The following is a 72,089-nucleotide window of genomic DNA, read 5'->3' on the forward strand; positions in this document are numbered from 1 at the left end:
GGGTCGAGGCTGAAGCTTTAACAGCCACCACCACATGCAATATTACGCGATTCCTGTGGAGGTCTATAATTTGCAGGTTCGGCATCCCCCACACTATCATCTCAGATAATGGGAGGTAGTTCAACTCTGATCACTACCGAAATTGGTGTCGAGACTTGGGGATCGAGTTTCGATACTCGTCCCTAGGACACCCATAGTCAAATGGACAGGTCAAGGCAACTAACAAAACACTGATGAGAATACTAAAGAAACAACTCGATGACAGAAAAGGAAAATTTTTCCCTTAAGAAAGGCCCACTGAACCTCGGCCTAGAAGCCCAGGACAAATGAGGATCTTACTTAAGCACAAAGCTAGTTGTTAACCAAGGAGAGGCGCCATCTGGTCGATAAGATAGCCCAATCTGACACAACCGACGATTTCCCTCGAAAATAGAATATGCACATGATATATGGGAAAATCGAAGAATCCTCGATTTGCCAGCATCAGAGCATCAACAGCTCATATAAATCAGACTGAGACGCAGGGACCACCTCACATTAATGATGTCGTAAAGACAAGTTGCACTCCACCATCATGAAGCCGACATGGAGCCACGCCGCATTTAAAGGTTCTGACAAAATAAACAGTACGAAGACTCCGGATCTCATAGTGACATGCGTGAACTGCTCTCCAGACTGATAGTATAAATAGTTGATCCCAGTACGAGGAAACTCTCTCCGATCCCTAAACTTTCTTACTTGTTTATTACACTCCAAGAACACTTACTGACTTTGGTATCAGAGGTTGTCTGGCCCCAAGGCTGCCCTCTCAAAGCCGCATATGTTCTTCTTTTTGTAGGACCCGTTGTGAAGACCTGAGTTATTGGAGTTTAGCCTAAGGGTGTGCGAAACACAACATTAACATCGAGTTTACTTATTAGCTCTTGCAACGCTCTGATTTTTTGCGACTGTTCAAGGAGGGGGTGAGTGTGGAAATAGGAGGAAGTGATCATTGTTGCCAGAGAAAGAACTCGAGGCCAGCAACTTGGAATTTTTTATGCCAAAATCATATTTGGCAAGCAACTTGGGCTTATCAAATTTGACTAGTGAAAATGGTCAAATTTAAAAATATTATAGATTTATTGAGTTTATTATGATAATACAACCTAGTTAAACTCTGGCTAAAATAAAATTTTGTTAAGTCTCAATTTTTTACATCTAACGTAAATCCCCTTTTAAAAAAATATGAATAATAGAAGCTAAAACTAATGTTTTGAATACCGTACCGGATAGCGTACCGGTCAAGACACTGGAACGAAATATTTCGGTACCGGTACCATTTCGTGTGCCGTTTCGGGATAGTCGATATATGAATAAATTATATATATAAATATATATAACAATAATATTCTAAAATAATAGTTTATATATGAATAAATTATATATAAATACATACATACATATAAATTATAAATAGTCTAATCTAAATTGGGGGTAAAAAAATAAATTTGTAGTTTAAAAAAACGAAAAAAAAAAAAAAAAACACAGGCCGAAATATCGGCCGGTACCGGCCGAATTTTGTGGTGACTATTTGGTGGGCAAATTCTGTTTGGGTGCGGTTACTATGCTGCTCCATCTTGACTGTTTGGCGATATAAAAAGTTTTTTTTTAATATATTTAAAAAATAAAAAAATATTAATATATTTAAAATTACTTCTTTAATCATTAAATAAAAAAAAATTTTAACCAGCAGTCAGATGTTAAAGGGAGTGGAGCGTAAAGGTGATGCTACAGCCCCTGTAGTGTTATTTTATATTTATTTTGTTTAAATAATTTTTTATATAGATTTTTTAATATTTTAAAAAAATAAAATAAATTTAAAAAATTATTAAGAAAATACTTTCTTAATTAGAAAGTAAAAAAATATATATTAAAAAATACTTTCTTAATCACAAAGTAAAATAAAAAATTATAAAAAATATTTTTTTATAATTTTTTATTTTACTTCATGTTTAAGAAAGTATTTTTTAATAATATTATGATTTTTTTTAAATATTTAAAATAGACATGCTACAGCTTTCATTGGGGATTTCCGTTGGGCTTAACATGTATTTTTTTATATGTATTTTTTTAATTTATTTTTTATATAGATTTTTTTTATACTTTTAAATATTTTAAAAAATAAAATAAATTTAAAATATCATTAAAAAATACTTCTTTAATCAGAAAGTAAAAAAAAATCATTAAAAAATAATTTTTTAATTACGAAGTAGAATAAATATTATTTTTTATTTTATTTCGTGGTTAAAAAAATATTTTTAATAATATTATAATTTTTATTTTATTTTTTAAATATTAAAAATTATTAAAAATATTTATATAAAAAAAAGACTTAAAAAAATGTTACACAGTCCAGCGAGATCCAGCGGGACATGTAGTATTTTCCTTTTTCAAAATCAATCGGGAGGGAGTGGGACCAGGTGGTAGGACAGACGTTGCGTGCAGAATGATCAATGATGCTGACTGTTGCATTTAAAGACAGATCACGAACCCCATCGTTGGACCCACCCATCCTCCCTCCAAAACCGGTCATTTCGTTTCAAATTCAATCTTTGCTTTCCCATTTTTTTAAAATATTTTAGATTTGCGCGTATTTTTTTTAAAATATGTTCAGTTTGATTTCAAAAGCCGCAAATTCTACACGTCTTATTGGTCCCTTATGGCAGCATTATTTGGCTCTTTTTGCCTTAAAAGATGGGGACGAAAGCTCGTACGGAAAAGATTTATTTCCTTATTAAGACACACACACAAGCCACAACCTTCTCTTTCCCCAGATTTCACAATAAATAAATAGGGCACGGAGACCGATATTCGTTTTTCATTAAATTGTTTTTTCCCTTAATTATTAAGAAAAACATTTCTTAATGTTTAAGAAAAAAATAATTTAATGCATTTCTAGATTTTTAAGAAAATAAAAAACATAAAAAATAAAAATACTCCCATCGGTGCAAATATTTAAATTTGATTAATAATATTTAAATTTAAATATGTTATTTATACTGATTTATAAATAAATTTCTTATATTATAATAAGAATAATATTACATATACTTACATTTTTATTTATAATATTTATTTTTTTAAATTTTAAATTTTATGATTTTTAATATATCAATAATTGATATATAGAGAAATAAATTTTTTATAAATTTTTATTAAGTACATCTAACATTTTTCTTATAATAATTATATATAGTGCCACATTTTAAATGCTTATACAATAAGAAAGATTTAGAATCCATTTGGAAATTTCCATTATTATATATTATAATACCACTTTTTTTTGTGTGTTTTAAATAATTAGATTCTCTGCCTTTTACTGTGCTAATTTATTTTTCATTGTTGTTTTGCATAATTCTTTCTTGATTTAATATTGTAATATATTCAACTTTAATAAAGGAGAAAAGATTCTAAATAGACCTTTTAGATGAAAGTTGTTTTTTTTTTATAAGATTGGTATGAAATTAACATATATTCTTCGTACTCACTAACAAAACTGATTTATTATGATTTTATTTCTAAAATATAACAGAAATACAGAAACAAATATTAGAGCAAAAATTATTTAATTTTCTAATCAATTATAAAGCTAAGGAAAAAAAAAGAAAAAAAAAAGAAGCTGCAAACACGTCCATTGATCTTCACTTTCTGCCTGTCGTTCCGCTGTGCTCGTTCTCCGTACTCATCTCAAGAAACCTCCACATGCGATGAGTCTCCCGCAGCGGCCGTCTTCGGCCCAAAGCCGGCATACTCCACGACCACCCTCCGAATCTGAGATCTACAACATCATCCCCATCCACAACCTCCTCGCCGACCACCCTTCCCTCCGTTTCCCGGAGGTTCGTGCAGTCACCACCGCTCTCCGAGCCGTTGGAGATCTACGCAAGCCCCCCTACTCTCAATGGGCCCCGCACTTGGACCTCCTGGACTGGCTCGCCCTCTTCTTCGGTTTCCAGAGCGACAACGTCCGGAACCAGCGCGAGCATCTCGTCCTCCATCTCGCCAACGCCCAGATGCGCCTCTCCCCTCCCCCAGACAACATTGACGCCCTCGACGCGACCGTTTTGCGCCGGTTCCGCAAGAAGCTCCTACGTAACTACACCGCCTGGTGCTCCTACCTCGGTAAGAAATCCAATATCTGGATCTCTGATCGCGGCCAGGCCGACTCCGAACACCGCCGCGAGCTACTCTACGTCTCGCTTTACCTCCTCATCTGGGGTGAGTCCGCCAACGTCCGCTTCGTCCCCGAATGCATTTGCTTTATTTTCCATAACATGGCCATGGAATTGAACAAAATTGTAGAGGGTTACATAGACGAGAACACCGGCCAGCCATTTATGCCCTCGATTTCGGGCGAGAACGCGTTCTTGAACTGCGTTGTGAAACCGATTTACGAGACGATCAGCGCAGAAGTTGAAAGTAGTAAGAACGGGTCTGCGCCGCACAGCGTGTGGCGCAATTACGATGATATAAATGAGTATTTTTGGAGTAAACGGTGTTTTCTGAAACTCCGCTGGCCGATTAAGTTGGACAGTAATTTTTTCGTGACGACTGGTAGACGGGGAAAACATGTGGGGAAGACTGGCTTTGTGGAGCAGAGGTCGTTTTGGAACTTGTTTAGGAGTTTCGATAGGTTATGGGTGATGCTGGTGTTGTTTTTGCAGGCGGCCATTATTGTTGCATGGGAGGGGAGGGATTATCCGTGGCATGCATGGACGAGTAGGGAGGTGCAGGTGCGTCTTTTGACTGTGTTCTTCACGTGGAGTGGCTTGAGGTTCTTGAAGTCCTTGTTGGACGCCAGCATGCAGTATAGTTTGGTCTCCAGGGAGACAATGGGGCTTGGGGTGAGGATGGTGATGAAGAGCGTGGTTGCTGCCGCTTGGATTGTGGTGTTCGGGGTATTTTATGGGAGGATATGGTCGCAGAGGAGTGCTGATAGGAGGTGGTCTCCCGAGGCGAATAGAAGGGTGGTGACTTTTCTTGAGGTAGCGTTGGTTTTTGTGTTGCCGGAGCTTCTGGCAGTGGCACTGTTTATTCTTCCGTGGCTTAGGAATTTTCTTGAGGAGACGAATTGGAGGATCTTTTATATGTTGTCATGGTGGTTTCAGAGCAGGGCTTTTGTGGGACGTGGGTTGAGGGAGGGTCTCGTGGACAATATTAAGTACAGTTTGTTCTGGGTTCTGGTTCTTGCTACGAAATTTTGTTTCAGTTACTTTTTGCAGATCAAACCTATGATTGCTCCAACAAAAGAGATGTTGGATCTAAAAGTTGTGCATTATCAATGGTATCAGCTTTTCAAAAGGAGCGACAGATTAGCAGTTGGGCTATTGTGGCTTCCTGTTGTTTTGATTTACCTCATGGATATCCAGATTTGGTACTCCATCTACTCATCTTTTGTTGGGGCAGCGGTTGGGTTGTTTCAGCACTTGGGTGAGATTCGAAATATTGAACAATTGAGGCTGAGGTTCCAGTTCTTTGCGAGTGCCATTCAGTTCAATCTCATGCCAGAGGAGCAGCTGTTAAATGCAAGGGGGATGAGGAATAAGTTTAATGATGCCATCCACAGGTTGAAGCTGAGATATGGGCTTGGTCGACCATATAAGAAGCTTGAATCTAACCAAGTTGAGGCAAATAAGTTTGCTTTGATATGGAATGAAATTATTTCAATTTTCAGGGAAGAAGATATCATCTCTGACAATGAACACGAGCTGTTGGAGCTGCCCCAGAATTCTTGGAATGTCAGGGTCATCCGCTGGCCTTGTTTCCTTCTCTGTAATGAACTACTGCTTGCACTTGGTCAAGCGAAAGAGTTGGTAGATGCTCCAGACAAGTGGCTCTGGTACAAGATATGCAAGAATGAGTACAGGCGCTGTGCTGTAATTGAAGCTTACGACTGTATCAAGCACTTGTTGCTTGAGATTACCAACAGCAACACCGAAGAGCATTCCATCATGACCATCCTTTTTCAAGAGATCGATCACTCTATTGAGATTGAGAGATTTACTAAGACATTTAATATGAATGTACTGCCGCAGCTCCATACCCAGTTAATAAAACTTGTTCAGGTATTGAACAAGCCTGTCAAAGATCCTAGCCAGGTGGTGAATTCACTTCAGGCCCTTTATGAGATTGTTAAACGGGATCTTTTCAAGGAGAAGAGGAGCATGGAACAGCTGAGGGAGGATGGTTTGGCTTCTCGCAATCCAGCTTCTGCTCAGGGGCTGCTTTTTGAGAATGCTGTCAACTTGCCAGACCCCAGTAATGAGACCTTCTATCGGCAGGTCCGGCGGTTGCACACAATTCTTACCTCTCGGGACTCGATGCACAATATACCAGTAAATCTTGAGGCAAGACGCCGAATTGCTTTCTTCAGTAACTCCCTCTTCATGAACATGCCCCATGCCCCCCAAGTTGAGAAAATGATGGCCTTCAGTGTATTGACCCCTTACTACAGTGAAGAAGTACTCTATAGCAAAGAACAACTTAGAACGGAGAATGAAGATGGGATTTCTATCCTGTACTATTTACAGACAATTTATGCCGATGATTGGAAACATTTTATTGAGAGGATGCGCCGAGAAGGAATGGTGAAAAATGAAGAAATATGGACAACTAAGCTGAGAGATCTCAGGCTTTGGGCATCATACAGAGGCCAGACACTTGCCCGCACTGTAAGGGGAATGATGTATTACTATCGGGCTCTTAAGATGCTGGCATTTCTGGATTCTGCATCAGAGATGGACATCCGGGAAGGATCACGAGAACTTGGTTCAATGAGGCGAGACAACTTGGATGGTTACAATTCAGAAGGGTCGCTTTCTTCCAGGAGTTTGAGTAGGACGGGCAGTCCAGTGAATTTGTTGTTCAAAGGACACGAGGATGGGACTGCTTTGATGAAATTCACATACGTGATTGCCTGCCAGATATATGGGACTCAAAAGGCAAGAAAAGATCCCCATGCTGATGAAATATTGTATCTGATGAAAAACAATGAGGCCCTTCGAGTTGCCTATGTTGATGAGGTTTCCACAGGGAGGGATGGGAAAGAGTACTACTCTGTCCTTGTGAAGTACGACCACCAAAAGCAGGAGGAAGTGGAAATCTACCGGATAAAGCTGCCTGGTCCCTTAAAGCTTGGAGAGGGAAAACCGGAGAATCAAAATCATGCCATCATCTTCACCCGTGGTGATGCTGTTCAGACTATTGATATGAACCAAGACAACTATTTTGAAGAGGCACTCAAAATGCGTAATTTATTGGAAGAATTCAGGCGTTATTATGGCATCCGGAAGCCTACAATCTTGGGAGTTAGGGAGCACATCTTTACCGGATCCGTTTCATCACTTGCTTGGTTTATGTCTGCTCAGGAAACGAGTTTTGTCACCTTGGGACAGCGTGTTCTGGCAGACCCCTTGAAGATTAGAATGCATTATGGCCATCCTGATGTTTTTGACAGGTTTTGGTTCTTGACTCGTGGTGGCATCAGCAAAGCTTCCAGAGTGATTAACATCAGCGAGGACATTTTTGCTGGCTTTAATTGCACATTGCGTGGAGGCAATGTAACCCACCATGAATACATCCAAGTTGGCAAGGGAAGGGATGTTGGGTTGAATCAAGTATCCATGTTTGAGGCCAAGGTCGCAAGTGGAAATGGTGAGCAAGTTCTTAGCAGAGATGTCTACAGGCTGGGTCATAGGTTGGACTTCTTCAGGATGCTGTCATTCTTTTACACTACCGTGGGATTCTTTTTCAACACAATGATGGTGATTCTGACTGTATATGCATTTCTTTGGGGACGACTCTATCTGGCTCTCAGTGGTTTTGAGGATTCTGCTTTGGCAGATGACACAAATAGCAATGCAGCACTTGGTACAATCTTGAATCAGCAGTTCATCATCCAACTTGGTCTGTTCACTGCCCTTCCTATGATAGTGGAGAACTCTCTTGAGCTTGGGTTCTTGCAAGCTATTTGGGATTTCCTGACAATGCAGCTCCAGCTGTCATCTGTTTTCTACACATTCTCTATGGGAACCCGTGCCCACTACTTTGGCCGGACTATCCTTCATGGTGGTGCAAAATATCGGGCCACTGGACGTGGTTTTGTCGTGGAGCATAAGAATTTTGCGGAGAATTATAGACTCTTTGCTCGAAGCCATTTTGTGAAGGCCATTGAACTTGGACTGATACTGATAGTTTACGCCTCGCACAGTCCTATAGCTGGCAACACATTTGTTTACATAGCCATGACCATCACTAGTTGGTTCTTGGTTGTGTCGTGGATTATTACCCCCTTTGTGTTTAATCCTTCTGGATTTGATTGGTTGAAGACTGTTTACGATTTTGATGACTTTATGAACTGGATTTGGTACCGTGGCAGCGTGTTTGCAAAATCTGAACAGAGCTGGGAAAGATGGTGGTATGAGGAGCAGGATCACCTTAGGACGACCGGCTTGTGGGGAAAGATAATGGAAATTATCTTAGACCTCCGATTCTTCTTTTTCCAATATGGGATAGTGTACCAGCTAAATATCGCTGCAGGGAGTACCAGTATTGCTGTTTACTTGTTGTCTTGGATCTACGTGTTCGTGGCTTTTGGTATTTATGTGGTAATAGCATATGCTCAGGATAAATATGCGGCCAAAGAACACATCTACTATCGTCTTGTCCAGTTCCTCGTGATTATACTTGCTATACTTGTGGTGATTGCCCTGCTGCAATTCACGGATTTCACATTCATTGATATTTTCACTAGTTTGTTGGCATTTATACCAACTGGGTGGGGCATGATTTTGATTGCCCAAGTATTCCGGCCCCTTCTGCAGCACACTATACTTTGGGAGACAGTTGTTTCTTTGGCCCGACTTTATGATATAATGTTTGGAGTCATTGTCATGGCTCCTGTGGCTCTACTGTCATGGTTGCCTGGTTTTCAATCAATGCAGACGAGGATTCTTTTCAATGAAGCATTTAGTAGGGGTCTCCGCATTTTCCAGATTGTTACTGGGAAAAAATCTAAGGTTGACTTGTGATTGGAGGTAATTTCCATCGAAAACTTTTATAATTTCCCAATATTTTTTTCTTATTTTCTGCTTATCCGCAAGTCTTTAGCTAACAATGGAATTTCGGCCATACGGTGTCCATGTTAATTTCTTCATTTATTTTTTTGTATCTAAGCGGTATGAAGTATTAACCTGTTTCTGAGAAGCTTGCATCATGCTTTGCAGGTTTGATTTATGAGGTGTAGAAGAACAACAGAAGTTGAGAGAGGGTTGATTTTCTTTCTTTTATGCTTTGTGGAGGTTCTTTTGTGCATATGCCAGGTGTAGGCTCGTAGCTTAGCTTGCATTATCATATACCATTACACTTCAATTGACATCACAATTTCGGACAGATACTATTTGATTCTTCACGGTAAGGCTTCCTCTTTCCTTATACGATGTAATTAATAATTTTCTTTTTATCATCTTTGAACAAATATTTGATTGGAGAGCTCTTGGCATATATTTCAAAGAGCAATATTACATACTATTTCTATTTGGAGATTGTAATATAAATCTAGATAATTTTATCTTTAAAATTTTTTAAAATTATAAAAATATATCTATTAAAATAATATTTTTTTATTTAATAAATGACCTGTACATACAATCTCTAAATAGAAACTATAAATATAATTTCTCTATTTAAAAAGGAACAGGCTCTTGGCAAGTGTTTATACTTTATACCGAGTATGGAAGGAGCATATAATATTATTGTTATTTTTTAATTCAAATACACCACATTCAAAGCCATAGTCAACAGTTTTTTTTTTTAATAAAAAATAATGTTTCATTGTGTGGGTTGCACACCTGTCGTGTACTAACTGATTCCCTACCATTTTTGTTATTGGATTATTTGTTATTATTTTTGTCTGAAATTGAGCTACTATGCTTGTCGCCATTTAAATGATAAATGATGAGGAATTATTTAATATATTTTATTTATAAATTTTATTATTTAATATCATATTAATAGATGTTAAGAGGATGACGATTAAAATATTTTTTTTATTTGATTTATTATATTTTTAAGTTTGTGTATAAAATATATTATTTATATTATTTAAATAATAAAATTTAATTTATAAGAATTAAAATTTATATTTATATTTCAAATTAAATTATGACTAAGCATTTAAGTGGGAGAATATAATGTGCTCTTTGTTTTTATAATCGATTTTAATTTATTTTATCTTATTATTATAATTTTTTTAAATTTTTATATAAAATAAAATTAATAATTTAATTTTGTTAAATTTTAATATAAAAATAATATTAAAAAAATATAATATAATAATATTTTATTTAATTTCGATTTTTTTTTATCTGTAGTGCCATCTTTATTCATTTTTTAAAGCGTTTGGCAGATCTTTATAGCTCTTCGATGGCATAAGCTAAGATGATGTGTCATTAAAAAACAAAACAGCTGGGCCCATCTCGAATCTAACTTTTGTCTTTATCTATCTGTTTATTTGTTTCATCTTTATCCATTTCCAAATCAAATTTTTGGTGGCGAATTTTAATTGGTTCAATACTATTCAAAGCATTTCAGAGACTTTGTAATCGCTGGCTACTGCTATGATCTTTCTTGTATTTTACAGGGATTTCAAATATCAGGGTTTTAATCCTATCATCTCTGTATTAATTAAATGCCAACAATAAGAGTCAATGTGTTACCCCAAAAAAAAAAAAAATTGGCAGACAATGAAAATATTAAATTCTCTCTCCTCAATTTTAATCATTTCACTTGTGAACAATTAAAACATTTCAAATTTATTCATTTTTTTATCAGAAAAATTCAATGATATGAGATTTTTTTTTTTTTTTTAGCAACAAAACGTGTTAAAATGGTAAAAAAATGGTGATGCTGGTGGCTCATGTTAAGCAGGTGAGGCCGCTGAGACTGAAATCCCACCCCTCTGCCGACGCCTCTGCCGACTCCTAAACAACGAAGAGATCCATCCGAAATCTCACACGTCATTCCTTCATTTATTAGTACGAACGAACCACTCTCCAAATGGAATATTAGTAGGATCCGATCCAATCTGTTCAGAAAAATCAGAGCGTATATTCTCGTACTCAGCTTTCATGATTAATTCTTGTATATCAGTAGTAGTTTTTACTTGTGGGTTTAATGTCTACTTTGTATTTTTTTTTTCTGTTTTCTTAAGGTGAAATAGCATTAGAAATAAATGAATAGATGTAAAAGTTAAATAAAATATTATTAAAATATTATATTTTAATATTATTATTATTTTAAAATTTAAAAAAATTAAATTATTTATTATATTTTATATAAAAATTAAAAAAATTAAAAAAAATTATAATAATAAGATAAAATAAGATGAGATAAAATATTTCTTATATACAAACAAAGTCAAAATCGTATCGTTAAAGTTTCGTGGCTTGTGTTTTTTCTTTTACCTATGTGAGGTTGGGGTAATTATTTAGAAAAGTGATAAACATGCTTCATTTTTTTTATAATATATTATATAATTATATTTTAAAATGAAATTGATTTTTATAATATATTTTATAAAAATAATATCATTTTATAAAACTACCTAATATGTGTTGTGCATGTATTATTATTCAATTATTTGGGATGAGGTTAAGATAACCCATTTTTTGTAAAACTACATACACAACACATGATAAAACTATCTATTTTTGTAATATAAAAAATAATAGTAAATGAGTCTTGGTTTTGAAAGTTGAGTGAAAGTGCATGGGACTAGGCATGAGGGATAGCTCATGTTAGTTCAACTCGGAACACGTAACCGTCGACAAACAGCTTCCAAGTACACACACTACCTCAATATATAAGAGCGTTCATTCCGTAACAATTCGCTGTTTGCGGACCATCATCAGTGATCACCTTCTTCTCATACACAGTTACACACTCTCTCTCTCTCTCTCTCTCTCTCCCCGCGTGTGACACTTTTATTGGAAGAAACTGTGATTTGTTGTCAATTTATTTTCTCTCTGCAACTATCTTCCTCTCTCACCGATCATGGAGAGGCCTCTGCTCAGTAGAGAAAACAGTGGAGCTGTGAATCGCCGGAGAGAACGGTTTAATCGGTCTCAAGCTATTGCCTACGGCTCGCCTTATGAAAAGGCTGCCGCACTGGTTGATCTGGTTGGTTCCATTCCGTGTTTCATCTGCCATACTATCATATAACAAAATTCTTCTCAATGTTGTTCCCTTCAAATTTTATTTTTGCCCGAGTTATGGTCGATTTAGCTGTGACTTGGTATTTTTAGGTAATTCAATAGTGTGTTTGTGTTTGATATTACTTGAGAGCTAATGAGTGTTATTTGTTTGGACCTTTTTTTTTATTTTTTTGTTGCGAAATTATGGACAATTTGAATGCCACTTGATATTTCTATTCATGTTTTTATTTTTTTGTTCTTTTTAAAAAAATTAATATATTTTTTTAATTTTATAATTGCTTTAAGTTTGGTGATATATGCACTGCAATGAACGATCTTCGTTATGGTTGTTTAACTTTAGGGTGTGTTTAGATGTTGAGCTGAACTCAGTTGAATTGAGTTCTTTATGAATAGTAATGAGTTAAGTAGTGGAAGGAGTTATGTGGGGCCATCTAAACTGAGTTTAAAGTGTGTTTAGATATTAAGATGAGTTTAAGTCAGAAGTGCAAATTTGCAAAATTTTGTTTAAAGACTGCTTCAAAGTACACAAGGAAATCAATAATATATTTTTAAATATTTTTTAATAAGTTTGATGTGTAACTAACCCAAAAATGCTTCTCAATGCATATCTCAGTCTTTCTTTTATCCTCCTAATGTTTCCATTGTTTTAACCATGGGATAGAATCGATAGTCATGTCATGTCAGTCTCACTGAACTTCTATATAATATTGTCAGAGTCTGAAGCATTAGTTCCTTAAGAATTTTATTCTCAAATACTCTCTCTGAACTTCTACATATTATATTGTCTGAGAGTCTTATTCATTACTTCATTAGGAATTTTAATTCTCAATCTTTATTCATAATTCTCAATATTTATTCATACAAATAATTAGTTTTTATCTGTTGAAAATGCTTCAGGCTGAAGATGGAATTGGTTTACCTGAACAAATTCTTGAACAATCAAACTTCCAGAATGCTGCAAAATTCTACTTCATATTTACTCGGCTTGATTTCATTTGGTGCCTTAATTATTTTGCATTAATAATCCTAAATTTCTTAGAGGTTAGTACAATTTTCCCTTTAATTTTGGTTACAGTTTGCATTTCCGTTCAGTGCTTTTGTTTATAAGGCCTTTGGCCCTTTAGGCAAAAAGAAATAGATATTGTATTCACATTAAGTTGTTCATATATTCTTAACTAGCTAACTGTGTGCAGAAACCTTTGTGGTGTACCAACTATTTCACGTATTCTTGCAACAATAGGGAGTACTTTTATCTTGGGCAGTTGCCCTACTTAACTGGTGTGGTGTCTCTTATATATGAGGTAAGAGGGAGATATTCAGTGTTATTATATAGGACTTGTAAACTATTTATGATGTATGCTGTTATTTTATCAATTTTATTTCTCTGCATGTTATTGGATCTAGTTTCTACATGGATGGTGTAATATATGCATTCTTTCCTTGTGTCCAAAATGAACATAGCATTTATAGGCATTCTTTCCTCTTCTGCTCAGCACCTGTTCTTTCAATATGTTACCTTTATCTTATTTTATTTTATCATAACTGGCGATCTTTATGGTTGAATTATAATTTGACCTGATTGCAGTTTCTCGCCCTCCACAACGTGTGATTTAAACTTAAATTTATCATCATGGTTGAAATGTACTTATGCAGGCCATAACTCTCATCATACTTATGGTACATACTTTCTTTCCATTATCATTTGAAGGGTACCATCTCTATTGGAAAAGTCTCCTTAATCGAGTAAAGGTACTTCTCACCAGATTCTTTCTTTAGTAGTTATTCTTTTGTTTCATTTTTTAAATCTACATGATGCCTTGATTGACCATTTACACCTTAACGAATTGTTGTTGTAACTTTTTTGCATTTCTCTTATAGACTTCCCATATATCAAAATCATTACTTACAACAAAATCATTACTTATATATAAAAAAATTGTTTCTTATTTGATGGTGGTTTAATCAAGGTAAAAACATTGATTATGTAATACAGCCTTGATTTGCCTTTAATACTTAGAACTCCATATCGGTTGAATTTTCTATAACATAGAAGGTCTACAGGAATGGTCTAGGATTCTAAGCTGTGCAGAGATAGAAATGAATAATTGTAAAGGAAACAAAATGAGCAGCAGTGATGAAATATGCTTCATGAATTGAGATGGAACCTAATAAAGTGTGTTACCACTGATGTTTGGATTTGTTAAGAGCACCAGTAGCCACATCAACATGAAGAATGAAGTCCTAAAGTGTGTTACCACTGATGTTTGGATTTATTAAGAGAACCAGTAGCCGCATCAACATGAAGAATGAAAATATCAACAGTATACATAATGATGAGTAGCCAAAATGAGCAACGGTGTATCTTACAAATCATTTGATCTTTGAGTTTATAATCCAATTCATCAGTTCACCCTTTTCTGTGAAAGCCAGAGAAGAAAAAAATTGACTGGTACCCAAATGAGTGGAAAAACCAAGTTGACATATTTGATATATCATCGTACAAGTATAATCATGATGTTTTTGTTCCCTAAGTCTGATTTAACAGTTCCTTTTTTCATTTTACAGGTGGCTTGCTTGTTAATTTTGGTTGCTGATATATTGGTTTATGCCCTCTACTTGTCTCCCAAAGCCTATGATTTTCTTCCTTTTAGAATCGCACCATATATCAGAGTCGTGTTTTTCATGCTGAACTTTAGGTAATGAGTGATGAAAACCATATACATATATATATTTTATTTTTTTCATGAGAACTATCCATGCATGTTTCTAAATTGAGGAACCATAGCCATGCACACTGATTTGTAGATGATCTTATGAACTTATGTTTTGAGAGAAGTACATCATCATAGTGAGAAAAAATCTCTTTCCATAGGAAAAGTTGGATCTATACGCCGAAGATGTGTTATATAAAGTCCAACTTGGCTTAGGATAACTATAAATGTGAGGTGCTAGTAAGATTGACTGAAGTGATACCTGATGGCCAGCACAACCATCCAATTATTCGATTGAATGTGCACAAGAAATTATTGATAATATCTCTTAATCTGAGAGGTTGTCAACTTTGAAATTGTAATTCAAATAAAAGAAATGGCTCCATTGAACTGAAAAACCTTTGAGATGGAATTGGTTGATGCATATTAGTTCTGCATCTTCACTTCAATGCTGGTCACTCGGTACTCCTGGATTAAGGTTTCATTTATGGTCAATCCAGTTCTTTGACGTGTCTTTATGGGGTGAAATAAGTTTGAATTTTTCTTTTATCATTATCAGATCCCATACTTGACTATTCCTTGTTTTAAATTCTTTATAAAGTATAAGGCTGAATCAGTTGAGATATGCAGTGTTAACAGTGGGCTGAGGGCAGCCCACTGTTTGAGGAAAAAGTCTTTCCATTTCCTCCAGGACTGAATTAAAAGAAGTAGGACTCTAATGTTTTATTGGAGAAAATTAAGGCCTCGTTTGTTTTCAGAAAACATCTCATCTCATCATTACAACTTTCTCAACTGCCAATACAAAATAAAATAAATAATTAAATTTTTTCAAATTTCAAAATAAAAATAATATTAAAAAATATATTCTAACAATACTTTATTCAACTTTTTAACTTTAATCTCAACTCATCTCATCTGTGAAAACAAACGAGCCCTAAGTCTTGATGGGCTGAGGGCCCCCGACATTGATTAAATGTACCTGTAAACCACGGATCATGCTAAAGTTTTGGGATCAGAACTCTCATAATATGTTTAAATATCTATACACGATAGTATTAAACTATATGTTTCACTGTTAAAGCAATTTATGTTACATTCGTTTTCATGTTTTCATATTTTTGTCTTAGGGAATTACGAGCAACCATCATAATCCTGGCTGGAATGCTTGGCACGTACTTAAATGTCTTGGTAGGTTGGACATATTCTATTATTGTTATTTTGTCATTTTACTTATGTTTTCTTTATTTTAATGGATTTGAGCTTGGACTTAAGCCCATAAACTTTTAAGGTTTATTTAGGATTTTGTTATTTTTCCTATTTAAATGCTTGTAATGAAACACTGAAGATTAGTTTTAATCAATTGAGGCTGTTGCCGTCTTCCATCTTTTTCTCTGTCTTCTTCTTCTTCTATTAATTTTCTGGCTTCTTTCTTCTCTTCCGCTACTTGTTTCTCTTCTAGTGTTTTCTAAATTTCCATCCTACATCATATTTGGTATCAAGAGCCGGTTTTATTGTTTTCTCAAACAATAGATTAATTTCGGTCTCCATTTTGTTCATCTTTTCTGCAACCCATTTCCACTGAAGAGTTCCCTTCGATCCAAACCAAGAAAAACAAGCCGAGTGCCTTACCTCCAAGCCGTGCGTCCTCTGCCCTTGCTGCCGCCGCTCTAGTTCCATCACTGGTGCTGTGACACCTGTCAATCCCACACGGCAGCAAATCTCAAGTCCACGCCGATAAGCCTCTATGGCAAAAATAGACCTTGCCGAAATCACCAAACTTGAGACAAACGGTGCCGGAAACACGCTTGGTGCACCCGACGTTACAGTTCCTGTTCTCGACGTTTTTTTTTTTTTGCACCTTCTATTCTAGGTATTTCAGCATTGGGAGAAAAAGTCGAGCGAGAGGAGAGACCAAAAGAGGGAGAGACGTTTGCCAGAGGAAGAAGAATAGGAGCTTTTTTTTTTCCAGACCCACTTGATTGGATCCTTTGGTTGATTTAGTCTTCGTGGCTAATTTTACCCCACATTTGTTGTGGCCCAACTTATTCAATCCTTTAGATTTTGTATTCTCATTCTCTCATTTTCATAGTCTGTACCTTTGCTTTCCGTCTTTTTCATTAATTTTCCAAAAAAAAAAAAAAAATCAATCCTACTTGATTGGATTTTCTTGATTGGTATTTGGTCTTTGCTTTGTTGTTTTAAATATCAGCATTAGTTGTTTGCCGTATTTGGATTTACTTAATTCCCAAAAAAAAAAAAAAATTGTTCAGGTTGATATTTTCATTGCTTGCATTTGTTGTTCATTGATCTCTCCAATGCACTTCATTTAGTGGGTGTCGCATTGCATGCAGTTGCGTAGTGGTCGTCTTGTCACCCCTAGTTCCAGTACCTTTACCATGGATCCTTCCCAATAATTGATGCCCTCACCCGGCAATTAGCTCAACTAGCCACTAACCAGCAGTATTTATAGACTCAATTAGCGGCTGTCTAAACTGAGATGGCTGCTACTCGTGAGGAGAATAGGGACCTAGCTGCTAGGTTCAACAAGTTTGAGGAACCCCCTCATTCATCTAACGACTCTAAAGCGTCTCATAATAGAGACCATCGTCTTCGACGAGGTGGTCGACAACGCTTTCGATGTGATCGTGGGGAAAGGGATTATGATCATGAGCGCGGACGAGACTATTATCGTCAGGGTACTCAGTCTCCTACTTGTCATGAAGAGCGCTTATTTAGAAACATCAAGTTAGATGCCCCTACTTTTGATGGTTGTTTAGATTCTCGAGTTTTTACTCAATGGATTAAGGACATGAATCATTTCTTTACTTGGTATGGGGTCCCTGAGGATCGGAGAGTTCAATTCACCAGAATGAAATTAATTGGCACTGCCCAACTCTTTTGGGAAAGTGTAGAGGATCTTCTTGAGAGGCGTCATGCACTTCCTGTTGCGAGTTGGGAAGAAATGAAACGCCGCCTTCAAGAGAAGTACTTACCCCAATCTTACAGGGGTAATTTATTGGACAAATGGAATGCCCTTACACAGGGCAATCGGTCAGTGACTGAGTATGTCACTCAATTTGATGAATTCCGAATGAGATGTCATGTAGTTGAGGGTGAGACCATGACTTTTGACTAGGTTTAGACAAGGCCTAAAAGATGATCTTAGGCGTGAGCTTGTCCTTCAGGATGTCACTACTCTTGACCATGCTTATTCTTTAGTCCGAGACTATGAGTCAGTTACCAGGACTCCGTATGGAAAGCGTGGTGACAACCGCTCGTCCATCACCCCAGCATCCACTCTTTCCCCTAAGTCTATCTTAGGGCCTCCCCCATCTAATGTTCCTCGCGTAGGAAAAAATAAAGGTAAAGGTCTGGAAATTCCTAGGACTTCCTCTCACTTATAGTGCTTCAACTGTAAGGGTTTTGGCCACATTTCCTCCAATTGCCCTAGTCGAGCCTTGGTCATTGAGGAACATGAGGGTGTTGTTGATGAGCCATTAGAAGATCAAGTTTATGGATCTAAGCTTGAAGAGTTTGGTGATTTGGGTGACGATGAGGATACCTTCTTAGGTTGTATCTGGACCCTTCCTGTGGGCCTAGGTTCTATGCCCTTTGTTCCCGACACACCCCGGTTAAGTGTTGTTCGTTGTACCCTTACCCAGCCCAAAGATGCTGATGATTGACGTCGTCATGCTATTTTTCATACTTATATCAAAATCAATGATAAGGGTTGTAAAATATTGTGGATAGTGGGAGTTGCATTAACACGATTTTTGTGGCTACTGCGTCACGTCTTGGGTTGAAGTCAGTTCCTCACCCTCAGCCGTATAGTGTCTCTTGGGTTGATACTTCTTCCATAGCTGTAAAAGAGTGTTGTTTGGTGCCCATCAAGTTTTTAGAGTATAAGTATCGTATATGAGGTGACATCATTCCTATGGATGTCAGTCATGTCATTCTTGGTAGGTCTTGATTGTTCGATTTGGATGTGACCATCTGTGGTCGATCCAATTCATGTTCCTTTGTGTTTAATGGAAAGAAGATTTATCTTAATCCTTTACCTCCAAAACCTGTTGGTTCACAACAAGCAAAGAAAATTGTGGAACAGAAAGGGTTAAATATCATTAATCCTACAAAGTTTGAGCGTACACTCATGGGTGATTCGGTTGTGTTTGCTGTGTGGTTGTTATGGAGGTTTGGTCAGAATCTCCAATAGTGGCCCCTGCTGAGGCCCAATCATTTCTTCAGAAGTTTCGGGATGTCTTCCCTGAGGACCTCCCTGACCACTTACCACCTTTACGGGATATTCAACATGCCACAGATCTTGTTCATGGAGCGTCTCTTCCAAACTTGCCTCATTATAGGATGAATCCCATTGAACATGCTGAGCTCCAGAGGCAAGTGGATGAACTTCTTCACAAAGGATTTATCTGTGACAGTTTGAGTCCTTGTGTAGTTTCAGTCCTTTTGACTCCTAAGAAAGATGGCTGTTGGAGGATGTGCATTGATAGTCGTGCCATTAATAGAATCACAGTGAGGTATCGTTTTCCCATTCCTAGGCTTGATGATATGTTGGATATGATGGTTGGTGCTATAATGTTTTCTAAGATTGATTTAAAGAGTGAGTATCACCAAATTAGGATTCGCCCTGGTAATGAGGGGAAAACTGCCTTCAAGACGAAGGATGGTCTTTATGAGTAGTTGGTTATGCCTTCTGGACTAACCAATGCCCCGAGTACTTTTATGAGAGTGATGACACAAGCTCTTCAGCCTTTCATGGGTAAGTTTCTCGTCGTCTACTTTGATGATATTGTTGTTTACAGTAAGACTAGGGAGCAACATCTAGATCATCTCACATAGGTTTGTTCTACCCTTTGTGAAACAAGTCTGTATGCTAATGTGAAGAAATGTTCTTTCTTTACCGATGGAGTTGTCTTCCTAGGATTCATTGTATCCTCTACAGGAGTATCTGCTGACCCCACAAAGATTCAGACCATTGTTGGTTGGCCAGAGCCCAAGACTATACATGATGTTAGGAGTTTTCATGGCCTAGTTACCTTTTATTGTCGCTTCATTAAGGGGTTTAGCACAATTATGGCTCCTATCACAGAGTGCATGAAGAGAGGAGAGTTTCGTTGGACATTGGAAGCGGCTAAGGGTTTTAAGTTAGTCAAGAAGCGAATGACGAAAGCTCCTGTCATGCGACTTCACGACTTTTTCAAAGTTTTTGAGATCGAGTGTGATGCCTCAGGGGTAGGAATAGGTGGAGTGCTTAGCCAGGAACGTCACCCCGTTGCTTATTTCAGCGAGAAGTTAAATGATGCCAAACAACGGTACTCTACTTATGATAAGGAGTTGTATGCAGTTGTGTAGGCTTTGCTCTATTGGCGCCATTATTTGTTACCCCAGGAGTTTGTGCTTTATTCTGACCATGAGGCCCTCTGCTACCTTAACTCCCAGAAACGGTTGAATTCTAGGCATGGTCGTTGGGTTGAGTTTTTGCAGGCTTATTCTTTTATTTTGAAACATAGGAAGGGTATTGAGAACCAAGCAGCTGATGCCTTGAGCCACCGCATCTCCCTTTTGTCAATCATGAATGTCAAGGTCATAGGTTTTGAAAGACTTAAGGAAGAGTATGAGTCTTGTCCTGATTTTAGGGATATTTTTCTCACTTTACAAAGTGGCAATCGGATACCACTGATGGTTTCCGTCTGGAGGTTGGTTATATTTTTAGAATCAATAAGTTGTGCATCCCTCAGACTTTAGTTCGGGAATTTATAGTTTGGAAAATTCATGCCGGAGGCTTGGCCGAACATTTTGGACGTGATAAGACTATAGAGGAGATTGAACGTCAATTCTATTGGCCTAGCTTGAAGAAGGATGTGGCTAAGATAGTTAGCAACTGTAACACCTGTCAGTTGGCCAGACAAAAGCGACAAAATACTAGTCTCTACACCACCCATTCCCGTCCCTAGTTGTCCTTGGCAAGACGTTAGTATGGATTTTGTGTTGGAATTTCCACGCACTCCAAAGAAGCATGATTCTATTTTTGTTGTTATGGATAGTTTTTCGAAAATGGCTCACTTTATCCCTTGTAGCAAGACTTCAGATGAGTCTAAGGTTGCTAGGTTGTATTTTAATGAGATTGTCAAGTTGCATGGTCTTCCTAAGACTATTGTTTCAAATAGGGATGTTCGTTTCACTAGCCATTTTTGGAGAACCCTATGGCATAAGGTTGACACTAAACTGAAATTCTCCACATCTTACCACCCTCAAACGGATGGTCAAATTGAAGTTGTTAACCGCAGTCTTGGCAACTTATTAAGATGTCTGGTCCAGGAAAATCTTAGGAATTAGGATTTGATCCTCCCTACAGCTCAGATGACATATAACAGTTCTATGAATCGGTCTATAGGTATGAGTCCCTTTGAAGTTGTTTATGGCTGTAAGCCTAGGAAGCCTTTAGACCTTATTTCCATGTCCCCACATGCTAGTGTGTTTGTGTCAGCTCGGGCATTTGTTCAACATCTTCATGATTTGCATATAGAGATCAATAAACAACTTGAGGCCAATAATGCATCATATAAACTTTGAGCTGATTTGCATAAACGACATGTTGAATTTAAGGTTAGGGATTATGTTATGATCCGAATTAGACCGGAACAACGTCCACCTGGATCCGCTTCCAAATTGCAGGCACGTAGTGCTGGTCCTTTAAAAAATTTTAAAGCGTGTTGGTCCAAATGCCTATGTCATTGATCTTCCATCACATTTTGGTTGTCACTCTACTCTCAATGTTGAAGACTTAGTTGCTTACAAAGGCCATTTCAATCCCTCCAATGATCCTCTTCTACCTCCATTTGTGGACCCCGACCCCGACCCTTCTGTCACTCCTACTCCAATACCATCTATCGCAACACACAGATAAAAGTGATGCTATTTTAGATGAACAAATTGTGTTAACCAATGATGGAGAGGTTCAGCGTTTCCTTGTTCGTTGGGTAGATCGACCTTATTCTGACTGTACATGGATTCCCAGAAAGACACTTCAGCAACTTGATCTAGATTTATTGGAGCTTTATCAGAGTCAGCAAGATCTTCTTTTGCCCGGGTCACCATCCACCCGTTCTAGGGGAGTTGGTGGGGTACCAAATTCTGGCCTCCACTCACACATTTTTTATGGACGTCGGAAGAAGCTTGCTCAACCACTTAACTTATGGTTGGGTGATTAATTGCAGCCTTATTGTGTTTTGTTCACTCGACGGAGTTGAGTTTTTCCCACCTTGGGAGAGTTGATGAGGACATCTTCTATTATTGCTATTTTGGTCATTTTACTTATGTTTTCTTTATTTTAATGGGCTTGGGCTTAGACTTTAGCCCATAGACTTTTTAAGGTTTATTTAGGGTTTTGTTATTTTTCCTATTTAAATGCTTGTAATGAAACGCTGAAAATTAGTTTTGGAGATTAATCAATTGAGGCTGCTGGCATCTTCCATCTTTTTCTGTCTTCTTCTTCTTCTATTAATTTTCTGGTTTCTTTCTTCTCTTCCGCTACTTCTTCCTCTTCTAGTGTTATCTAAATTTCCATCCTACATCACTTACCATCTTATAATTGTACCTTTATCTATTCTGTTTTTGAGCCTGCAAAATTTTCTGACTTCTAAATATTAACACCAACACACTTTATTGAGAAAAAAACCATCACATTGATTGTGTTGATTTATCTACCATTGTGAAAGAAAAATATCTGTCTGACTTGGTGTATGAGTGGTCAATTACTATTGGCAGGACTTCTATTCCTTCAGAAGATCTTTTAGATGTCTTAAACAGTAGTTTATGATTCATTGGGGGACTGTTTTTACACTTTTTCCATCCTTAGGTGCCCCTTCCCCTTTGTAGTAAAATTTTGTGTTTCCTATAACAAAAAAACATCTTTTTTAGCATGCCACACTAGGAATGGCACACTCACATTTGCATCTTTTCTTTTTAACCCACTGTTTCATTGTGAAAATACATATTGTGTAATGCTTTTACCTCTTGTGCTTATTTCTGATTGATTTTCTTCAAATGCAGGCTTTAGGTCTATTGTTTCTTCTGTTTTCCAGTTGGTTAGCCTTTGTAATGTTCGAAGATACCCAACAGGGAAAGACAGTATTTACTTCATATGGCACTACTCTGTATCAGATGTTTGTTTTGTTCACCACATCCAACAACCCAGATGTCTGGATTCCTGCATACAAGTAAGTGGAAGCTTTGAAAGACTTGTAAAAAAAAGTGGAAGCTTTGAAAGTCATTAAGATGCCTGGAAAAGAAATATAATTTGTAGTTAATTTCCAGCTGTGTTCTATTTCCAGCTTGCTATTGGTGAATTGAAGAGTGTCCATTTAATACAGTTCGTTGCTTGAAAAGATTGCATACTCACTTTGAAGCTATTTATACATTAGATCTTTGATATTGATTGTGCTAATAATTACTATATCATAATAGAAATGCAAAATAAAAATCTTGTTTTCAGGTTCAATTGTACATGATCTGCCATGTGGAACTTTCTGTTCGTGATGCTATAACTGGTTGGTCTAGTACAGAATGTTTAAATTTTCAGCGCTCTATTGTGGTCTATTGGTTCTTATTTGTTACGAGTCAAATTTAAGAATGAATGTAGTCCTAAACTAGTAAGTACTTATAAATTTTAATGAAAAGTTTCAGGTCTGGTTTGCTGCAGGCAGCAAATCAGCTCTGTAAAAAGAAAGTTTTAGTAACATCAGTTTCAAAAGCTTAAGCTATTAGAGAGTAGATTAGTAATGTAATTCAAGCTGAAAGATACATTTATAAAACTTCCCCTCCTGAATGGCCCGCCCAATGACACTGAAGGAATTGCACGCCTAACATGTTCAGTACAAGTAGAAGAAACCAACAAATGGAGACTACAAGTGAACCAAGGATCTCATGCACAATGGAGGCTCTGATACCACATTAATAACTTAGTTCTAAAAGCTTTATTACCACCAACAGAAAAAGAGACGATGAAACAAAAAATTGGCCTAGGTCATTACACCAAGGACTTAGGAAAGATAGATATCACAAGCTCAAAGAAGCTTCAATAGCTGCCGTATTGATTATAACATCTTTAGTATAGGCTGTTGCATTCAATTTCTAAGAGGATCTCATTCCTAAATACAATGGAATAAAAACTAGTAAACTTGGCTAGAAATTGCTAAACCAAATAGGAATGACACAAAGACTAAATCATGTTTACTGCTACAGGCCATTCCAGCAACTCTGGAACCAGCAGCATTTGGCCCTAAAGGAAACATATGCTAAGACCCCGAGAAAAGACTACAAAACTAGAAAATTCCAAAGGCATTGCATTGAATGCAAACCAATTTTCTAAATCTTTCGGGCAAACTGGTTCAACCAGCCCGGATAAACCACTTCTAGCTTTGGTTTCGCCCCCGCTTTTTCCGTCCTCACCTCCGCCGCCCTCTTTGGTCTTTAAGGTGCTGTTCCTGAGTTTCTTGTGGCTTGCATAATACTTTTCTCCTTTGAATGTGTATCGATGTTGAGAAATTTTATGCATTTTTCTATATTAGATTAAATGTTGAGCATTTGCTATCATAAGAAACTCACACAGTGATTACTCATCCTTTAACTTATTTGTTATTAATGTGACTGTCGTTTGGGAATTAAATGAAGTGACATCAGCATAAAGTATTATGGAACAAAACCTAAGCAACATTAAAGAAGCCCATTAAGTTGAGATTAGATTTTTAGGATACCATGTTCATTTTTTCCATCAAGAAAGGGTATTGTAAAGATAAAGGATCGGACTCGCCCATGTCTGCTAAGCAATTTATATAATCCTGAAATGTTTTGTGGTTTTGGGTTATATTGTATTGAAGGGTTGTGAAAAGCATCTCAAGGTTGTTGTGCCTGTATTGAAGTATTAAATATGCCAGCCAATAAGCTGTACTTCTCAGATAATTAACATTTTCTCCTTTATCTATAATATTTTGATTTTTGAGGTGTTTGAAGATGAAACTCGGCTGTAGCATAATCCCAAAGTTAAATCTCTAATGAGTGCACCGACAAATGTTTACCTTACCCTTGTTCGGTTTCATGTAACGAAGGGTGTTTTAAAGTAGCATGATTTGGAATTTCCACAATGTCTAGTGTAAGCTATTTGGGAGGGAATAGCTGGACTTTTTTGAGTATCTAGCTACCTTGATATAAGCTTCTTGTTTTGCCTTTGGTATGATATCTTGATTCTAATATCTTTGTTTGATTGGTTGTCTGCTTTGTGCAGTATTCTTTCACTTCTTATTTGCAATTTGTGGACCTTTTAATTTTAAGATTGCAATCTTCGTAGGGAACATTTTGTATGCTTGCATTGTATATTAGTTGTTTTAAGTACCTTTTTTCAGTTACATAAATCATTAAATATGGCCAAGAGTGGAGAGACTAATAAATATCTAAGATGAGACAGGTCAGCAGGAGGGGTGGTAAGTGTTTTTCAACAACCTGGAGTGCTAATTGAACTTGTTTTGAAACTATGAGGGTTATCATGTATTATTATGGTAACCGTAGGGTATCCAAACATCAAAAGCCTTTCTGTAATTTGCTTACCCTTTTTATTTTCTCAAGTTTTACTCATCCTTTTTCTACATTTCTGTAATTTCTCAGGGACTGTCATTAGAACCATATCACTTCATTGATATTTCTCGTTTTTGCAGTCTCAAAAATTCTGTACCTTGATCTAATGTTTTATCAATTTATATTTTCTTTTTAAGGGCTTCGCGTTGGCATTGCCTGTTTTTTGTTCTCTATGTGCTATTGGGGGTTTACTTTGTCACCAACTTGATCCTTGCTGTCGTATATGACAGCTTCAAAAGTCAGGTATGGTTTGTTTCATCTTTTAGCTGCTTTTCAAAAGCATAAACAACAGGATAAAACTATTGTATCTGTGCTCATCTATTCATTTCAGCTGGTAGTATGTTGTTTACTTACTGCTTCAGATATAACCATGTTTAGCGATTCTTGTGTCTCAAGAACATAAATGCGCATGCTCACATATATTTGTTGTAGCTTGTGAAACAAGTTTCTGAGATGGATTCTACAAGGAGGCGTGTATTGAAGAAAGCATTTAATCTCATAGATAAACATGTAAGTGTGGTGATCACTCACCTGCTAAATCTCCTCTTAGCATGCTTCTTTGACAAGCTTTGGAAATTCTCTTGATCTGCTCGTAAGGATGTATCATGTTTGTCTCCCTTATACCTGTCATTTCATTTTCTCCTTTATAATTGGTTTTCACCAGTAGACAATTTTATTTTTTAGGACTCTTTATATCTTAAAGGAATTTTTTACTTCTAGACTCCATAAGAGAAACTCTCTTTCTTAAGTACGAAAGCAATGCAATTTGATACTATGTTTGCTACTTATCAAAAAAAAAAAAAAAAATTGATACTATGTTTGCAGCTGTTAACATCACGAGAGTCATAATATTTAAGGGCCTGAATTATACATGACATCCACAATGTTAACAAGTGGTATTTTTCAACAATTCACCCCCAGCATTTAAGCTATTAGGAAGTGGAGCAGCTGCTTTGTATGTTAAGGTCATAAATTAGTCCTCACTTGCATTAGCCCAAAAATAGTGAACCAAACGAGTGAGCCTTGCACCAAGACCTGAACCAAGGACGTGACAGACAACTAGGCTCTAATGTTTTGGACACAATTAAGGTAAACAAAAGTTTAAACTATTGGGTAGGTGGGCCAACAATGTATCTAGTTCATATACACGCACTAAAAATGGAATAACTATGGTTCTCTAATTTTCTAGATTTGAAGGAAGTTTTCTTTTCTTTTTCATCTTCCCCTCAAATGGATGTTCCTTGTTGTATACTTCTTGTGTACTTAGCTTGCACCCCCCACGTGCTCTCATTAAGCTTACATATACATGTGTGTGTGGAATGAGTTATGCAGCCCCCTGTTTTTGCCAGAATATAGTCCGTGTTGTCATCCACGTTGTTGGCAAGATAGTAATTCTTCTTTTTCTGACATCACAATTAATTTTTATATATGATATTCTTTTTCTGACATCATGATTGCTTTTATATGATGATTTAGCTTGGTTGCTTCTGCATTAAAGTATAGTTGTGCTTATTGTTTTTTACATCAGATTTTTATTCTTTTTCGGGCCTTTTTCTTGTACTTTAACAGAATTGTGGATTTATTGACAAAGAGCAATGTGTTCAACTGTTTCAGGAACTAAATAAATACAGGTATTCATGGCAGCACTATCTTTAACATGCTTTCAACTTTTCGTTTTCTTTTAAATTCTTCTGGTTAATAGAAAGATAGAAGGAGGTTCCAGTGAGAATGAATACTTCCTCCTTTTTTATTTATTTGTTTTGACATCAAGCAAATAGCCTCCTTTACTCTTGAAAACAAAAAAGGGTATCAGGAACCAATGACATTCTCAAAGAATAACTTGCAGCTTTCTGGTTTTGGCTTTTGTAAATTTTCTCCCATCCCAGCTTCCAATAACTGAACATGTTTTTTTTCTCTACCCAATTTGCATTATACACTACAGGTTGGGACTGCTCTGTTTTTCTTTTACTGATGCATGGTGCATGTCAGTAGGTGGTAGATAGTACAAAAAGCCTGGCTCTGAGCAAGAAATTGGGATGACAGTTTACAGTTTTTTGTTTTTTAATTCAGGTGGAAGATCTTTTAAATATGGTTGACTTGACCAGATACATTCCAAAATTTCTCTGCTTTCCATAAACAAAGGTCGTAGTTGACCAACTTTTTGATACTTAAATACAACCCATCCACACGTGTGGAGTGAATCTATGATTCCATCTTCCACCCTTAGGGGAATGATATGCCATTCGGTTCAAGTTTCAAGCATTCACAGTCAACTTTCAACTAGTAGAGTTTGCTTATTAAAAGGAGAGATCTTGTTATGAGTTGCTTTTCAGTGTTTTGTAAGTAAAATACTTGGGTTCATTCAGATGTATTTCAAAGTAATTAATCCAAGGAGTAGGAAAGCATTGAGTAGTAGGTATTGGTCATTTTAATTTATTTAATTTGAAAGCCATTCATGCAAGTTCTTGTCTGTGGAGACTAGTTTCCCGGATAGTTGTTGTTGTCTAACTACTAGCCATCCACTTGCAAATTTCCAGATTCCTCTGAATTTATGAAATCCAAGTTTGTATCCTTTTGTCTTGTAAATTTATATGATCACTGTTAATATTACCTTCGTTACTATCACATTGCTTCCTTGTGAAGGAAATATGCACAAGGAAACTTACAGGCTTAATTGCTTTCATAAATTTTTGTTTTATCTAATACCAGTTCCATTATCTAAGATGGATCCAATTTAGCTTCAACAAAATTCGTAATTAAACAATCTCTGAATGGCCCTTTACCTTTTCTTGTCCAATCATGGAGGCTTTCTTTTCAAACCACTTAAAAGTGTAAGGGTGGTTTATATTTTCACCGTTCACTGAATCTATTCTATCTTTTTTATTCTAATAAATGAAAAGTCAGCCATAAAAATGGGACAGGGTGAGAGAGCACCCTAGATTGAGAAATGATTTAGGAGTCAGCCAAAAGGCAACAGATGCCACAACCTCTAGAGCATTGCTGTTTGGTCATGACATCCCAAAAATTGGATGCAGAGTATAAAGAAACTCAGTGAATATGATGATTGGCAATTGTGGAATTGTGGACGGGCAAAACTGAATATTCCACTCGCCTTTGAAAAAGATTACATTCTCATCTAATTACTCGGGATATTTACAACCTACTGAAAATAGAATCAACCCTATTTAAGACAGAAAACAGTAAAATAGGAAAATACTATCTAAATGATCGGCCCAGCTTGGAACTCAGATCATCAAAATTCTTTCTTGGCAGCAGAGCTTTGGTAAGGATATCGGCTGTTTGGAGACACGTAGGCACGTACAACATCTTGATTATCCCTTCCTCTATTTTTTCCTTTATGAAATGTCGATCAATCTCCACGTGTTTTGTTCTATCATGATGCACTGGGTTCTTTGCAATGCTGATGGCTGACTGATTGTCACAGAACATCTTCATAGGTTCTTCACTTGAAATCTTTAATCAGAAGCCTTCTTAGCCATATTCCTTCACATATGCCATGTGTCATTGCCCTGAATTCAGCTTCTGCATTGCCTCTTACTTCGCCATGTAACTAGGTTTCCCTATACATATGTGCAGTACCCAGAAGTTGACCTTTGATCACATATTGATCCTGCCCAACCCGCATCACTGAATACCTCAATATCTCTTCTTTGAGTTTTCTCGAAAAATAATCCTTTACCTGGTGTGAGCTTTAGGTGTCGTAGGATTCTATAAACTGCCTCCATATGTTCTTCATTGGGATTGTTCATGAATTGACTCACCATTCTGACAGAGAAGCCAATATCAGGTCGGGTTGTGAGACAAGTATATAAGTTTCCCAACTAGTCTTTTATATCTGCCTTTATCCACTAGTGCATTGTCTTCCTTGGCTCCTAGTTTGGTTGTTGAATCCATAGGGGTATCTGGCGGCTTGCATCCGAGCATCCCAGTCTCTTCTAAGAGATCCAGAACGTATTTCCTTTGGGATTAAAGGATTCCCTTTCTTGATCGTGCCACTTCCATTCCTAAGAAGTATTTGAGATTTCCAAGGTCCTTGATTTCGAATTCTTTAGAGACTACTCATTTCCTTCTCATAATCTCCCGTTAGAATCATGTCGTCCATATATACAATGAGGATAGCAAGTTTTCCTTCAAGAGAGTATTTAACAAATAGTGTATGACCTGTTTGACATTGAGAATAGCCATGCCTCTTGATTACCTTGGTGAATCTCTCGAACCAAGCTCTTGGGGATTGCTTGAGCCCATATAAGGATCTTCTGAGTTTGCAGACTTTGCTGTGTGTAGCTTGGGTCTCGAATCCGGAGGAATTTCCATGTAGACTTCTTCAATTAGGTCTCCATTGAGAAAGACATTCTTGACATCTAGTTGGTGAAGAGGCCAGTCTAAATTTCCAGCCAAAGATAGGAGGACCCGTGCTATGTTTAACTTGGCTACAGGGGAAAATGTCTCCTCATAGTCGATTCCATATGATTGAGTGAATCCCTTTGCTACCAGCCGAGCCTTGAATCGGTTAACACTTCCATCTTCATTGTATTTCACAGTGAATATCCATTTGCAACCTACTGGACGTTTTCCAGCTGGTAATTCTGTGATCTCCCATGTTCCATTCTTTTCTAGTGCACGGATTTCTTCACAAACTGCAGACTTCCATTCAGGTGTATCGAGATCTTCTTGTATGTTATTAGGGACTTGGATTTTGTCGAGTTTGGCAACAAAGGTTCTGAAATTCTATGATAGTCCCTGATATGACACAAATGTGTATATTGGGTGTTTTGTGCATGATCTCACACCTTTTCTCATAGCAATAGGACAATCACTATCATCATTAGTTAACTCATTATGGGAAGTCTCGGGATTAGGTTACCTGGTGGATCTTCATTTGATCTAGGACTCGGGATCAGACTCTTGGATTTGCTCAAGAGATGCTTGTTGTTCTATCTCCTTTTGGTTCCTTCTCCTCAGTGAATAGGTAATCAACTCATTATTGTTTGTTGGTTGAATAGTATCCAGATTCTGAGGTGGATTTGTAGGAACTGACAGATTGGTGGTTTGATGTCTCACGGGAGAGTCTTAAGAGATGTGGAGGAGGAATAGACTCAATAGGAATGAATTCAGGAGTTTGTGATGGGTGAAATGGGCCAGAATAAAAAGAAGGGTGAGATAATCTTCAATATCCCAAAGTTGGTATTCCTGTGTAAGATTGCTCTCCCCCTGAATATTAGATTTGGGGTAATATGGTTGATGCTCAAAAAAAGTGACATCCATGGAGTGATAATATCTTTTAGTGACCGGTGAATAACACTTATACCCGTTTTGGTTTGGAGAGTACCTGATCAAAATGCACTTAAGGGCTCTAGGATCAAGTTTACCCCGGTGTTGACGATGAACATGAACAAAGGTTAAGCACTTGAATACTTTGAAGGGAATAGTGGGGATGAGTCGAGTATTAGGAAAGGACTGAAGTAGAGTTTGACAGGGAGTTTGGAATTTGAGAACACAAGAGGGCATCTTGTTTATGAAGTAGGTTGCAGTGAGAATGGCTTCACCCCAAAAGTGTTTCAGTACATGTGTAAAGAACATGAGGGAGTGAGCAACATCTAATAGGTGCCAGTTTTTTCTTTCGGCAATTCCATTTTGTTGAGAAGTGTCGACACAAGAACTTTGGTGTACTATACCTTGACTCAAGATAATCATCAAGAATGGATTTGAAATATTCTTTGGCAATATCAGTTTTCACAATCTGTATTTTTGCTTGGAATTGTGTTTGGATCATGGTGTTAAAATTTTTGAAAATCTGACCTGCCTCTTGACTTTTCTTTCATGAGGAATACCCAGGTAAGTCTAGTGTGATCATCTATAAAAGATATAAACTAGCGAGATCCAGTAATATTCTTGATCCTAGATGGCCCCCACACATCACTATGAATCATTGAAAAGGGTTGGGATGCTTTGTAGGGTCGGTTGGGATAAGTGTTGCGAACATGTTTTGAAAATTGACAAATCTCACACTGAAAATCATTTGGATTTTTATTATTGAATAATGAAGGAATTCTCGAGATGCAAGAAATTTGGATGTCCTAACCAATAGTGCCGCAACATAATTGCACTGTCATTATTAGAATGAATGACATAAAAAGAACTTTGACTTCTGGACACTAAACATTCGGATTTGTGAGTTGTTCCTTGAGGATCATTAACCTTGAGAAGATAGAGCCCCGAACACATCTTAGCACTGCCAATCGTCTTCCCCCAATCCAAGACCTGAAATTCACACATATTTGGGAAAATTTTAACACAATTGAGATTCCGAGTGAGTTTACTAATAGATAGTAAATTGCAATCCAAATTTGGACTAAGAGAACTGAGTTGAGTGTTAGGTTCTCTGAAATTTTAACAGAACCTGTACCAGCTACCTTTGAGAGTGAACCATCTGCTATCCTGATTGTTAAATTTTCATAACAGAGACTGTAAGTAGAAAAAAAAATTTTCATCTCTTGTCATTTGGTCCGATGCTCCTAAGTCTACAATCCATGTACCTAGCTTATCCTTTTTAACATTAAGAGTGCTTAAAAGATTACCTTTGTGTGCCGAAGAACCGGTACCAACCATAGTGGTGGCAGGGGCTGCTGACAATTGGCTGAACATTTTTTGCAATAATTCTAGCTGCTCCTTGCTAAAGAGACTGGGCTCGGGTGGTGTCGGTTTTTCATCTACCGAGACGACATTTCCCGCTCCTTCTCTATCGTTGGCAAAGCGGGAAGGCTTCCAATCAACGGGTTTATCGTGGATTTTCCAGCAGGTGTCCTTGGAGTGACCAGGACGTCAACAATGGTCACACCACGGCCGCCCTTTCTTTGGTCTACTGTCACTGCTGTTGTATGGATTTCCTCGAACCGTAAAGGCTGAACTCTCCAGGTTTGTTGTAGAATCTTAAGGGCCCATCATTATCTTCTTTCGACTCTCCTCTCTGCAAACTTCTGAAAATGCTTCTCGGACGTTTGGTAGTGGTTTGGATCCTAGGATTCTTCCTTGTACTTCATCGAGATTTTTATTTAATCCAATTAGAAACTTGTATATTCTTCTTTTCAACAATTTGTTTATACCTGATTCCATCTTTGGGACAACTCCAATTGTGCTCCTCGAATAAGTCTAGCTATTGCCAATAGCAGTTGAGTGTGTTGAAGTATTGGGTCACTGTCAATCTCCTTGACGTAAGTCATGGAGAACACTTTCCACCTCGAATAAATCAGATGTATTCTCATTGTTAGAATACATTTCCTTGGCAACTTCCCAAATCTCCACTCTTCTATAGAGAAGAAAATTTTCTCCAATGCCATTTGTCCTGGAATTAATGAGCCATGACATGACCATGTTATTTTCTGAATTCCACATTTTGAACTTCACATCATCCTTGCTTGGTTGGGTTGCAACTCCTAGAAGGTGTGAAGGGAATGGCTAAGATTTGCCAAGACGCTCAGGAAAGTTGCTTCTCCTTACTCTGTTTCTAGGATGGGAAACAGAGGGAAATGAGTCTCTAGAGAAAGGACTTCATTTGATATCGAGGGTCATGTGCTCTCGAAAGGTGATCAGTTTTCTGGAGTTTTTGAAGAAATCTCCTCATCTTCCAGTTACCTAGGGCAGTTTTGAGGTGGATGGTGGCTCGCACAAAGCTAGTGGGGTGGTTGGATGTGGGGCAGGAATGTCTGATATGCACGATGGAAGTGTAGGGTGCCTTCCAAAGTTTCTTTGATTTGAACTGCCTGTCTTGGGAAAGTTTTGACCATTGACAATTTGAGGAAGTGTAGTTTCATTGTCATGACTTGGTGCTACATGTGTAAGAGGAATGGTGAATCCATGGATCATTTACTATTGCATTGTGAGGTGGCAAGGGCATTATGGAATGAGAGTTTTAGTAGATCCGGAATTTCTTGGTGATGCCTTCAAGGGTGGGGGATATCTTAGCTTGCTGGAATGGGCTCCATGGTTGTTCTCAAGTGGCTTCGGTTTGGAGAATGATTCATGTGCCTTATGTGGTGTATCTAGACAGAAAGAAATGATAGGTGCTTTGAAGATAGGGCGTGACATAGAAATCTTTTAGTGCACACCCTATTGCTTTGGTTTTTTGTCATTGTGCTCAATGGAACTAGTGTTCATGATTTTCTTGTTTCTTTTTCAATTTCCTAGAATGTATTTAGGTTTTTTCTTTTGTATACTCCTGCGTACTTGGGCAACACCTATTTCATTCGTATTAAAAAGTATTTTTCTCATCCAAAAATAAAAAAGAAACTCAGTGAACTACTCATCATTTTAGTCCTCTGCACAACATTGGATCTACGGTCTAAGAAAGAAACTAGTAACGTGTTTTTTTATGTTGAATTGGCTCTTTCCACGAGAGATCAGCATCTCTTAAAAGAATGGAGATCCTTATAGTTATAGCTTTCAGTAATTGTACCTCTAGCTTGTGATGTATATTTTGTGGATGCTGAAGGATGTCTTATAATGGTTTATGTAGGACTTTGCCTAATATATCTGGGGAAGAATTTGAGTTGATTTTTGATGAGCTGGATGATAGTCAAGACTTCAAGGTATACTCATTTACTTGAGCTCTTGTACTAAATTCCAAGTAACCTATATACATACGTAGAAATTCATAAACACGATTCGCACTCTCTCTCTCTCTCTCTCTCTCACACACACACACACACAAGGTTTTTCGTTAGTGATCCCAAAACTATTCTTTGCATCAGTTAGAAAAATCCATCTATGGTTTAAAAATTTATCCTATCCTTATGATTGCAAATTTTGTTACTGATTAAAAAAATGATTGTAAAGTTTGATAACTTAAACTCCTAGGGATAATGCACTCGGCGTGGGACCAAGGAGGAAAATTAATATATATTTGTTTCAGTGATACAACGCTGGTAGTTATTTGAAATTACAAGTAGCTTTCTTCTTCAACCCATTATTTAAGTGATATATGCTGGATGAAGGATGAAAATGCTTTTCATTCCTTCCCCTATTTTGCCTTCTTCCAACCAGGACAAACTAGCTACCTATTTGTTTTCTGTAGCTTCCATTGTCTTCCTTCTCTTTTCCTAGCTACTAGGTAGAGAAGCTTCCAGTTAAATAAAAGTGGCACCTGTTTGGTTGGTAGATGAGATGAGATATCTCATATAATCATTACAATTTTTTCAAATTCCCACACAAAATATAATAAACAATTCAATTTTTTCAAATCCCAAAACAAAAATAATATTAAAAAATTATATTCTAACTATATTTTATTCAACTTTCAACTTTGATCTCATTTCATCTCATCTGCATAACCAAACGAGGAAAACTTCGATCTTCAAGATGTGCTGGTAAAGACAAATGTACTGAGCTTTTGGTTATATCAGTCGATTTATCAACCAACACGCATCGCACGATTCTGTTTACTTACCTTTGTTTTCGCAAATGAGATGAAATGAAATGAGATGAGTTGAGATTAAAGTTAAAAAGTTGAATAAAATATTGTTAGAATATATTTTTTTAATATTATTTTTGTTTTGAGATTTGAAAAAGTTGAATTGTTTATTTTATTTTGTATTGGAATTTGGAAAAGTTGTAATGATTAGATGAGATGAGATGAGATGTTTCCTGGAAACAAACAAGGCTAAATGATTATTTCTGTCTTTGCTTGATTTTTAATTATCTCATATCCTAGAATTCAGATTATTTTGCTAAACTGGATGCTATTATTCAACCCAATGAGAAGAAAGCTAAGTAAAAATTTTGATTTTTTTTTTCTTATCTTTTAATCATTTTTCACTCTGTAGTGATTTTTGCAGAAGATATTTTGTATGGTTATTTAATTTATTGTAAATTCATTTATCTCAATTATTTGCTGGACTTCGCTTTTTTCACCTTTAGATCAACTTGGACGAATTTGCTGACCTTTGCAATGCCATTGCTCTAAAATTCCGGAAGGAAGATTCTGTAAGTCCAATCTGTCCTAGATCTGAAACGGAAGGAAGCTCTTTTTTTCTCCCTGCAGTGAAGACCTTTAGACTGTTTCTTGATACTGTGCATTATGGTTGCAGCCATCTTGCTTTGAAAAATGTCCATTCTACCATTCACCCTTCTCTGAAAAATTGAAAGGCTATGTACGGCGTCCCATATTTGGATACATTGTATCCTTCATTCTTGTGCTGAATCTGTTGGCTGTTATTGTTGAAACAACGGTATGGCTTCTATTTAAATAGAATTTGTGTTTTCCATTTGCTCCTCTGATCAACCATATAAAGTTGATTGAAATATATTTATTTGATTTTTAAGATTAAAGTTCAGTCTTTTTATTCTTGTCTAACGCCACCATTTATGTAATCTAGTGCTGTAAATAAACTTGCATTTTCCCAACGAGGATTTGATTTCTTGATGCAATTTATTGTCAAATCTCATCCTTTGTGACATAAAAGTAAATTTTTGCCATCACTAAATGGTTTTCAGTTTTGTCTAACCTTTTTGGTTTTATCTAACCGGGTTTACCGTTTGGTTATTGATTGGCTTTCCCTACTCCCTTCTTTCACTCCATGCCCAGGGGGCAACAAATGAGTATTATAAAATCAAAGAATAAAAACATTTATGTTAAGAACATATGGGTAATCTTTTGGTGTGTTAGCAAATCTTGTAGACAAGACACTGTTTAGTCTAAGTTTTAAATCTGAAGAAGTGTTAAATGCAGCTATATATAACACAGGCTGGATCAAAAAGTGTAAACATCAATGATTTCAAGATGCAGGAACAACAAAATGGCTCATAAACCTTGGGAATAACCTCAGGAGGTTAGTTTGACCACATTGTACCTAGGTTAAATACTAGTGTCGGTGGCTGCGCACTCAAAATTTTATCAACCTGCACGCACAACTACTTGACTGCTCACTTACACAGGTCTACTGCAATGCAAAAACTAGAGTTTCAAGCACAGTTTACTTGTTTTTAAGGGTTCTCTATTAATGGCCCCATTCCCCGTCCGAAAAATTGGTATTTTGAATTCTCTCTTTGCCTTTGAGTTGTATTGAGCTTAATCAGAAAAAAACTTAAGATTTTCAGAAGTGAGGAGAAGAGAGAATTTTTGTCATGGATTATTGTGAGCTTGAGAGTTTTTTATCACCTAGGTAGATTTGCTGCTAGATGTCCTAGTAAACCTTAGTATATCAAAAAATTCATCTACATATTGGTAGGAGTCTGAAAAACGAGTTTCAAAGGCCCAAGGGGAATTAACATGGTGGAATAAAATCATGCCAAGGGTATAAAAGTGTGGTGTTCGTAAAACAAATATGAAGGATTATGTGACTCAATTAGTGTGCAAGTTGAAACAGCATAACAAGAAGATCATGATGAATAGAGTCTTAGTGCTAATCTATGTGTAGGTTCTTTAAATCTGTAACCATTCCAAACTTATAAATGCTTCATTGACACATTTATTGGATTTAAAGCAAGTTTTTTAATTCACCGCTCGCTAGGTCTAGTTTATCCTTAGTATTTCTTCATTCAAAATTTTCAGTACACAAGCCATGTAAATAGAATTCAAAACTTATCTCAACAGCAGCAGCTCACATGATCTTTAACAGCCCAATTTGGGGGAGAAAATTCTATTATTTTTGGAGCCAGATGGAACTGTCAATTTCATTATGGATGTGATGTCAGTCATAACTTCCAAAAGCTAGGCTTGGGGATATGAGTATATAAATTGCATTTGTGAGTTTATTATTTGAACATGAATATCATCCATCTATAATTTTGGGTTTGATATTTGCAGAATAATCACATGCACTAAGAAATATCAACATAATAATGTGTAATTGTCTTGGCTTAAATGCAGTACCCTCATCACTCTTTGATTTTTAGGATGGTTGGGGCATCTTATATAAAATGAGCAGACAACTATTAGACATGCCTTGACATGAGCATCATGTCTTCAAGTATTGATCTCACTGATTTTCAACAGTAGTATCTTATAAAGTGTATCATGACTTCTTTTTCAGCCTAGGTTATGAAAAGTTTGCTGCTTTAGTTGCCCACGATTGCAGTGATTTTTATCTGCTGAGGATGCGGCAGTGTTTGATAATCCAAAGGATGTCCTGCAACCACAGACCACACCACAATCAAGCCTTAGAGAGGAGTGTTTTTCTATGAAACTAAAAAGACGCCTGTTGAGTACTAATTATGCCTTCAATGCCAGATAATTCTTCTGAGATTTTTATGGAATGGCCCGGGGTCAATATTCAGAATGATGTTTAGCGTGTTAGATTTAGTTACCACAGGAACAGCCATTTGCACCCTCACTATATGTCATTGTTTTCAGTTTGGGTTTAGATTAAGGAAACTAGTGATATATCTACCATCTGACTTCTGATCTATTTGATTTCGGGTTATAATATGAAGGCCCATTCTATTTGCATTAAAATCTGAGAGAGAGAGAGAGAGAGAGAGAGAGAGCAGCCATGCATAGGTTCTAACTATAGGCAAAAGTTTTTTTTCTTTTTCTTGTATTTAAATAAACAGAATACTTCCCCCTTACAAACAGGGAGGAAGTCTTTCTAACCAACCAATGCTCCACAAGTGGAGATAGACAAGACATAGATGCCCTGCTTCTTTCTAGATGAAAGAAAATCTGAAAGAACCACCAATGATATATATTTAAGTTCCTTTATGAAAGATTTTTATACATAATTGACACTTCATACATGTATTTGGTCCTATAATTTTTTTATGGGAAATACTCTAGCCACAAAGGAATTACTCAAAATCAATCCTACAAATTGATGTGGCTTGATGTGGTTCGTCAAATTGTAAAGTTACTTTTATTGTAAAGTAAATCTAACAGTTCAGATGAAGCCACATCAGTTTGTGGAATTATTTTCTGTAACTCCCTTGTGGATGAAGCAGTACTCTTGTTTTATTAAAGGTTTGTGCTTTCTTGACTACTGGCTCCTGAACAATTGATTGTCAATTGACTCATTAAAATTGTATCCTGGCTCAATCATTGGTATGGCTAATGTGAGAGATTTATTTATTGCAGCTTGATATTGAAAACAATTCTGCTCAAAAGGTGTGGCAAGAGGTTGAGTTTGTCTTTGGTAAGTGCTTGTTGAGGAGTAACCTATCTTCATCTATGCATTTGTGCTGCACTAAAAACTTATGGTATAAAATTGTTTCTGGTGAGCTTCTGAGTTGACGCATGGTTGCTGCTAAAATGGTCTAGACTTCCTGAATGATTACTTGTTTCCCTTTTGGAGAATTATGTGCATTTTCATTGGTTTAATAAGCTTCTAGTCATTCAATATTTAAAGCCTGCAGTTATTGTCAATGGTGGTTTAGCACTGTCCAGTCAGTCTTCTTCAGTGAAGTCTGTTTTATGACGAGAGTTTCAGTTAGTGTTGGAGTTAGTAGTGATTGAAACTCTTAGAATTTTGCGTACAGCTACTAAACTGAGATCATAATACAAATTATGTCTGAATCGGCCTGTTGTTCCCCTCGTCTGTTTTGTATATGAGACTCCTTTGGAACTGTTTTGCTTATTAAATCCTTGCTCTGTATGAATATGGCTAGTTACTCAAGCTTTTACTGATATATTGATACTCAGTTTTTGCTTCTGATATTAATAGGTCTATTTTTTTTTTCTTGTTCCACAGGGTGGATATATGTATTTGAAATGGCTCTAAAAGTCTATGCATTTGGATTTAAAAATTATTGGAGGGATGGTCAAAACCGTTTTGATTTTCTCGTCACATGGGTAATAGGTAATTGGCTTGGAAGAATATAACTTTTTATCGCACTGCTTAATTACTTGTATAACATATAACTTTTAAAAAGCATGGTGCCGGCCTATGGGGCATCAGAATAAGAATAACTCCATTCTTTGATGGAAATGTTAATAAATCCACCTCTGCAATCATAATTGGTCCATTCTTTGATTATTTCATATTAAGAATCATTTGAATTTTTTACTCTTGTTATTCTGCAGTTATCGGAGAAACCTTAATTTTTGTGACCCCTGAAGGACTAGCATTTCTTTCCAATGGAGAATGGTAGGGATTTTTTATTTTTTATTTTTAATTTTTCTGCATAGCATGAAATTATTTCTTGTCCCTCACTATATTTTCTTGATTGTTTTCTATAAATGTTTTGGTTTAATGTGAAACCTTTTGAAGAATAAAAGTTTCTTAGTCTAGTAATGATATGATGAAAAGTCATTGGGCGTAGCTTAAGGGTTAGATGCTAAAACAGTTCCTGTGACTTGCCTTTTGGACAGATTAGTCTCTATACTCTAATTTTGTACTTTTGACTTCCTATGCAGTCAACTTCTATCAAATCAGTCATTCCGTTAATAATTTATTAATTATTTGCTAAATGGCATGTCAACACCAATAGTTAAGTGCCGCATGCCATCTAATAAATAAAAAAATTAATTATGAAAAAAATCGCTTAAAAAATTAGATAGCCTAGGTGGACCTAGGCATGGCTACCTTGATGACCCAAGCATGGCTTGGGACCTAGGTGTTTGTTTTGACGTGGCTCTCAATGATTGGTACTGACATGGAGTTTTAAAAGATTATTAACAGATTACTAACGGAAAAACTAATTTGATCAAAATTGAAAGCACAGGAATTAAAAAAATTCAAAATTAGAGTACAGGGACTAATTTTCCAAAAGGCAAACCACAAGGATCATTTCCGTATTCAACACTAATTTTAAATGACCACCTCGTTGTCTTCATCAAGTTGCTCTCAGACTAGGATACTTCTCAATGATATTTAGAATTTTTTGGGGTCTCGAGGGGGCGTGGAAACACATAAGAACTCTTGAATGGAAATTGAAAGGAAATGTGATTCTAGTTCCTTCAGAAATGGTAAGATCTTTGGCACAAGAAGAATAGGTTGGTCTGTATCATCTTGACTTGGTTCTGCTTTTTCCATTTTTTTAAGAAGAATTCTATCATAGAAGTGGTAAAGGTGATATGAAATAGATTAACTGAGGAAAAGGGACAGAGTATCTTCTCATTTCTAAAACCAAAGGATAGCCCCTACCAAGGAGCAGATTGCTTGAATGCAGGAACACTAGCACTCGTGTCATTGGTAATGCTCTTAGCTTAGGATCTAAATCATAAGGTGTATTTTTTCTTTTGTATTTCTGGTGTACCTTTTTTCCATTTGGATTGCAAATTTTTATTTTTCATCCTAAAAAAAGGTTTTATTGTCTAGCTTTAATGTGGATCTTTACCTAGCTAAAGATTGCACTAGAGACAATATTTAAATCGGAAGTAGATGTAGCTGATGAAATCTTGAGTCAGATAAGATGTGATTGGGGCAGGAAAAATGATTTGTACACCTTAATCCGGCTGAGAGCGAACTTTGGGAGAAGAATCCAGGCGTTCGTAGTTGCATCAAAAGCCAATGTCTATGGTTGTCAGTGGGGTTGGTCCAAGACCTTTTAATTAACCAAAACTTGTACGAGTCTGGTTTCAAGCTTTGCTATCTTTGGATCTCATAGTAAAAAGGAATGTCATTCTATTTGTCTATTAATTTTTCAACAACACTAAACAATGTGTTGGCAGAGAGTATGCCTTTAGAGAGGAGAAAATGAATGAAAAGATACATGTGGTTAACTTATTAGTTGAAAATGGGTTTATGAAGGTAACCATAATTTTGTTGGGACTGGGCGTAGTTCGATTGAGTTCAGTTTTCTTTAATTGACTTATTCAACAGCACATTTGGAAAGGAATTATACCAGTATCAAGCTTCAATCCATTAATCTGTACATAATTGGTTTCTTCTGATGTTATTCTGAAGTTACAAATTTTAAATGGTACTTCTATGGTTATAATAGCTATTTAAGCGCTCGCTTACCTATGAATGCATATTACCATTAAATCTCATCGTTCTATGTCAACAGGATTCGCTACCTTCTCCTCGCAAGAATGTTAAGGTTGATAAGGCTACTGATGCATGTTCAGCGTTACCGTGCCTTCATTGCCACTTTCATAGCCCTTATACCAAGCTTGATGCCATACCTTGGGACCATATTTTGTGTCCTTTGTATTTATTGTTCTCTTGGTGTGCAGGTAATTCTTTTGCTTGCTTTCAAAGAAAGTAATTTACTAAAGATGCCCTTTCTGATCACCTTCTTCATTAATTTGTGCTTCTCTATTGTTGGGATTAAGAAAATTTTATAACCTGTACTGATCCTTTATCTCTTAATTCAGTATATTTGGAAATATGAAGTTTATAGTGTCCCAAATCTATTCTTGGTTATGTATTTTTGCAGTTTTAAAATTAAATACCGTGTAGGTCATCCTTATGATGTCCCCTTTATGTTACTGTTACAACATTCTTCCCAATTTGTTCTGTTTTCTATCTGATTTATAGATCTTTGGTGGAATTGTCAATGATGGAAATGCCAGTTTGGAAGAAACAGATCTTGCTGATTACGAGTATCCTTTATTTACTGAAGGAAGTATTTCCTTGGCGTTGATTCAATCCATCCATCGCATGACTGTGATACCTTTCTGTATGATACTGACAAAAGGCTAATTGAGTAATTTTAGGCAATTCTATTAGTTATCATTATTTAATCTCTTTTGGCTTGTTTCTCGTTCCTGCAAAGGTTCTAGTGCTAGAGAGAGAGAATGCTGATATCTTCAGTCACTTTAGTTTTCTTGACAAAATCAGCTATTTACTTTTCAATTTCAACGACTATCCAAATGGGATGGTGACACTTTTTAATCTACTAGTTGCGGGAAATTGGCAAATGTGGATGGAGGTATGACTGCTGTCTACAAGTATTTATAAGTAGCATATACTATTCTGCATTATCATCTTTTTCTGATTAGTGAATGTTTTTCTAGGTTGAGTTGTTCTCTCATGATGCTTGTTCCCATGGAATCTATCAGGGAAATTGACTAACTACTGCCTGTTTCTCTTTTATATTTTCACATGTGATCATGAGCATTTGGACTTTTTTTATTCTAATCCATAGTGATGGAAGATTGGGTGGCTTCTTTGTGCGAGAGGTAATGATAGGTTAACAACAATGAAGTACCTACCCCAAATACTTGGATAGGAATCGTAAAAATTATGATAATTTTTTTATTTTGCCATTCATTCCGAAGATTTCACAAATCCAAACCACCAATGCATGCATCTCGAAGCCACGCAGGACCCTAGGGATTTGTGTAGGCGCCACCTAATGTATCCTGTATTCTGTATTACTTGATCTTGTGCAATCAGGCCCAGCACCAAGTCTAGAATCCTTTTGGCTCAGTGAGGTTACTTAGAACAAAAGCATTACCTGATACAGGTTCCTCTAGAGAAATCTTCGCAGTTTGAACCATATGTAGTTCATACAGCTGATATTATGAATTTATAACATGTTTGAGCATTCCTTTGTTTTCAGCAGGTCATTTTAATTCTGTGCTTTTACTTTTATGGTTTGATTAGTTAAAGTGGAATTGTAATTGTAGTCTACACTTTGATTCATTAATTAATTGTGTTCACCATTTCAGAGCTACGAGGAATTAACCGGAACTTCATGGACACTCGCTTATTTTTTCAGCTTTTACTTAGTAACAGTGTTACTGCTCTTGAATTTGGTAAATTTTATTCAATAATACTTCCCTATTTCATTTACCTTGTCATTTATGTTACATTATTTTGAAAAGTAATACCCACACCCAGTGAGTTTTGAACTTACTAAAAGGGAGATGTCATTTAAGCTAAAGCTCATTGGCTTGTAGTCTAAGGCCCCGTTTGTATAAGCAGTTGGTTATCTCATCCCATCTCATCTAATCTCATCTCAACTTCCAAACACTACTCAAACACAAACACTTTTCAATTTCACTTTCATACTTTTTCATCATTACTAATTATTACAACTTTCCCAATCTTTCAAATAAAATACAAAAAAAAAAAAAAAAAATCAACTTTTTCAAATACCAAATAAAAAATTATATTCTAACAATATTTTAACTTTATAATGTTTTTATTCAACTTTTACCCTCTCATTTCCCAAAACCCAATAAAAATCTTAATTCAAACTATTTTACTACTATTCACAAACCATCTCACTATTATTCACAGATTTCTCATTTCATCTCATCTGACTATCCAAACAAGGCCTAATTGTTGCAGAAGCACAATGCCTGCCATTTGTATGTTTTGTGATTTTTTGGGTAGATCAACTTGTTTTTTGAAATGGGTGCTGCAGAAACATATTTTCTGAGCGGACTAAACCAGAAGTTAAAATATATATTTACTATTATATTTCCTCTAATTTCACCCAGAGGACATTAATCACCTTTCTCTAGGAAATACTATTGAATAGTAGCCTTACAGGATTAAAACCAAAACCGAAAACCCTTATAGCTAGTGTTTGTTGGTTCGGTTTGGTTAGATAAGGGTCCCTGGTTCTGATATCCAGATTTTACATTGGACAGGGTCTTTAAGAGTAACTTCCTTTGAATGTTTTTGGGATCTTTGTATTGGGAGTATGGAACATGACCACTGCAGCCTTCGCTGCTGTGGTTGTCCTGTCTTTATCTTAATTGTATTGCTTATTGCAATTCATAAGTAAAATTAAACTTGGAAACTTCTCTTCAATGCAATTTCAGATTATAGCTTTTGTCTTGGAGGCATTCTTTGCTGAAATGGATCTTGAGTCATCAGAAAACTGTAATGAGCAGGACAAGGTTTGTAGTTGTTCTGAACTGTTTATTACAATGGAAAATATACTGCCATGTCCCTCTGTGAAAAACTGATCATGATGCAGATAAATTACTCCCCTTCTACTTAAATGTTATCTTAAGAAAATCTTTAATGAATGAATACAGATGCAAATCAAGAAACAAAAATATGGCATGGATGCTGTCTAACTTGTGAATTTTGGGTTTTTAATTAACCATCAGACTAATCCCTTTGAAGGAAGAGATTCATTCAAAAGTTGAGGGGTTTGAGTTTTAATGCATACAACCAAGGATACTCCTAGGTTTGCCTACTGCTGATTTTCATTATTAATTCACTCGCATGTCAACAGTTATATAATAATGCACGTAATTTGAAGTTTCTTAAAGCTAAAATAGTTTGAAAGGTTGTTGGTTTACAGAATAATGTTGCTCAAAACATCAATGGTGTTTATTGGGTTATGTTAGGTCAAGATGGAGGTTCTGCTGCAAATTGCTCAGCATCGCCTATATGTGTTCTGAAAGTTACCTTATGTCTAGATATTTTGCTACTCTCTTTGGTAAATCATTTTAAGGTGTAAAGGACACATTTAAGTGCAATTTCTTTGCATAATAGAAATTTTTAAATCATTATTCTATCCGTACAACTTATCATCTCCATTAGAACTGCTTAATGAGTTATCTGTTAATTGTACAAGTAATGCAGTGAACTTGTCAGTCAAAATAGCTCAAATTGTTTAAAAATACATCCCAATAGTACAATTTGTCACTGAAACTTGATTGAATTTTTCTGAGTAGGACTCCTTAAATAGTAAGAAAATTCTCTTCAGCAGCAACAGATTTAGCAGTAAGAATATTCACTTAATTTGTTTCTTGCAGTAGTTTTTCTATCCCCTTACAGTGGTGTCTAATATTTTTTCTCACCTGATTTTATTTTTCTAGCAAAAAGTGGCTTCAAATTTTAATTATTATTTTTTTACCTTCTCAAACTAGGAAGTGGATGGAGGAAAGGGGCGTCGACGATCTGTGGGGTACCTATGCGAACTAGTTGTCACTCCAAAAAGCTCACGTTTACTTTCATTTGGGATGTCAAAGATAACCTGGTCTCATTTTTTTGGTTTGGTGCAGCACAAAATCACAAAGCCAAAGGGTTGATGCTCTTCTTCATCATATGTTGAGTGCAGAGCTCGATCGACCAGAGTCTTCTAATCCATAGGTTGGCATCATTCCAATTTTCATAACTGAATTATATACCTAATGATATTGTTGTGACACATAGAGAGAACACAAACAAGAGGGAAAAGCCATTTGTTCATGCTTGTGTTTATTCATTACTGTTCCACTATATATGCTAAACATACAATTGGGGAGATGGTCTCATAATCAACGCCATAAGTTTGAGTGTAACCCTTAGCAACCAAGCGTGCTTTCAGATGTTCCACATAACCATTAGGATGGAATTTGACTTTATAGACCCATTTACAACTAAGAGGTTGTTTATCAAGTGGAACATGACCCATGTCCCATTATATTGAAGAGCATCCATTTCATCCTTCATAGTTGTCCTCCCGGAGCATCCTGGACTATTTTAGGAACAAAATGCTTTGAAAGTTGAGAAGTAAAACACGAGAATGAAGGAGATAAGGCATGACAAGAGACAAACTGACTAATTGGATGTTGAGAAACACGACAACGAGTACCTTTTCTGAGAGTAATAGGCTAAGAATATGAAGTACTAGGTTACTCAAGATTTGAAGATGGAGACGAGATTGGTGGAGGCATGGGAGCCAATGTGTTAAGACCCCATAAAAAACCGACCTAGGACATGGTCCTAGGCATGCATGGGCTAGCCAAGGCCCAATGCCGTGGGCCCCCATGGGTTCCACACCACTATCATTTGTTTATTGATTGATTGATTGATTTTATTTATTTTTATTTATCAAGAGACCTATTAGAGTTTCCACTTTGTATTCTCTATAAATAGGACATTTAGGCATTTAGTTTACATCTTTTGAACCTTTGAAAAATTTCCTAAGTGGTTAGACTTGTTCTTGATATCACCCTTTCGGTGCTAGGCACTTGGGCTACTTGGGTGCAATTCGCAAATCCTTAGTAGAGAATCATCAACTATTGTGCAATCCGTGAATCAATAGTTGAAGTGCTATCTTATTCATCCATTATCTTCATTGTTCTTATTTTCCATCTTGTTCATCTACACTTTCTTGCATATTTCATATAAACCAAAAAGAGTCTTCATATTCTTTTGTTGAGTCCATTCATCTTTGTGCATTCTTGACTCGGTGGTGAAGTTGTTCATCATTGTGTTCTTGAATGTTCATACGTGTTCATCCATATATTTCCTTGCATTCATTTGATCCACCCAAACACTAAGTCTTGCCCACTATAGTGTTTGCCCTAGTCCACTTACCATAAATTACCTTGCCGCCCTTCCATAAAACCCTAGCCATATTTCCCACATACACTACTCGACCAACCCTAGTGTTGCCCTACCTTCTATAATTGGCCAAATCCCACAATTATCCTTCATCCATCATATTTATTGAGCTAGCCCAAATTGCCACTTCCCATTATCCAACTTGCCCTAGCCGTGAGTCATACCTTACCATAAGTGGCTTGCCCATATCCATAAAACCCTAGTCCATATACTCCACTTACATATTCGGCCACACCAAAGTCTTCCATCCATAAAACCCTAGCCATCACTCAAGAGTCCCATTTGGCAACTTCCTTAATTCAAAGAAAGTTGACTCATTCCAAGCACTCATCCAATTCCTTAAAACTCTCAACTTCTTCCATAGACCTAGTCAACTAAAGACTCCATCCTCTTGCAATATTCAAAGCCAAATTCTATATTCCTTATCTTATCCTAGCCAATCCCTAAAGTCAATGAGTAACCCTTGACTCATTCAAACTCCATCTCATCTACCATATCCAATCCCTCAAATCTCTCATTCCCTGCAATCACTTAAGTCAACCAAAGATCCCAATCCTATCTTCCATCTCCTAATCCCTAAAGTCAAGGAGCAACCCTAGCATCTCATCCAAGACTCCAACCCTAATCCTTCTCTTCCCAATCTCGAAATTACCCTTAGCCACCACACAAAACCCTAGCTACACTTCACCATACCAACCCTAATCATCATCCAAGAAGCCCCAACATTAAGGGCAACCCTCAAACCATCCACATTGCATCGAACACCCATAATCCTAAGCCAATCTTCAAAGACCACGGCAACCCTAGTTGCCTCCAACCCATAACCCTAGCCTCATCTCATCTACTCAACCCTATCCCCATCATCTTGGTGCCTCACTCAAGAACAAGTCTCTAGCCGCCCACATTGATTTGCCTTCCCTAAACACTTAGCCTACCCAAGTTCATCATCATCTCCATCATTTCATCACCTAAACACCATTCCTTTGTTGAAGGCCAAGCAAGTTGGCAAGGTCACTCGGTGGTCCTTAGTGTTAGGGACAAGACCGGGGTCCCTAACATTAATTGGTGCTTTCATTGAGAGTGCCACCTTGCTTGGAGATTTAGGGAAGCCCTAACAATAATTGGTGCTTCCATCAAGTAATTTCATTAAGAGGTTTTGGTGAAACCCATCTTGCTTGGAACCCTTAGTGTTCCCTAACATTAACGGTGGTTAAGTTGAGAGGTTTTGGTGAAACCTATCTTGCTCGGATTTTATTGAAAGGAGCTATCTTGTTTGGTGCTCTTAAGAAGCCCTACATTATTGGTGCTTTCGTCGAGAGATTTCATAGAGAAGTTCTCACTTCTCCCCGAGGTAAACAACGCGATAATCACACTTGTGAATTGGTTGGGGGAGTCCCTCGTGGATCTCATTATTTTTTATTGTGTTGAGAAATTGTAGTTTAGGAGTTGAGGAGGAGAACGGAGTAAGATTGTTTGTAGGGGTCAACCACACGAGTTAGTGGAAGACCTAAGGCTAGACCTCAAGCTTGTTGCAAGAAAGTGTTGTCCACCCGACAACGTGTGCAACTCAAGGTTGGATTTTTGAAACTTGAACCATCACCATGCACGAGGACACTCTAGAAGTAGAGCGCCTTGTGGCATTAGAAGGGCGTACAACAAGGCTTTACCACGTCCTTAATGAGGTCAACACTACCATGGCCAAGTTAAGGATGGCCATGAAAGCCAGTTGCCGTAGGAGTGAAGAGAATAGAAGAACCTTTGCCTTATGGCCAAAGAACTTACTTTGATGGGAGATGGCACCATCAAGAGAGAGGTGAAAGCCACCTTGAGAGAAGATACAAGGAAAACCACTATGAGGAGAGAAGAGGAAACCGGGCTTATGACCGGGGACCAATGAGGCATATAGTGGATTTTCCTAATATTAGTAGTGGGAGAAGAAAAGAAGTTGGACCACTTTGCCAATCAAGGAAGTCAAGCCTTGGGAGGCCATCATGTCCAAGTCATTGTGTATAGGTGGGGAAAATTGTTTTGCCTTGAAGGAGGCAAGAAAAGACTATGTGGGCTTGAGTTTATCAAATTTGATCCTTGAGGGCAAGGATAATCTTGAAGGAAGATGGAATGTCAAGACCCCATCAAAAACCGCCCTAGGACATGGTCCTAGGCATGCATGGGCTAGCCAAGGCCACCAAGGGCCAATGCCATGGGCACCCATGGGTTCCACACCACTATCATTTGTTTATTTATTTATTTTATTTATTTTTATTTATCAAGGGACCTATTAGGGTTTCTACTTTGTATTCTCTATAAATAGGACCCTTAGGCATTTAGTTTACATCTTTTGAACTTTTGACAAATTTCCTAAGTGGGTAGACTTGTTCTTGAGATCACTCTTTTGGTGCTAGGCATTTGGGCTACTTAGGTGCAATTCGTGAATCCCTAGTAGAGAATTATCACCTTGCAATTCGTGAATAGGTGTGATTCAACTTATCTTGTTTTTGCAATTTAGTGCAATTCGTGAATCTAAGTTATGTTATCTTTGTTATTTTCAAGTTTATCAATCTATGAGATTTATTTCAACTATTGTGCAATCCGTGAATCAATAGTTGAAGTGCTATCTTATTCATCCGTTGTTTATCCATTATCTTCATTGTTCTTATTTTTCATCTTGTTCATCTACACTTTCTTGCATATCTAAATATTCATATAAAACAAAAAGAGTCTTCATATTCTTTTGTTGAGTTCATTTATCTTTGTGCATTCTTGACTTGGTGGTGAAGTTATTCATCATTGTGTTCTTGAATGTTCATACGTTTTCATCCATATTGTTCATCCATATATTTCTTTGCATTCATTTATAATTTTGCCCTAGTCCACTTACCATGAATTACCTTGCCGCCCCTCTATAAAATCCTTGCCATACTTCCCACATACACTACTCGACCAATCCTAGTGTTGCCCTACCTTCCATAATTGGCCACATCCCATAATGACCCTTCATCCATCATATTCATTGACCTAGTCGAAATTGCCACTTCCCATCATCCAACTTGCCCTAGCTGTGAGTCATACTTACCATAAGTGGCTTGTCCATAAATCTTTCCATATTCATAAAACTCTAGTCCATATACTCCAGTTACATATTCGGCCACACCAAAGTCTTTCATCCATAAAACCCTAGCCATCACTCAAGAGTCCCATTTGGCAACTTCTTTAATTCAAGGAAAGTTGACTCATTCCAATCACTCACCAATTCCTTAAAACTCTCAACTCCTTCCATAGACCTAGTCAACCAAAGACTCCATCTTCTTGCAATATTCAAAGCCAAATCTTATCTTCCTTATCTTATCCTAGCCAACCCCTAAAGTCAAGGAGCAACCCTTGACTCATTCAAACTCCATCTCATCTACCATATCCAATCCCTCATTCCCTACAATCACTCAAGTCAACCAAAGATCCCAATCCTATCTTCCATCTCCTAATCTCTAAAGTCAAGGAGCAACCCTAAACTCGTTCAAACACTTTCCAAACCCTAGCATCTCATCCAAGACTCCAACCCTAGTCCATCTCTTCCCAATCTCGAAATCACACTTAGCCACCACACAAAACCCTAGTTACACTTCACCATACCAACCCTAATGATCATCCAAGAGGCCCCAACATTAAGGGCAACCCTCAAGCCATCCACATTGCATCAAACACCCATAATCCTAAGCCAATCTTCATAGACCACGTCAACCCTAGTTCATTCCCATAGTCCACGGCAACCCTAGCTCCATCATCTTGGCGCCTTACTCAAGAATAAGTCTCTAGTCGCCCACATTGATTTACCTTCCCTAAACACTTAGCCTACCCAATTTCATCATCATCTCCATCATTCCATCACCCAAACACCATTCCTTTGTTGAAGGTCAAGCAAGTTGGTAAGGTCACTCGGTCATCATTCACACCAAGGCGAGCTTGTGGTCCTTAGTGTTAGGGATAAGACCGGAGTCCCTAACACAATGGCCACGAGCGACGCAAATAAACCTGTAAGGGAACAGTGGAAGGCGCTGGGGAAGAGTGGGTGAGGGTGAGAAGGAAGAATAAGAGTAGGTAATGGTAGAAGATCACGCTCGCCAATCAAAGATGTGTATGAGAAATAGGGTATGGACTCAGAGAATGTGACATCAACACTATTGAAGTAGCGTCTAAGAACGAGATTGTAGCAACAATATCCTTTTTGAGTCCGAGAATAACCATAAAAAATACATTTGGTAGCACATAGATCAAGTTTATCAAAACCTCGGCCAAAGTTATAAACATAACAAACGCACTGAAAGATTTTTGGAGGAAGATAAAAAGAAGGAGATGTAGGGAGCAAAATAGAGAAAGGAGAGGCACCATCGAGGACTGATGAAGTTATACCGTTAATAAGGTGACAAGTAGTAATGACTCCATCAATCTAAAAACTTTTTAGGAACATACATGTATGTGAAGTAAAAGTGCTCAGATTACATCTAACAAATGATTGTTTTTGCATTCAGCCACACTATTCTGTTGGGGGTATTAGAACATGAGGTTTGATTGACAATTCTTTTATTCCTAAAGTAGCAAATGAACTAGATTGATATTCTTTAGCATTGTTATAACGCAAAACTTAAAATTTATGTCCAAATTGGGTTTTAATTTCTTTACGAAAGATTTGGAATATGGAAAGAAGTTGAGATCATGCCTTCATCAGAAACCACCATGTCATACGAGAAAAATTATCCACAAATGTAACAAAATATTGAAATTTATTTGATTCAATATTGATTGGTCCCCATAAATCAGAGTGAATAATTTCAAAAAAGACTCTAGGCATGATTATCAACCCAAGGTACAAAAGACAAGCTAGTCTTTGTAAGTTGACATGCTTCACAAGGAAGAAGGAGACATTTCTAAGATTCCTAATTTGGGAAATGGAAGGGTTGTCAAAAGCGGATGATGATGAGGATGTGAGAGCTTGAGTGGGTGAATGCTTGAAATCAATATAATACAAGCCACCAGCTTCATGCCCCGTACCAATCTTCTTGTCTTGTGATTCTGAAAGATACATAAAGAGGGATGAAAACTCACTAAATATTTGAGATTTTGAGTAATCTTACTAACAGACAACAAACTAAAGGGAAATCTGGGAGCATTAAAACAAATGACAAGGATATAAAGTCAGTGTGCTTAGTGGATTCAACGCCTGCAACTTTAGCAAGAGAACCATTAGCAAGAGTAACACTCTTTGGAGATTTCACATTATTTAAATTTGATAAGGAATAAGTCAAAGCGGTCATTTGTTCTTTAGCTCCCGAATCGATGATTCATGGATCTTGAGTGGATGAGAGAATACATGCAAAAGTTGTATCTAATTGGGCAAGAGCAGCGTGGAAGATGAAGGAGCCCATGTGCAAGACAAAAGCTGAGCATACTCATCCCTTGGTATGGTGATCATATTTGAATCTGGAGGTGGATTGGAGATAGCTGATGGTGAGGTAGTATCTTGATTAGAAGATCCAGATGGTCTACCATGTAAATCCGAACAATAGTCTACCAAGTGATTACTGCAACCACAATGAGTGCACTTACGAGGTCACAGCCTCAAGTGCAAGCACCCGTGGTGTTATAGCCCCCACGTCCGACAGGAGGAACATTATGATTCCCATAAGAGGCAACGAAGGCAAATCTCTCACTACTCAAATAAAAAACAACTGAGATCGATGTCCAGACAACGTGGCACATTGAAGCAGAGAGAACACATAAGGAAATCAGAGAAGCTATGGACTAGCCAAAATTTGGGAACGAACATACTCATATTTTGGCTTGAAGCCAACAAGGAACCAAACAACATTGAAGTCTTCACGTTGTTGTTGCATACGTGAAACATCAGAAGTAATAGGCTGATACATTTTGAGCTCTGCACATATACTCATCACTTGAAAATAATACTCTTCTGGACCCAAAGGACCTTGTTCCAGAATTGCTTACACAACTCATAAATGTGGGTCATGTTCCCAACACCTGAATACATCTGCTTGAGATGCTCCCCACACTTTTTGAGCAGTGTCAAGATGTATCAAACTAGAACAAATACTAGGCTCAATACTAGACAACATCAAGGACAAGATTTGAGCATTTTGTTCCTATTGAGCAAATGTAGGACTAGTTGAGTCGGGTTTTGTATCAACCAAGTGGCTATGAAGACCCTTGCCCTTCAAAAACACTTAAAAACAGATTTTGGCCAAAGCACATAGTTCTTTCCATTTAGCTTTACCAAGGTTATAGGCACATTAAAGATTGATGTAAGAGATAATGATTCAAATTTAGTAGACATGGGGGCTGAAAAATACCACACAATCCAACCCAAACGTACAAACCCATACAAGATGTGAAATATGGATAAAAACTGAAGAACCCAATCTGAAAAGTATAAACCAAGCTGAAGTCGTGTGAAATATGCAGAAAGTACACAAGAGAGAGACCTAAATGACCGGGTTTCAACTTATTCTGGTCTGTATTGGCTTTGAACTGGTTTGTATTGGCTCAGAACCGGTCTGTATCAGTTGGAATAGGCCTATATCGGCTGAACCGGCCAATATCAGATTCGAACTAGCATGTACCGGTACAGATGGCCTTGTACCAATCTGTATTGGTTGGAATTGACCTACATCGACCTGAACCGATATGTATCGGGTCAAAACTAATATGAACTGGCCAATATCGGATCCAAACCAGTATGAAACCTGTATGTACCGGTACAGATAGCCTTGTACCAGATAGGAGCAGACACGTAATCTGAGTTAAGGACATCCTCACCCCAAGGATGAATACCTAAGCACTGCTACCAAACAGTCCCTGAGCTTTGATATTGCTGGTGAAAGGTGGCCCTATTGGCAGCCTCTAATGACGGGAAAGTCACCGGACAGTACAAAAGATAGTGAGCTCAAATCCAGTAGCCATTACTGCATACGATACTGGAAACAACACCAACCCGAGTGTTGCGCTAGAAAAATCTGTCTAGACCACACCTAGCGGCACCATTGCACCACCAACTGCGACAGAAAGGGCCGGCAACCACAACCGGCCCCTACCAACCGACAACCAACAACATTAATGCCGTCAAACAACCACCACCCAAAAGCAACTCAATGGGCAAAATCAAATGGAATCAGCAACAATCTAGAAAGCACACTCTGATGCCATGTTGTAAAACATAGTAAGAACACAAACAAGAGGGAAAAGCTATTTGTTCAAACTTGTGTTTATTCATTATGTTCCCCTAAACATACAATTGACGATTATACCCTCGTGTATTATACTTATTACAATAATGCCCTCTAATAGATATCATAAATTATAAAATATTTGATGACTTTGTCAAACTATTAAAAAGAAGGGTTAAATACTAAAATAATTACTGTGGTTTGCCTTTTGGATAGATTAGCCCATATTCTCTAATTTTTAACTTTTTACTCCCTAAACTTTCAACTTTGATCAAATCAACCCTTAAGTTAATACACAATTAATAATTTGTTAAAAATGTCACGTCAGCACCAATAAATGTGTCACATGTGATGTAAAAAAACAGTTCTTCTAGGTACAGGCGTTTCGGCTTACCAATTGGCGCACGAAGATGACATGGTAGGAGCTTTGTTTTTTTTTTTTAAATGAAATAAACAGACTGTCTTAAGAGAAAAAACACCAAGATCCTTTAATCGTTCCCTTTCTCTACTGCAATCGTTCCTCTCTCTCTCTCTCTCTCTCTCCTCTGCCTCCTTCTTAGAGGTTCCTTCGTGTCTCTCTCTGTGCTTGATCGACTTGTTGAGTTCTGTCGTCACCTCGGCCAGAAGCTCCCCACTCCTCGGTGTCAAATCTGGCAGTTCTGGTAGGTAAGAAGTTTTCCCCCATTGTAGCATCATCCTTCAAATAAAATAATTTTCTACACAAGATTATATTGTAAATGGGAAATGACTTTAAATGGAAAAAATCGTTAAACCTTGTTGCAATGAAGAAATGTAACTGTGAAAGTCAGGACACAGAGAGGGAGATCGAGGTGAATTTTGTTTTTAAACCATATGGGTTAATTTCTCCGTAAATTTGGTTATGACCCTATTCTTCCTGTCTAAAATTATCATTTGGATTTGCACAATGAGGTTAATTTGTTAAGTCTCTTATTTAACATCCAAATATAATTTCTCTACTGGGTTGCTGCATTCATACTAGATTTATTGTCTATACATATTGCAAAATGGATTTTTTGCAAAACTAGATTTATGGTAAAATGGGTTGCTACATTCATTGGACTAGATTTTTTGTAACACTGGATTTTTTGCAAGACTAGATTTTTTGTCTTTGAATTGATGCAAAATGGGTCTTTGGAAATTCAATTGCATAGTAATAGGTTTGACCATATGAAGGTGGAACTTTACAAATGTTTTTTTAATTAAATAATGCTAATTTCTTTATTTTCCAAATTTAATTGATATGAATAGGACCTTCTCATGGTTCAGCATTAACTTGGCATAGGTGGATGAAAATTGTTGTGTTTGCAGCAAGGTGAGCTTGTTTACTATAGTTTTTTTTAATAAATCATTGTATTGGAACTTCTATGTTAACATGTTGGAAAATATTGACCAGATTACAACTCGGTAAAGGAAAGCAAAGAGGTCTCTCTTGAGCGTGGAAATGCTTTGTGTTAAGGCTTTTGAGTTTTAGATTGGATAACATAGTTTAACAGGGTAGGGGACCATAGCTGTGTCTCTCATGCCCCAATTATCCCATCAATATGATCTCATTTTCAGCTTTCTTGTATTGCCTTCCCCATCTAATTTTGGAGTTTAGTGGAACCCAATTTTGGCCAACCAGTAATTGAGACTCAAGAAAGTGTACAGTCTCATGTTAATTATGTCAAGTTGAAATATTGACTGTTTTACTTCGCATGATGTTATTTAACGCTTTAACTCTTTCTTTATGTTCTACTATGGTCACAGATGCAACTTGACCTGGATGAGACACAACTAGAGGGCGCGGATGGGACACAGCCTGAGCGCTTATTGTAGTTCTGAACTTGGTGTTACAGTCTTGTTGTTGAAGTACCCGAGAAGCTTTGTTGTAATGCTTGAACTTTGTTAGTAAAGTGGTCCGGATTTGGTATTGGGGACTTTGTTAAACTAGGTTGATTACTGTTGGTGGTGTTTGGTTATTGAAGTTCTAGATTTGGTGTTATTAGGTATTTTTGTTGTTATTTTCTTTAAAGCTTTGGTGTATTTTTGTTGTTATTGAAGCTCCAGATTTGTTATTATAGACTTTGTTATTGACGTTTGAGAGGTTGGGGTGACAAATATTTTGGTTATTGAAGTTAGTGTTTGTGTTATTAGTGACTTTGGCACTAATGGATTTGGTCCTACTCTCCCAATTAGTTTCACTGCCCGATCACAATATGTTTTTGTCAGTGATGTATTTTAAGATTTTTTTCAAAAGAATGAATCTAATGGTATGCATCTCAGCTATCTATGTCCCCTTGTTGTATTTTTAGTTGTAAAAAGTAACCATAGGAGCAACATTTTATTAAATTAAAGCAAAATATAAAAGGAAGAATAGAGCCACAAATATCATGATACCAAAATGGGTGGTGAGAAGACCACAATTGAGGTTGAATTTCTAATCTATTAAAGTATGGTGGCAGACTTGCGAGCTTCCTGCCTAAAGTGGCTGCGTGAGGCTGAAGCTCCAGATTAATTCATGCATGCAGTGCACACAAAGTTTTAAGAAAGCAAATATTCATTCACCATACAGCCAGATTGACCAAAATAAGGTTTATCCTTATGCCCGAACCCTTCATTTGACATCTATACATGAGAGTGAAACCAACATCAAACACAGGGTCCGCCTTTGCTTTTAGAGGGAGAACGTCTACCTTCTCTCTAGAAAACTCGAGTGTTTTCGCTGAAGAAGAGGGTGGAGCTGTGTCTCTCACCATCCTCTCTGTTTCCTTTCCAAAACCGTTTAGTGTATATGTTTTTAAGGTGGTGTTTGTTTTTTCCTCTCCTCTCCACCGGTTTGGTTTTTGTCAGATCTATCGCTCTCTAGAGACCATTTGTTGACACGCACCCAACCACGCAACCCTACAACCGTCGATCTATTGGAACGACACGAAATTGCAACGAAAATGTCAGTGCATGACCTGCTTGCTTCCACGTGCCCCTATAGTCGCTGATCTACTAGAATGACGCGAAACCATGGCGAAAATGTCAGCACATGACCTGCACATGCAGCTTGCTTCCGCTTGTGGCATTCACATGCTGTTGTGCCCTGTCGCACCCACTAGTTACACGTGCCACACCAGCAGATTCCCCACCTCGAGTTCTTTCAGATCTGCCCTACCTCACCTCCCAATCATCGACATGTGGCCTCTACGAGCCACCACAGAGGTGCAGGAAGACAGAAGATCTGTTGGTAGATCAGTCCATCGGATGCAGGTCTTGAAAAATAGACTATGTTTTCGCTTTTCCTAACCAATGATTTTGAAAAAATGACTACGGATCTCTAAAAAAAAATCTCAAGATAACAAATTACAGTATACCCATAGCTTATACCGCCTCCAGTGGTGGCTTACTTACAAACCATCTTTTAAGATGACCCCCTCTTTGTAGGACATGGGTGGGGACCAAGAAATTGATTCCAAAACTTGTTTTATTTTATTATTATTTTTTTATCACTTTTGCATTGTGATTATTGTATTGGGGTGTTTGTTGGAGAACCACACCCATTCCTCATGTATCATCTTTTCATTTTCTAATCAAATTTGCTTGCTTGAAAAAAAAAAAGAAAAAAAAAACCAACACAAATAAAACACCAAAATCCATCAGCAAGAGGTATTGACCTAGCTATATAAACACAGCAGTTACTACACAATTTACATGACCCAAAAGTCCATTGGATTCCCAACAGCATTCTCACCATTCTCTTGTGAAGCACCATCTCCCTCTTCTTGATCTCATCAATTCTCTTGTGGACCTAGCAATCAAACGACCAAAAGTAATAACTTGAAATAAAGCACAGCACTAGAAGCCCGAAACATAATGTTTGAAAGAAATGGACGAATACATATATCAATAAAATTCGGAGAATATGGAAAATCTAACAATGATATCAAAATTGATATGGACTAGGAATTAAACCAAATTAAGCTGAAAAAACAGTACTAAAAAAGAACCCACCCACGTCGCACTTCGGGCAAAGCTAGATCAATAGACAAGTAAGTTGCAAAGACCAAAGTGCGTCTGATTATACCAAAAACGAAGCAAGTTAGGAGACTTTAATACGAATTTCCCAACAGAAACAACGGGCACTATTAAAATGGACAGTCGACGAATCAATAAAAGGATAAATTTCAAGAAGCCACGACATGCAGCATATAGTATTTAATCCTTAAAATAAAAAGAAACCTACCATCCTGTTGTCCATCAGATCTTTACAATTTCTCATAATAGCTTTTATACTACCACCCTCGTTTCACAGAATCGCATGGATACTGAGAAATCTTAATAGAATTTTATTTTCTTTAGTTTTTGCTAGCCCTTGCAATTGCTAAGCTGACATTCTTTGTCTTGTTGAACTATAGAGAAAAGGAAAATTGAAGGCATTTCCCTCTTTGCGATTTTCATTGATTTGTGAAGGAAAAGAAAAAGTGATGGCTGGTTAAAGTCTGTGAGTATGCACATTTTATGGTCTCCCATAACGCTAACAATACTGTTTTTGTTAGATTTATATTTGTTATCGTAGCCCTATTGGTGGCACGTGTGAAAATTAACTTAAAGGACGGAACATTTTTGCATCTGAATGGTGAATAGAGCCCCAAGTGATCGACACTTCACTTGCTTTGAAAGCCATTCACAATCAACGAGTGGTCCTTTGACTAGCATCATCTAAAACTATTTTATTTTCGTTGCTTAGTACATAAACTGGATCCGTCATAACGGAATTCGAGCTTGAATAAAAAATAAAAATCTCGGTCAAAGCACTCGTTTATAGAAGTTATATAGAAGCATTCAAGATAGAAAAATCTTTATATGTAGGATTTATAGAAAATCTTTATATATAGGATTTGTAAAAGATGCATTAACGAACAACCAGAAACAAAAACAACATCAACAAATCAAACACTCAACTCTCAAATCACTAAACTCATCTCAATTCAAAATATTTTTACACGTGGGACCCACAATATTTTTCAACTTTTCATAACTACATTTAAATTCATTTCAAACACATCTAAACTCATCTTAGGTGGGCTCTACAAAACTCACTCTATCATCTTAACTCATTATTATTCATAAAGAATTCAACTCATCTTCACTCAGCTCAACATTCAAACTAGGCGTATTATTACCATGGTTTTCTAGTATGGCGCTTTGAAAACTCAAGAAATTAGCTCTTGCAATAGTCAAATAGGGGAGAGCATGGAAGGCAACGTTGATGTGGAAAGGACTGTAGCGAGGCGATTTTGATGCTGCAGTCTGAAGCATTCATGTATTTTGGTCAATAGTTGTTGCTAGAGCTCTTCTAGAATTGAGGGTTACTTCATTAATATATAGCCAGAATCATTAGATGGTCAACGTGCGAGCTCAATGCGCCCTGGCGAAGGCATGCCTACATGTTGGCTCATATGACTCGCAAAGTGGCAACCAGAAAATAGGGGTTGCCGACTTGATGTAGGGAGTGTGGAGGGGCTACACATGTAACTAAATGGTGGCTGAATCTCCGGCGTAGTTGGTGGAAAACCAATGACTAAAGTGGGAACAAGGAGATCTACACCCACTTCCCCATCCCTAAAGTGCCATCAAAGGGCAAAGCAGAAGAACCTCTTGTGAGAGAGCTCTTGGAAGTGGAGAGGAGTTCCCCCCTTAGACGGCTAAAAGTTTAGAAGAGAGAGGGAGTTGTACGGGTCGAGAGAGTCTAGAGAGCCAAACACTCAGAGAAAGTTTTGTATGAACGCCAATGGACTCAAACAACCTTTATTTTTAACAAGAATATGCTCCTAAAAAGGCTTGTAAGCTTGTTGTTTTTCAATGCACTTTAGTCCAACAAAGAAATCTAAATCATCGAAAGAGGGAAGATTGTGTATTTTGAAGAATGGTGTTTAGTGCATGCTATAGCTGAATGTGGTGTTGTGGATGTTGTCTGCTAATATGCTCTACTTTGCTTTCGTTGCCTATGTTCTAATATTTACTACATTGTCTGTTTAGCTTTGTCATGTTGTGCTATGCGCCCCATATGCTATGAATTATTGGTTATAGCTTTGCATCGTTGGGTTGAAGAACCTTCCTGTAGTAGGACTCTTTTGAGTTTACCATTTATCCAAAATGTTTGTGTAGCGCATGAAACTCACCCCAAACCTCATCAATATTACTTTATGCAAATTGCATTGTCCCTTTTCTAAAAACATAAATCAAGGGATAGGAGGATGGGTCTGAGATGTTGGGTGGTCTTGGGCCTTCTCAACCCCAAAAGCTAGTTTAAGAGGTAAGACTTTCTCTCATAGTTATAAACTAACCACCAGTCCCTTCCACAACCGATGTGGGACGATACCAACAATCTCCCCCTCACACGTTGGGCCTTGGGTTGGAGCAGCAACAACCCGTTTCTCTCGCGGATCATTGGTAATCCTGGGCTCTGATACCACTTTGTTGGGAGAAATCAATTACCGATTTGGAATAACCAAATCAATCACTAAACAGCGGAAATAATTTTCTCCCACTTTGTGTGAACCTGTTAGGAAGCAATTAAGTAGAGCATAATATAAACCAAAATCACACATAGAGACAAGCAATTTTTTACGCAGAAAATCTCTCTGGTGTTGGAGGAAAAACCACGGGATCGTAATCCACCCAAATCTCCACTTTCAACAAATAATGTATATAAAATTGTTCTCTCTAGATAGAACTAGAGGCATACAATCAACAATAATCTCAAGAAACAATTTCTTGGCAACCAAACATTGTGATTAGAAGAGATCTCACCAAAACGCATTATTGTACACAACCCCAAACACTACAAATACTGCTCCAAATCTGGTCTTCACCATTCATATGGTAGAGCCTTGCCTCATGAATGTGCCTACAAATTTTCAGCTCAATCGGACCAGAGACGACTCTAATCAAAGAGTATGACTGAAGCTGGACGAGCTCCTCTATTTTGGCTACTGTCTTTTTCTCTCCTAATATCACGCACACATTTTTCGACTTTATTTCTAATGATAGTAGCAATTAGGTTTAAGACCTAATTAATCTAGGCCTAAACCCTCTCTTCATGTGGGCTCAATGATCCCGCATGGGCCATCCTCCATATAGGAGGGAAAACCCAACACAAGAAATCTCCCCCTTCCCGACTATGTGGGAGGACTCACTATCTCAGCGATTGAGCAACAAATCTTAAGTTTCTCCCTCGTTATAGCCTTCATTAACATATCAGAATCATTATCATTAATGTGATTTTTTTTTCAAGTTCTAACAACACACAGAGACAACCCACTTTGCCTTATGTTTGTCTTCAATGGCTTCTGCATAATACTCAGGCTCTCCCCCATCAATCATTAACATATTCTTGTTTGTAGAATACCCAGTGAAAGGATGTCGATCTCTAGTAGACCTCCAAAGTGAAACATTTGGTGGTATCTCTGGTTCTGGCAACTGATCAAGGATCTCATTATGTAAGGGAGCATCTACATCACTTGGGCTCTGTTGGTCATCTTGAATAGCATATTCAACCTGTGCTAGCAAATTTGTCAATGGCACCAGACCTAAGTTAATTGAATCATCATTGCACCAAAACACTGCTCTATCTGTCTTTTCAATATCTTGTATGATTTGATCTCTCATAAACATAATGTCTTGGCTTCTCACTAGTTTCTTATCAACTAGATTATATAATCTATACCCAAACTCTTCCAGACCAAAACCTAGAAAATGCATTGCCAGGTCTTCACATTGAGCTTAGACCTCTCATCCTTGGGAATATGCACAAATGCTTTACATCCAAAGAAACGTCAATGATCATAGGTAACATCCTTGACAGTCCAAACTCTGTCTGGTACAACGAACTAAAAAGGAACACATGGTGTGAGATTTAAAACATGTACACCTACACTTAGAGCCTCACCCTAAAAACGATCCCAGCAATTGTGCCTATGAAAATAAACATCTCACTTTATCGATCAGTGTTCTGTTCATCCTCTCAACTAAACCATTCAACTGAGGAGTCTTTAGAGGTGTCTTTTGATGTCGAATACATTGTTGTCTGCAATAATCATTAAATGGGCCTGAATACTCTCCCACATTATCAGTTCAGATGCACTTCAGTTTCTTTTGTAGTCTGGCTCTCAAATAAGGGTTGAAATTGTTTAAACATTTCTAAAACTTGATCTTTTCTTTTCAAAGTATAAACCCACAACTTTCTTGAATGATCATCTATGAAACTCACAAAATACAAGGAGCTGCCAAGTGTTCTTGTCTTCATAGGGCCACAAACATCTGGATGCACTGGATCGAGTATACCTGACCTTCTTCTTAAAGGAGGAGAACTTTTGAAGGAAACTCTATTCTGCCTACCTGTCAAATAGTGAGTACATTTTTTCAAATATGTACTCTTCATTCCAGACAAAATATTCTTTTTAGCCAATATAGTCAAGTCTTTCTCACTCATGTGGGCAAGTCTTTTATGCCACAATTGTATTGTGAGCTCATTGTTTATAGCATTAATAATGCTATTGGAGAGCCTTGCCTGAAGCATGTACAAGGTTGAAACCTTATTGTCTCAAGTTATAACCATAGCACCCTGTAACGACCTGGCCCAATATTCTAAGGATAATTATATTAGGTCTAAATTATATTGATGGGCTATATAGGAAAGCCCAATTGCAGTTTTTGGACAACCATGAATCTAAAATTATTATGGTTGATTAGAGAATTTTTATTGGGCTAAAGCCCAGTTAATATTTTTGGACCAAGTGAGCTTATATTTAATCGGTATGAGGCCCAAGAAATTAATTATAAGCCAAAAGTACAATACCTAACCCATGTAGCCCGTGCACATGGACGTCTTTCTGCCCACTATGATTTCCTACATTGAAGGCTTTCCTAAATTCATAACTGACTGAACTCCAAAACCCTCAGTATATATATATATATATATATATATATATATATATATATGCATGTAGTTCACATTTAGTGCCCCTGAAGTAGGACTGAGCTCCAACTTCGACAGAGTAGGAGTAGTCGTTTCCGACCTCCGACTCTCAAAGGAAAATTGTCGCTCTGACTCCGATTGGAGGTCAGAGCTCTGACCATTTATTGAGCTAACTCGAGGCCCTTTTTCGACTTCTGGGCTCACCAGAGCACAATTCTGAACCTGTAAAAAAAATAAAGAAAAATAATAAAAAAAACTTAAGTACAATAGTTTAAAAACTAACTAACATGTAGCCATAAGTTATAACAGTCTCATTTATTACAACACTGAACACTAACTTAGAGATAACTACATAAACACTAAACATTGTAAACATTTAACAGCATGTGCACTTGTGCAGTAAAGATTTCACTCAATGGTCATACCTGAAATGAAGATAGAAAGTCACAATCAATACAAGGAAAAAAACTGATAATAAAAAATTGAACACTATAAAAGTAGAATTTGATTCTCACCAATAAAGAGGGTTATAGAAAAAAGAGGAGCAAGCTATAGTGAGAATTATTAGGCCTCGAGGTAAGAATGATTTCACTCTTTGTAGGCTTCATTCAAGTGACTGGGAAGATTTGAATTCATGCCATGTACTTGAAATGTATTAAATTAATTATGCTTCTAATCCATATGAACTTGAAAGAAACCAAGACTTAATGATTTGTAGCTAGCTTCAAAGAAAATTTTCTTCTAAGCATGATATGTAAATGTCTAATAAGAGAAATCTTTGGTCTACAAAATAAATCACAAAAAACTAATTTGTAAAAGTTTCTTTGAACACTTAGATCTTATGATTTATTACATTTGGAGTGAGAAACAAAGTGAATAAGTAATGTCTATAAAGTACAATCTACACAGCATAGCATAAAAAACAAATGTGAATAAGTTAATAACACTATAACAATATAGAATTCCCAAATTGAAAATGAAAACCCTAAAACTACCAATTAGCAATTGATGTTGTGACGACGATGTGAAGACGGCAATAAGGCAAATGGTGGTGCGGCACTGCGGCAACGGTGGAGTGAAGAAATCTGTAGCTACACCGCACCGAAGGAAGAGGAACAGGCCAACCCAACGTCATGAGAGAAAGAATCAGAGAACTTATGGTGAAAGGGAAGAAGAAATGAAGAAGAAAGGCAACAATGCCTTTTTCTTTACATAGCAAAATGACGTCGTTCCTATTTAAATGGAACGTCATCATTTAAGTTAGGAATAAAAAAAACACAGATGCAAAAAAATTCAGAGTTTGGAGTCGGAATTAAAGTCCAGGGGGACTCCAAACTCTAACTCTGACTCCGTTTAAATTTTTAGAGCCACTCCGATTCTGACTTTGATTCCTGACCACGCCGACTCCGTTCGAATCAGAGCGGAGGTCAGACACAGTCGGAATTCTCAAAGATTTGCACAGCCCTACCCTACAGCATGTAGAAAATTTCAGGCACTGCTAGGGTTGTCCATGACCCATCTGGCTACCAAGTATAGAGATCACATGACAACAGAATCATCTTCAACTTAGAGTTGCTACCGCAGCCACTGCCCAACGCCTTCATTATGCATGGTTCCTCCACCGGTCACCCTCACAAAATGTCACGCGAACTGCTCCCCATGGATGTGAAGACCTACTCTGCTGCAAGGTTCGCCTATAAACCATCATGAACCCCTCAGTTAAGTCCTCTATTTTTCATCCTCAAAATAGAGCAGTTGATATGAACTCGTGGGAATGGAATCCCTTGAACCCACAATCAATTTGAAAACTCACAAAAAAAAATCAAAAATCAAGTCAGTGGATGGAGAATTTAGACCTGTTGAGAACTCATTTCAAGAACCTGGATCATATTAAAATCTAGACTCGTTGAATAACTTGCCTCAAGAACCCAGATTACAAGGAGAAATGCCACAAAAGTTGTGATTTACCTTTGATAAGTTCAAAAGTTCAATCAAGAACAAGAGGAGTAAACTCAACTCACAATGAAATTTTAATATTATCTAAAGAGCTTGTGTTGGACGACTACAAGGAATTGAAATACCAAAACCCCAATTAACTCTAAGCCAAAACAAGGCCTCTTTTACCCAAAATGCCTCTGGATGAATAGTGTTGCAGCTACAGTAACGCAGCTATAATAACTCTTGAAACCCTAGTTCAACAAAATAAAACATATGTGGGCCAAGCACCCTCAAGCTGGATTATTATAGACTAATTCCTATAACTAATAAAATAAATTCTTTAAATAATTTAAACAAATTGAAAACCTTCAATAATAATAGGCTCCAACAATAACTCTAAGTCATGTCTTCCACAACTTGTATCAAGTGGATCAAAACTAGTTCTCCTTCTTTCTAGCACATCCTGAGTGTTGGGCTCTTATTAGACTCATCCCAAGTGGATTGCACCAATTATTACATTGCCTCATTGATCTTCTTGGCTCTTAACCTTGTAATTTGCCCATCTAGAACTTACAAATGATCTTTAAGACTAGGTCCATCTTGGTGCCCATCAGCAGTCACTTCGACCACGAAAGGCCGCATCACCTTAAGGGACCAACAACCATAACGGGAATCACCCCAACGCCTCGAGATGATGCCGGTGAACACCATTACCGAAGCTAGCATTGCCCCAGGCCACCAAACACAAACCACCTTGCTTACATCGTTGATAACACGTAAATCACAATCCCAACGTCTCACAGCTTCGCACCCCATGGCTTCTCCTCTACTCCTTGTTGTATGAAAGAAGGAAGTTTGGTCTAAAATCTGGAAGCTAGTTGAATTCTTCTACTCATCATCCATATATCAAACATTTGGTAAGAGAGAAAAAAAATACTAAAAAGTGTGATGTATAGTATGTGGGAATGATAAATAGAATTTTTCATATATATATATATATATATATATATATATATATACACACGCACACGCGCGCGCGCGCGCGCGCGCACACACACACACCCACCCACCATAGAAAGAGGCTTATTTTCAAATTTTTATTCTCATTCTATCCTCGTGATCCACCGTCTGTTTCATGCGGTGCTTAGGCTTAATTGTCCATTTGTCTTATTTTATATGCGTGCATTTAATTCTGCAACAGGCAACACGTACAACTTTGCGTCAGATTATCGTCTTTGATGCTAATTTGTCACAACCAAATCACGTTTGCTGCCCATGCAGCTAGAGTCGTACACCCTATCGAGGGTGTAGCACGAGAATGGCTCACCAATTGATTTTTTTATTTTTTTATTCATATCTTTAAATAATTTAAAAAATTTCATAATATTATTAAAAAATACTTCCTTAATCATTAATTAAAAAACAATTCTCGAGATCTATCCTTGGTAGGAGTAGCTTTTCTCATGCAACTTTCTTCTCCAGCAAATCTTTGCAACTTTCCTCTATCTCCAGAGAATCGCATGGCACCTAGATTTGAGCCAGGACATGTTGATTTGCGCCAGGTTATCCCATCTTAATATACTGAAGGAACTGACGGAACTGACACAGTTCCAAAACTCTCTCTATGCTCTCAGAACTATCTCTTGCTCTCTCTCAATTACTATCGGAGGAGTTAATATTGGCCTAGCCAAACTTAGGGCCCAAGGACCGTCCACCATAGAGGATAACTACTCAAATGAGCCGCGTGGATCGAACGCGGCCCTAGCCGCCCTATTTATTAGGGTGGATAAACCCTCATGTTATAGATATGGATAACTTGGTGATTAGATAATTCTCATACGTCAGAGATAAGCCTTGTAATGGCTAAGCATTGTGCAAAGTTGATCAAGTTATGGTACACATCCAACATTCTTCACGCCTATATATAGGGGTAACACGTAACCCTCGAATCATTTTATTAAACATTCTTGAGTTATTATCCCTCACATATTGCTTACTTAGATATCAAAGGTGTTACAGACACATTGTGCCGCCTACGTAAGGACTTGCAGATTAACGATCACAACCGGGACATGTTCTTTACAACTACCATCACCTAAGACTGTTCATCTAGGCTAGGTTTTTTCCTGGCCCAGTCCAGAACCCAAATAACCTGATTATGGGTTTCGGCCCAAAACAAACTTGGGCCGGTACCCGCATAGAAAAACCCAGGTACACCGGGTTTAAAACCCAAAACTCAGGTTTTTTTAAAACCATTGCCAATGTAAAAAACAATGTCGTTTTGACACTGAGAGTTCAAACCCTTCAGTGGCCAAAACCTTCAGAAACCCTCTCTTGCGCTGAAACCTTCTCTCTCTCTCTCTCTCTCTCTCTTCTAAACCCTATCTCCAGCCATTCATTCTCTCTTGCATCGAAAACCCTAGCTCCCATCATCAGCTTTCTTCTTATTTTTTGCCTCATTCTCTTTCTCTCTCTCATCTAAACCCTACCCTAGCTCCAGTCGCAACCACCCTCATTCTATCTTTCTTCTCGTTCTCTTCCTCCTCCTTCTCACCTTTCTAGCTTTCTTCTCGTTCTCGTTCTCTTTCTGTCGACCCTCACATGTTTGGTAGTCCGTCTTTTTATGAGATCCTCGATGGGTGGCCTTCAAGAACCACCATGGCCCAGCAAGACATGGCTTTGAGTTCTTTTTGCCTTTATGTTCTAGATCTGCTCTAAATCTGATCTCATAATTCACATTTTTTTTTCTATTTATTTGTAGATCTTAGAATCCTTGATGTGCTCTGATATCTAGGTGTACAACATTTGCTCTTGACACAAATATGCAAGCTATTTTTGAGGATTTTGTAAAGAATCTCTCTAGAACAATAAATCAATAGCTCAATAATAATATGGAATAGAACTGAGAAATTACTTCATTCAATATTGATAAAAGGGATTGTTTGATCAAACCTAACCTCCCATACATACTTAGCAATTTAAAGCATTCAGGATGATACCCTTCTACTCTTTTTCATCCTCATATACCAGACCCCTCGTAACAGACTCTGGATTCAGCTAATCTGACCCATAACAAGACAAAACAAAAATAGTAGTAATAAAAATGCCCCGTTTGATTTGATACCCAAAATAGTGCATCTGACACCAACATAAGGACAATAGACTCTTATTATTAAAAACGGTGCGCATCACACCATATTAAAATGATAGCACTCCTTAATCCCAAAACACAATGTTCCGTCAAGCCTCCAAAATGATATTCTCCAAGGACTTATCAGAACGTCGTCGTCTCAGGTTTCCTCTCTTCCCACTTAATCACTTCACAACTCCTTCTGCATACAAACACAATACTTCAGTTCGTGTTCCTTCCCCAACTCAGCTAGGGTTCATAACAATTTCTCCTTCCTTACAGTACCTTACCCACAAGGTGCTGATATCGTTGTTGTAGGTTCCACAGATTTTTCCATGTGTTATCCTCATCTGTAGTACCTGATCATTTAATTAACACCTCAGTTACAACCCTATCTCCTTGCCGCATCATCCTGCGATCTACTATGGACTCCAGTTCAGGTTGCACCTCTCCATGGCCATCGACTGGAGGAAGAGATGCTAATGGTTGGATTTGAGCCTCAATCTTCCTCTTGAGGCAAGAAACATAGAAGGTTGGGTTGATTCGGGAAGAGCTCAGCAAGTTAAGACGATAGGCCACATCTCCAATCTTTTTGTTCCACTTGGAAGGGCCCATAAAAATGAGGTGCCAGCTTGAGGTTCCACCGAGTGGCTAAGGACTTCTAGCAATAGGGTTGCTGTCTCAAGTATATCCAATCTCCAATTTCAAACTTCCTTTATGTTCTTCTTTTATCTGCTGGTACTTTCATTTGGTTCCTTGCCATGTCCAAGTTCTCTTTTAATATCTAGATAATATGATCCCCGGTCTGCAATGTATGATCAACTGAAGCATTTATTGATGTCCCTCGTACATATGATAGCAGCTATGGTGGGGGATACCCTTATAGAGCTTCGAATGGAGTTGGTTTTATTTGTGTAATATGTGGTGTTGTACCACCATTCGGCAAATGATAACCATTATGCCCACTTCTGTGGCTTTAACCCTACATAGCACCTAAGATAGGTTTCCAGACACTTGTTCAAAGCCTCTGTTTGACCATTTGATTGGGTTGGTAAGCAAAACTTTGATTGAGAGTTGACCCCTGTAAGGAGAAAAAATCATTCCAAAAAGAACTAACAAAAATAAAGTCTCAATCTGTCACAATGGTTCGAGGTAAACTATGTAGCTTGAAAACATGGTTCAAGAACAAATTGGCTACCACTGATACAGTATAAGTGTGGGAGAGGAGTATAAAATGCCTGAACTTAGTGAACCTGCCAACTACAACCAGGATTACATTTTGGCCTTGAGACATGGGAAGTCCCTCTATGAAATCCATAGAGATGTTTGTCCAAACTTTCTGAGATACTGGCAAGGGTTGTAACAGTCCTGCTAGTGAGGTTGTCTCATACTTCACAGCTTGGCACGTGTCACATTCACGTACCAATTTCTTTACATCTTTTTTTATCTATTTCTAGTATAAGTCCCTTTTAGCTTGCTGATAGGTCTTTAAGTAGTTTGAAAGTCCCCCAAAGGGGTGGTTATGAATATGGTGCAACACTTTGTTCTTAAATGTCGATTCAGACACCAACACCATCCTACCCTTCTTCAATATTAACCATGCTGCAATTGAAATCCCTTTTGTGGAATTCTGTTTTCCTGCAAGTTTTTAAGGGGTTCCTTCATCTCATCTGACTCCTCACAGCTAGCCTTAAGTTATTCTATCCAATCAAGTGTAGGAAAGGAAATCATAGCTAAGGACTCTTCCAAACATTCAATTTCCTCCCATTTACTAGACAGTGCATTTGCAACCAAATTTTTCTTTCCATGTTTTTTGAAAATTACAAAGTCATACCCCCATCAATTTACTCAACTATTTCTGTTGGGCCACAATTCCCACACTTTGTTCTAGGAATTTAAGCGCTTGTTGATCCGTCTCAATCACAAAAGACTAGACTAAAATATAAGGCCTTCGTTTCCTCACAGCAGTCACCAAGGCTAAGAGCTTCATCTCATAAGTAGAGAGAATAAATGTCTTATCCTTGAGTGCTTTACTCATAAATAACAGGGGTTGTCCTGATTGCATTAAGACTACCCCCATTCCCCTCCCACTTGCGTTGTACTCGATAGTAAATGGCTAGAAAAAATAGGTAACCTGAGAACTAGGGGCCTTGTCACTACTAACTTTAACTCTGTAAAAGCCTTTGTTGCTTCATCATTCCACAAAAAAGATTTTTTCTTTAGTAAGTTTGTAAGTGGGATTGCAATAGTGCCATAGTTCTTAATAAACCCCTTAGAGATTTCACATTTGTTGGCGTAGGCCAATCTAACATTGCAAAAACTTTATTGGGATCTAACATCACCGCCTTTTTATTGATCACGCGCCCCAAATAATCAATCTTCGAAACCCCAAACTTGCACTTGGATAACTTTGCGTACAACTGATTTTTCTTTAAGACTTCTAGCACCCTTTCCAAGTGCTCTAGATGGTCATTCCACCCCTTGTTGTACACTAGTATGTCATCAAAGAATACTAGCACAAACTTCCTCAAGTCTGGCAGAAACACATGGTTCATCAATCCTTGGAAGGTTGACGGTGCATTAGTCAACCCAAACGGCATCACTAGGAACTCATAATGTCCCTCATGAGTTCTAAACGCTTTTTTTGCCACATCTTCTGGCACTACTCTAATTTGGTGGTATCAGGACCCTAAGTCCAGTTTTGAGAAGACCATCGACCTATACAACTCGTCTAATAATTCATCAAAAACCGGAATAAGAAACTTGTCCTTAATGGTTTCTTGGTTAAGGGCTCTATAATCCACGCACATCCTCCAACTCTCATCCGCCTTATGAACTAACAACACGGGTGAAGAAAATGGACTAGTGCTGGGTTTTACTACCCCTGTTTCCAATAACTCTGCTACAATCTTCTCAATCTCAATCTTTTGGTAGTGTGGGTATCGATAAGGCCTCGCTATTGTAGGTTGAGTGCCTTCCTTTAATGTGATTTTATGGTCCTGTACACGGGAAGGTGGTAACCCTCTTGGAACCTCAAAGACCCCGTGAAACTTAGTGAGGATTTGCTGCACATCCCCTCCCCATTGAGTGTTCTTATCACTGTCTTTTCCCACCAGTAGGTGTAGGAACAGCCCCTTCCCTCTACTCACAGAAGTCATGAGTGACTTATGATTGCCTTCCATCGCTAGGCTCTTCAAGCCCAATCCCACCAACTCAACCTCCTTTCCACCATACACAAACTTCATAGTAAGTTGGGAAAAACCCCACACAATTGGCCCCAAAGACTCCAGCCATTTAACTCCTAAGACCACATCACAACCACCCAGGGACAATATATAAAAAGCAGGGATAAAATGAGTACCATGGATGTTTGTCTTGATTGACTGCAATATCCTTCACTGTTGAGAATCTACCCGTTTGCTATTTTTACTGCCACCTTTTGAGACTTATCAACCAGCAACCTTATTTTCTTGGCAATAGAGGGATCCAATAAATTGTGTGTACTTCTGGAGTCAACCAAAATCACCACTTGCTCCTTCCCAATTCTTCCAATCACTCTCATAGTTTTAGCACCAGGTGTGCCCGTAATAGAATTAAGTGAAATTTCAGGTTCCCCACTCACTACCTGATTTTGTACTTTCCCCTCACTATACAAATATGAAACTAATTCCCCTTCTTCCTCCTTCTCTTCTGCCTCATCACTGCCTTGCAGTAAATATATTTTAGGGATCTTACACACATGGGCTGGATTCCATTTCTCTTCGCAATGATAACATAAACCCTTCCTCATCCATGGAAATCAATGAAAGTTTTTTAGGACTAAATTTTTGCACCCTTGTGCTCCCTTCATCAGTCTGGGTATGCGTGTTAGAATAAGGCCATGCTGATACTAGTACCGCCCCTTTTTCAGTGCTCAACTTAGTAAATCACCTCATACTGGTCAGATACTCCTCTTGAATACGAGCTAAGCCAAAAGTAGCATTTAAATTTAGAGGGTTAAACATACGGAGTGGTAACCTAA

General features: G+C 37.5%; 3 protein-coding genes and 1 non-coding gene across 6 annotated transcripts in view; 3 read left to right on the plus strand and 1 right to left on the minus strand.

Moving 5' to 3' along the window:
* The first annotated feature begins 3,654 nt into the window (after positions 1 to 3,654).
* Positions 3,655 to 9,571, plus strand: LOC108999636 (callose synthase 12-like). The gene is made up of 2 exons (XM_018976542.2): positions 3,655 to 9,074; positions 9,264 to 9,571. Exon 1 carries the CDS (start codon positions 3,747 to 3,749, stop codon positions 9,066 to 9,068), a length of 5,322 nt encoding a protein of 1,773 aa, XP_018832087.1. The 5' UTR covers positions 3,655 to 3,746; the 3' UTR covers positions 9,069 to 9,074; positions 9,264 to 9,571.
* Positions 6,709 to 6,788, plus strand: LOC118344469. The gene has a single exon (XR_004798255.1). It is a non-coding gene; the product is annotated as a small nucleolar RNA J33 (small nucleolar RNA).
* Positions 9,572 to 11,803: 2,232 nt separating the features above from the next.
* On the plus strand, positions 11,804 to 56,188 carry LOC108999584 (two pore calcium channel protein 1A-like). 3 transcript variants are annotated; one of them, XR_004798020.1, is made up of 25 exons: positions 11,804 to 12,216; positions 13,149 to 13,292; positions 13,445 to 13,552; positions 13,905 to 14,000; positions 14,817 to 14,947; positions 16,090 to 16,150; positions 23,033 to 23,199; positions 25,747 to 25,852; positions 26,042 to 26,119; positions 27,179 to 27,240; positions 34,143 to 34,215; positions 35,543 to 35,608; positions 35,713 to 35,853; positions 38,694 to 38,751; positions 39,307 to 39,414; positions 39,639 to 39,702; positions 41,567 to 41,735; positions 42,040 to 42,104; positions 42,343 to 42,433; positions 43,176 to 43,262; positions 44,280 to 44,357; positions 45,342 to 45,379; positions 45,477 to 45,564; positions 55,305 to 55,368; positions 55,803 to 56,188. XR_004798020.1 is itself a non-coding variant. In XM_018976498.2 (24 exons), exons 1-23 carry the CDS (start codon positions 12,091 to 12,093, stop codon positions 45,562 to 45,564), a joined length of 2,205 nt encoding a protein of 734 aa, XP_018832043.1. In that variant the 5' UTR covers positions 11,805 to 12,090; the 3' UTR covers positions 55,803 to 56,188. The 3 variants fall into 3 exon arrangements, 1 of the variants encoding a protein (XP_018832043.1); XR_004798021.1 differs by lacking the exon at positions 55,803 to 56,188 and adding an exon at positions 55,450 to 55,796; XM_018976498.2 differs by lacking the exon at positions 55,305 to 55,368 and having other exon boundaries at positions 11,805 to 12,216.
* Positions 56,189 to 70,749: 14,561 nt separating this feature from the next.
* The window catches only part of LOC118348494, a 2,016-nt gene continuing 676 nt past the window's right edge, over positions 70,750 to 72,089 (minus strand). The window contains exons 2-3 of the mRNA XM_035690324.1: positions 71,573 to 71,769; positions 70,750 to 71,369 (exon numbers count right to left, since the gene is read on the minus strand). Coding sequence (XP_035546217.1) covers positions 70,750 to 71,369; positions 71,573 to 71,769 — 817 coding nt within the window. The remainder of the gene's footprint in view (positions 71,370 to 71,572; positions 71,770 to 72,089) is intronic.

This window comes from Juglans regia, chromosome 1 (assembly GCF_001411555.2).
Source record: "Juglans regia cultivar Chandler chromosome 1, Walnut 2.0, whole genome shotgun sequence".
Taxonomy (NCBI): domain Eukaryota; kingdom Viridiplantae; phylum Streptophyta; class Magnoliopsida; order Fagales; family Juglandaceae; genus Juglans; species Juglans regia.

Coding starts and splice junctions, on each gene's coding strand:
- LOC108999584 (XM_018976498.2), top strand. CDS start 12,091: ATGGAGAGGCCTCTGCTCAGTAGAGAAAACAGTGGAGCTGTGAATCGC. Junction 12,217..13,148: donor CTGCCGCACTGGTTGATCTG/GTTGGTTCCATT, acceptor AAAATGCTTCAG/GCTGAAGATGGAATTGGTTT. Junction 14,948..16,089: donor TTTTTCATGCTGAACTTTAG/GTAATGAGTGAT, acceptor TTTTTGTCTTAG/GGAATTACGAGCAACCATCA.
- LOC108999636 (XM_018976542.2), top strand. CDS start 3,747: ATGAGTCTCCCGCAGCGGCCGTCTTCGGCCCAAAGCCGGCATACTCCA.